This window comes from Cuculus canorus, chromosome 1 (assembly GCF_017976375.1).
Source record: "Cuculus canorus isolate bCucCan1 chromosome 1, bCucCan1.pri, whole genome shotgun sequence".
Lineage (NCBI taxonomy): Eukaryota > Metazoa > Chordata > Aves > Cuculiformes > Cuculidae > Cuculus > Cuculus canorus.
The window spans coordinates 168,387,395-168,459,312 of NC_071401.1; the positions used below are offsets into that span (position 1 = coordinate 168,387,395).

General features: G+C 41.5%; 2 protein-coding genes across 4 annotated transcripts; one reads left to right on the forward strand and one right to left on the reverse strand.

Moving 5' to 3' along the window:
• The first annotated feature begins 6,217 nt into the window (after positions 1-6,217).
• Positions 6,218-37,193, forward strand: NUDT4 (nudix hydrolase 4). 3 transcript variants are annotated; one of them, XM_009559924.2, is made up of 5 exons: positions 6,218-6,588; positions 21,624-21,734; positions 29,431-29,475; positions 31,374-31,461; positions 33,633-37,193. In XM_009559924.2, the coding sequence occupies exons 1-5, from the start codon at positions 6,490-6,492 to the stop codon at positions 33,833-33,835; spliced, it is 546 nt and encodes a 181-aa protein (XP_009558219.1). In that variant the 5' UTR covers positions 6,218-6,489; the 3' UTR covers positions 33,836-37,193. The 3 variants fall into 3 exon arrangements, with proteins under 3 accessions (XP_009558219.1, XP_009558220.1, XP_053931373.1); XM_009559925.2 differs by having other exon boundaries at positions 6,220-6,588; positions 31,377-31,461; XM_054075398.1 differs by lacking the exon at positions 6,218-6,588 and adding an exon at positions 16,499-16,522.
• A 5,763-nt stretch (positions 37,194-42,956) lies between these two features.
• On the reverse strand, positions 42,957-62,046 carry UBE2N (ubiquitin conjugating enzyme E2 N). The gene is made up of 4 exons (XM_054071530.1): positions 61,926-62,046; positions 44,574-44,820; positions 44,253-44,393; positions 42,957-43,643 (listed from the first exon to the last, which is right to left on the reverse strand). The coding sequence occupies exons 1-4, from the start codon at positions 61,953-61,955 to the stop codon at positions 43,603-43,605; spliced, it is 459 nt and encodes a 152-aa protein (XP_053927505.1). The 5' UTR covers positions 61,956-62,046; the 3' UTR covers positions 42,957-43,602.
• Positions 62,047-71,918: the final 9,872 nt, after the last annotated feature.

Genomic DNA, 71,918 nt, shown 5'->3' on the forward strand with positions numbered 1-71,918 from the left:
CCCTGAAGGCTAAGGAGCTTAAACACAAGTTTAATATTACATAATCTCACTGAGAATCTGAAATATACAACAATCATCTTAATTAATACTTACTTATTTCATGAAAAATAAGCAAAATCCTTGCAAAAAAAGAATTCCTGCCAAAATCCTTGGTGGTTTAGGTCGTCTCTATGATAAAGATAAAAGAATGTTAGATCAATTTAAAAAAAAAATCTTCTTCGGGTACTTTTAGCAAAGATGAGTATCATCAGTCTAGGTTTATTGTAGAAGCCAAATAAAATATGCTAAACAGTTCTGTAAAATATGACTTTTTCTATTTTGCTAAAAGAAAGGCAACCTCAAAACAATCACAATTCACTGAACCTGTAAAAGCACACAAAAGCATGCAATAATCAATATATTAAAATAAACACACTCAGATGTCTACATTCCAATAAACATAACAGTATTTAGCTGATGTCCCTCTTTTCATTTACTAGTAACTATAATTTAGCCCCACTTGTAAGCATTTAATGCAAAAATATCTTTACCAGGAGGGTCACTCTTACCGGCTATCAAGGCAGTCCTTACTGTAATTTCCTGAAGGCAAGATCATAAAGCTGGATTGGAAGACAGTAATAGTGTAATTGCATACAGTTCACACAAGTTATTCAATGATAACAAACTGAAGGAAAAGATATTTGTTGGCAGCTGTAGCAGTGGCTCTAGATTCAATTGAAAATAAGGGAGCCTTGAGGGCAGAGAATGTGACTCTTGTCATAGTGAGCATGTACATGTATTCTCTTTAAAGCACATTTTACAACAGGTTCAGGTGAAGATCTGGCTCGAAGGGAAAAGGCAATGTGGAGCTTACTATGTAAAAGCTGCTTTATGCAGAAACACAATTTAGAAAGAAATGTGTGCAATATTTTAAAGTTGATTCTCTCTGTTCAGCATTTACCAGATGAGAATGTGTCTATGATTTGGCAAGGTTTTTGCATATTTTTTGGCAATTAAAAGTATTTTAAGACTGGCATTTTTGTAACTACTAAATCATTAGAAAGATGACGTTCTGCGTTTGCAGGAAAGCCAGCTTGGCATCGTTCTCATTTGCTTCCATACAGCTAATCACAGAGTAGTATAAAATCTCAGAAGAATCACTGCTCCCTCCTATTACATCCTGGGGGAATATATTACCTTAAATAAGAACTAGCCTGATGAATACTTACGCTTTCTATATACCAAATCTTCTTATGTTCAAATATGTTTGAGGTTTTTTCTCTAGGTCTGGGAAAGGTGCTGACCAGCCTGGTTGTCAGGTTCACCTTGCCAGCCTCAGTGAGCTGCAGGCAGCCTTTCACCAGGCTACAATGCAGGATTTACTGTTCCGAAAGCACACACAATGCAGCACTAGAGGGATGCATGCTCAATACATTGTCTGCTCCTGAGCTGTTGGATTTTTGTGCTAGTTTAACTCTTGAATACCAAATAAATTTTATAACCACGATAGAACAAATTATGATCTAAAAGGATGATAACTAAAGACACTGCTTTCCCTAATATAAGGTAATAATTTGATGTGCTATTTGCAGGGGTGAGAAAAAAAAAATATAAGTATTTCTCTTCAGAGCAAATGTTAATTTGAGGACTGAAAGTACCTTCAAAGCAAATATTTCATTTTTATTAACCATAATAAACAACGATTGGAAAAGAAAGTTACATAAAACTTGCCAGAACATAGTTATTGAACACCGCAGTTTCTAATCTTGGCAATAAATGTAGGTCAAGGGAACTGGAAAATCTAATTACCCGGTAAATTTTTAAACCTGTTTCTATCTTCTCAAGGAAAAGAAAATTGTTTCCTTGCATTTAAGCAGACTTCACTTCACTCAAAGAGTAACTACAGCTAGGTGGAAGGTTATTTTTTCCTGAATGTAAAGATTTTTGAACTTCCTTTAAAGTGTCTTTCCATCCTGCATTGTTTACTCGGCTTGGTTCACACTTGTACTCAAGGTATCCTCAGTTATCACACAATTAACTATTACTGCAGTGCAAAATCCAGAGACACTCTCCACAAAATAAAACAAACAAAAATGCACCTCTGTATAAAATGGACCTTTGGTACCACAGTTCCTTTTAGCAACATAGCCCATGCAATTGTAATTTGATACCCAGTACTCATACAATGCATCATCAAAATATAAAGCAATGTGTCATTACAAAACTACTGTGAATATGAATGTATGACAGCATTGTAAATGTGAATTACTTACTGATTATTTGACTGTTTGACATACAGTTGTTGATTTCTGTGTTTATATAGAGAACATAACTAACAAGAAGACCAAACGCTAAAAAAAAAAATGCAAAAATCTTTGAAGATTCAAGCCTCTTGATGATTCTAAAAACCATGGGCCATTTAAGAATTGCATCTCCAGAAAACAAAAAAATATCATTTCAGGTATTTAATACCTAGCATGATGAATCTCAACTTTTCTCAAAAAAGAAATCCAAAACAAAACAAAAAAAAAAAAAAATCCAGCACCTGTCAAAACAAAATACTTCAAGGTCTAAAACCCCAAACATCCTACCACTTCACTTTTTAGGATTTGTCTGTCATTATTTATTAATACTTTTCCATATTCATAAAGTTGGGTTTCTCCTAGTTTGTAAAATAAAAACCTAATCACATATGGGCAGAAGCTGAGGCTTTCACAAAAAGAAAGCAAGCCCAAATGAATCTACAAATCATTGGAGGCATCACTGAGTTTGAGGATATGTGGGCTACAAAAAGTTAACTATAGCCAACCTACCGACTGTCTCACAGAGCTCTCTCTTCCGGCTCTTACCTCTTGTGATACGTGACAAAGAAACCATCGAGTTTCACAACAGAGATAGGATTTGTGTGTTGTGTTCGGATTTGGCAGTGAAATGTTTTGTTTGGTTTTGGGGGGTGGGAGGGGTGAGTTGTACAAAGTGGAAAAGCTGGCCTAAGCTCATCTGATCTTTGGACACTGTTCTCGTTAAGTATAAATCCCACTTTTGAACTTCTTCCAGTTGCGTGAGAGGTAAAGCCTCCAAATGTAATGAAAAATGATCATTCAGAATGAGCCATGCTGAAGACTTAAAACATGTCTGTCTTAAGAGGTAAACCCTGAAAGAGCAGCTGAAGGAACACCCCAGAGCAAAATGAGTTTTATGACAATGACCTATCACAAAAAAGTGCATTACATGAATGCACATCTATGCTGCTTGTGAAGATGTACCTTTAAAATTGTGTGAGAATATGGCAGTGGAGCAAGGTCGAGCATGTAAAACCTAAGAAAAGTTGGAGCAATGAATAACAGTGCAATCTTAATTTGTATTCCCTGAGTTTCATGACATCATAACACAGTCCCTTTTCTGTATCACGGACATGTTTACAAATACAAGCATCAAAACTATATTTTATCCTTCACCATTCTCAAAGGTTTCAGGCCTTAACCTTTAAACTTTGAACTAAAAAAAATCAGACATTCATTGGCTATTGGTGACAAAAAGAAAAAAAATAGAATTTATTCTGACTAGGGATCCATTAAATATCTACTAAAACTGTATGGAGCCTGAGGCCTGACTGGTGACAGGTAGTGACAAATGAGACCTAGATCTTCACTTTGTAAGGAACAAAAGAAGACATCTAACCCACCAGTCCCCTTGCCGTGGCAAAAGTGGCAGTGGTCTTCTTAAGAAAAAACTGTGTAGAAGCAAATTAAATTTGGAATTTCTTAATCTTTGGGTTTTTGACTTTAGAGCTTACTATAACTAACAGAATAATATAATTCAATACCATTATGGTTTCCCGCCTTTAGCTTCCACGACTTTCAGTGTGATATTGCACTGACTCATTGGACTTAGTTCACACTCTGAAGAACAGAAGGTCCAAATTTCACTAAGAACCAGAGCAACCAGTGATGACGAACTAAACTCCTTTCAACACATGCCACAAAAAGCATATAAAAACTCTGACTTGTTACAGATGAACAAAACGGTTAAAAAAAATCTCAGGATGAAAAAAAAAATAGATGTTCTGGAACAGGAAAAAAGTGGGATAGAAGTTTAAAGAACATTGGTCCATTCTAAGTGCAGAAAGGAGCCTACTGAACTCCAGCAGAATAAAATAAAGATTCAGGAAGATTCAGATAAGGGAAAATGTCATGATACAGGTTGGATGGGTGATTTCTAGAAGTATGTAAGTACACACTGCCTTCCATCTGCCAACATGACTATGCACAAGCAGAAAATACTTTGATGGCTACTTGCAATTGCCAGCTTCCAGGGACACTGAAGAGTAGCATTTCCTTGTTTTGCTTTTGGGTTGGCTTTTGCACGATTTGTTGATGATAATGAGAACACCATAGTGTTCAACCTACCAGATGTAGGTGGATAATAGACCTTCTCCTGGCCTGGTGGCACCATTGGGAAAGCCTTTTGTCTGTCTTTAGTTCCTAAACAATGTTGTTATATAAACAAACAAAAAAAATAGCGTGGGCTGCCGCTTTCCCAGCCTGCACACACCAGTATCTGCTAAAAACGGGAACGCGCAGGAAAGACATGGACCTGTCTGAGTGCATCCAGAGGAGGGACACAAAAAATGACCAAAGGCCTGGAACAACTCCCCTATAAAAGAGGCTGATACAGCTGGGGTTATTCAGCTTGGAGAAGGGAAGACTCCGAGGAGACCTTATTGCAGCCTCTCAATGCTTAAAGTGGACTTGTGAGAAAGATAGGGGAAAACTTTTCAGCAGGGCCTGTTGCAACAGGACAAGGGATAATGGTTTTAAACTAAAAGAGGAGAGGTTTAGACTAGATACCAGGTAGAAATTTTTTCTTTGAGGGTAGTGAAGCACTGGAAGAGGTTGTGCAGAGAAGTGGTAGATTCCCGATGCTTGGAAACTTTCAAGGTCAGGTTGGATGGTGATCTGAGCAACCTGATCTAGTTGACAATGTCTCTGCTCACTGCAGAGGGGTTGGACTAGATTATCTTCATGGTCCCTTCCCACCCAGACCGTTCTATGACTCTAAAAACAAGTTATTTCCAGAACGGATTAACCCACACTGTCAAGACCACACTCTTACTACGGTCCTTCAGCCCCCCCAGCTCCAAATTAGCAAGAGATTTGACTGTTGTGAAATTCATAACAACATTAAAATCAGTGCTCAGAAAGTAACGGAACATGCGTAAGATTTCTGGGAAACTTTATCCATACGCATGTAAGTGGAAAATACATTCTGCATACTGCTTTTGTCTTGTTGCACGATTGATGACGATCACTCCCTCATGTTGCCCAGGCCAGATAAAGGATGCCTGCTTTCTAAAACTCCAAAATGAGTCTTAGAGAGTTTATTATCTGCCATAATTTTCAGTATCAGGCTGACACCTGGGCTGGATGATCTTGGACGTCTTTTCCGACTTCGATGATTCTGTGATTCTACAAACCCCGAGCCACCACCCAGCACAGCACCCCTGCTCCTGTCAGACATCAGTGCTGGGAAAACAGGTGGGAAGGGAGGAAAGAAGAGACATGTGAATGAAGGGAGGGACACATGCATGGAAGGATGGAGGGAGGAAGAAACATATGCATGGATGGAGGGAGGAAGGAAGGGAGGGAGGGAGGAAGGAAGGAAGGGAGGAAGGGAGGAAGGGAGGAAGGGAGGAAGGGAGGAAGGGAGGAAGGGAGGAAGGGAGGGAGGAAGGGAGGGAGGGAGGGAGGGAGGGAGGGAGGAAGGGAGGGAGGGAGGGAGGGAGGGAGGGAGGGAGGGAGGGAGGGAGGGAGGGAGGGAGGGAGGGAGGGAGGGAGGGAGGGAGGAGAGATGCATGCAGGGAGGCAGGGAAGGAGGGAGGGAGTGAGACACGGATGCATGGAAGGATGAAGAGTGGGAGGGAGCAAGAGGCACATGGAGAGAGGGAAGGAGAGAGGGAGGGAAGAAGACGCACAGAGGGATGGAGGGAGGGAGAAAGAGATGCATGGAGGGATGGAGGGAGGGACGGAGAGACACATGCATAGAGGGAGGGAGGCACGGAGGAAAAGAAGCATGGAGGGGGGAAAGGAGGGAGAGACGCATGCATGGAAGGATGGAGGGAAGGATGGGGGAGGGATGGAGGCCGGGAGGGAAGGCCCGCCCCGCGCCGCTCCCCCGGCCCCGCCGGTGACTAAGCACGGCGGCCGCGGCGCCGTGACCGGCCCTTCACCCCCGCCCCCCCCCACCGCTGCCCTCACAGCGCGTGCGCGGCGCGGCGCGGGCGCAGGAATGCGCGTTCCGGTTAAATAGTGGGCGCAGGGGCGGCCGCCGCGGGGGGCTGAGCCGGGGGAGCCTCCATGGCGCGGCGCGGCTCCTGCGGCGGCATCGGCGCGTTGCTGCTGTGACAGCCGGCACCGGCCATTGCTCCCGAGCGTCCCGGGGGGAGGCGGCAGCGGTGGTGAGAGCGAAGCCGTGGTGGTGGCCGAAGGCAGCCGGCGTGTCACCGCCTCTATGATGAAATTTAAGCCGAACCAGACGCGGACATACGACCGGGAGGGCTACAAGAAGCGGGCGGCGTGCCTCTGCTTCCGGAGCGAGCGGGAGGACGAGGTGAGCCCGCCGAGGGACGCGCTTGTGAGGCCGGGGGCGCCGGCACCCACCCGCCCTTTGTGTGGGCCCTCGGGGGCACCCCGTGCGCTCGCCCGGCAGTGCCGGGGCTCCTCGAGCCGGGGAGGAGGCGGGGAGAGGCGCACACCTCCCCCCCGCCATCCGTGCATCCGAGACCCGGAAAGGTGCGACGCCCCGTGCGGATCGCGATTGCTGGAGCGTGGGGAGGGGAGCAAACCCCTTCCAGGGGCACCCCCTGCAGCCGAGCCGGGGCTCCCCGAGCCGGAGGGGGAGGCGGAACTCTGCGAACCCCGCTGGCTGGAGCAGGGGGGGTGGTGGGAGCAGACCCCTCTTAGGGGCACCCCGTACGTACGCACAGCCGAGCCCTGGGAGGGTGCGACGGCGCGGAGCCACGCGAGCAGGGAGGCGATGGGAGCGAACAGCCCCCTGCAGCCGAGCCGGGGGAGGAGGCGGAGCTGTGCGAACCCCGCTGGCTGGAGCAGGGGGGCGGTGGGAGCAAACCCCTCCCAGGGGCACCCCCGGCACTCGCACGGTCGCGCCGGGGCGCCCCGAGCCGGGGGAGGAGGTGGAGCTGTACGAGCACCACTCGCTGGAGTCTGGGGGGCGGTGGGAGCAGACCCCTCCCCTAGGAAGATGCGACTCCCCGTGCGAACCTCGCTCGCTGGAGTCTGGGGTGGGGGGTAATGGGAGCAAACCCCTGCTAGGGGCACCGCCTGCAGCCGAGCCGGGGAGGGGGAGGACCTGCGCGAACCCCGCCGGCTGGAGAAGGGGGGGCGGTGGGAGCAGACCCCTCCCCAGGGTCACCCCGTGCACACGCGCAGCCGAACCCCGGGAAGGTGCGGCGCCCCTTGGTGACCGCGCTCGCTGGAGTCTGGGGGGGCAATGGGAGCAAACCCCTCCCAAGGGCACCCCCTACTCTCGCACGGTCGCGCCGGGGCTCCGGGGGAGGAAGTGAAGCAGTGCGAAGCCGGCTCGCTGGAGCAGGGAGGCGATGGGAGCAAACCCCGCCTAGGGACACCCGCTGCGCTTGCACAGTCGCGCCGGGGCTCCCCGGGCCTGGGGAGGAGACAGAGCCGTGCGAACGCCGCTCGCTGGAGCAGGCGGTGGCGGCGGGAGCGCGGTGGCCCCGCACATCACCCGGGGCGGGGCGGGGCGCGGTCCCACGTGCGCGGCGCCCGCCTTTGTGCGCGGCTCTGCGCGCCCCTCGGTGCCGCTGGGCGGGGGGGGGGGGGGGGGGGCGCGGCTGCCGCGGTGGCACCGGCTGTATGGCCGGGCAGAAACCCGGTTAATGTGTAATGGCATTGAGGGCAGGGCCGGTGCTGGCCTTAAAATGACACCCCGTGCCGGGGAGGCTCCGAGGAGATCTTATGCCGACCTTCCAGTGCCTGAAAAGAGCTACAAGAAAGCTGGAGAGGGACTATTCATAAAAGCTTGTGGTGATAGGAGGAGGGGGAACGAGTATAAACTGGAGAGGGTTAGATTTAGGCTTGATATGAGGAAGAACTTCTTCACTCTGAGAGTGGTGAGGCACTGGCACAGGTTGCCCAGGGAAGCTGTGGCTGCCCCATCCCTGGAGGTGTTCAAGGCCAGGTTGGATGGGGCCTTGGGCAGCCTGAGCTAGTGGGATGTCCCTGCCCATGGCAGGGGGGTTGGAACTAGATGATCTTTAAGGTCTCTTCCAACCCTAACTATTCTGTGATTCAATGATTCTATGAATGTTTTGGGTTTGGAAAAGTTGTGACTCAATGGGGGTTTCCCAATGAGGGAGTAAAAGGGGGGATGAAAAAATGTTGGAGCTCAGGGGTGTTGTGGGTTTGTAGCTCTTAGCCTGGATTTTATGTGCAGCGGAATTGGGAGGTGGGAAGGAAGTTGTCCTATATTCCTGAGCCCAGGTCAATGGCACTGGCCATCCATCATCTGGGAACTTTGCGAATCGCTTCGTTGCACAATGCAGTTACAGACTGTCTCGGGCTGGAAGTGTACCCTTTCCTAACTTTTGTTTTCATTTTGTTCTTTGGTAGCTAAAAATAACTGAGCAACTTGATCCAGTGGAAGGTGTCCCTGCCCAGGGCTTGGAACCAGATGAACTTTAAGGTCCCTTCCAACCCAAACCATTCTATGATTCTAACTGCAGAGGTTAGGGCTTGGTTGAATTCCCTCCCCCTTGCCCTTTTATCTCTGTGTGGGAAGAAGCTAGTGTCCTGTCTGAACTGTCAATGTGACAAATTTCTTGCTTATTTTTGAACATCAGGTAAGGAATGTAATGCAGTAGGGAGAGGCCTGATCTCAAAGTACTAACCCTTGAACTTCAGCAAAAATTCTGTAGGGTGTTCTAGTGTAGGCTGTTCCCTGTGTGGTGTAAATACAGCCTTGGGATTGCACTGGTCAGCTTTTCGTAATGTTATAAAGGAAACGAGTGCCCAGCAGAAATTTAGCTAGTTCTTGCTGTTAGTGTGGCTTCTATTTGCTTTCAGCAGCACCTCTGATATTCCAGTGTGCTTCCCCCTTTATGTCTTGGGTATTTATTTTTGGATACTACTTCAGCTCAGACTTGTTTGCAGTTCAAGAACCTTAGCTACTCTTACAGCTTTCTTGCACCAGTTGTAGTTGATTGGGGTCTCCTTTGCCAGTAACTTCATTCATTCTTCATTTCCTGATGCAACGTCCTATATTCTTTTTGAATTTTGTATCTAAACGAGACAGCTGTCAGATTAAAAAAAATTCTTCAACCGTAAGAAGAACGTCTGAGGCTAAAGATGGTAGCAGTAGCAGCAGCTTTGCTGGGCTGTGTAAGAAGAGAGAATGCTGACACTCGTTGCACTGGAGCTCTTTGGAGTATTGTGATGGAGCACCTGTACAGCTGGCATGGGGCTGAGCTTTGGCATTGTGCAAGCAGACACAACTTGAGGATGAAATTAAGTAACACCAAGTCAGAAATGGGACATAAATTAAGCATGTGGAAACAGTTCAAATTATTTTCTGGTAAGTTATTTCCAGAAAAGCACTGGCAACATCTTGAACTTGCTTAGCTGTTTCCCAAGAGCCAGCTCTATCTGTATCAGCACAAAACCTATACCTTGGAAGCTTGATGCCTGACTTCTGTTTGTGATTTACTTGTATCAACTGCCACGTTCCCCACATTGTCTGGAAGAGACTTGCTTCTTCTGTTCTTCAGCACAGTTGTCTGTGTAGGTCTACTTCAGACTCTGTGTGAATGTCTTCAGTGTTTCCTGTCCAGTTGTTTAGAGATTGTACCTCTGATTTTCAGCTGACTTACATCTCCAGGGATCTCGAAGTGCAGGGTGACTTCTGCTTTGCAGGAGCAGAAAGGCAGTACCTGGGTGATGGAAGGGAGAAGAGATGAACAGCAGGCTCCTGTAGAAGCTGTTTGGGGGGGAAAAAACTAGTTTTCACAGTTATTTTAACCTGCAAGTGTACTACTCCCTAAGCAAAGAGTTGCTAGACGTTGTAAAGAGAAAACAGAACAGACAACTGAAAGCATTCTTTAGCAATCCATTTATTTTTAGGAGTCTTAAAGCAAGAAATCAGAATCCCAAGTGTTTAGTTTACTGGAGTTACTGTCTGCATGACTATCTCAATAGGTCACATTCAGCTGGTCAGGTTCTATCTGGAAGATTGAGTATCTGCAGCAATCTTCTGACACAAATCTTAGAATTAACCTGTCACCCTACATCTGTTCTGATTTTCTGAAAGGCCAGTCCATATCATGATAGTTCTTTCATCTACTTTGGTTTGACAGCTGTATTTTTTTTGAATGTGGGTGACAGTTGTAGCTGCTTTAGATGGAATATCAGTGTATCGTGTAAAAGATTACTAATACTTCTCTAGTAGCTGTATCAGAAAAAACCCACGGTGATAGGACCCGTCTTTATCATGATTTATCATATTGTGATTAGTGGTGGTATTGAAGCCTCTAAATTCAGAATTCACGAGGTGGGAATAACTTGCACAGGGTATTAAAAATTTCTGTTACATTAGATTCACAACATGTTCTTCTCAAGCGTAATTCTCCTGCAACTTCAGCATGGGATTCCCTGTTGATACTGTGACTTGACAGGCACTGCCTCTCAATTTGGAGACGTACAAGTTTCAGTAATATCTTTCTGTGGTCATCACCAATGAAAATCAGGCCAGTGACTAAAGCATTCCATTATCTCTGTTGTTAGTCATCTTTTGGCAAAATCTGTGTGTTGTGGCTTCTCTTGGTCTATTTCCTATCCAGATTGCACTTCTAATGCTACCATCCTAGCCTTGTTGAAGTTCCATGTCACAGCTGAGTTTTTATGGACAGTGAAGCAACATGTCAATTGAAAAAGGCTGTGGTAACAAAGGATATCCTTCGTAAAACCGTATTCCCATTCATTTGCTGTTCACTTTGTTTCTTAATTTGAAACATAGGTGGGTTCTATAATACCACTGATGTAAAATTCAGTCTGGTGGTTCCTGCAAACAGCCTGAAATACAGCCGCTGAACTCCTCTCCAGCTGCGGCACCCTGTCAATTAGATTTACCAAGAGTTTTTGCTGCCAGCCTTAAAACTGTTGAGTCAGTTCTCTTGGGTGTTACAGGCTGGAATCTGGGTATGCCTGCAGTCTTGCAACCTGCCCATAGCTTCCGCTTTGTCTTGACAGCTGGTATTGCAGCTGAAACCACGTACTTGTGAGATGACCGATGGCTGTCCAGATGAAGCGCTGCAAAAATCCTCCCTTCCTGTTTCTTCATCAAGTGACTCCACGTGTGCCAATTTACTGCTATATAGCCCGCTTTTGTTTAGATTTTGTAGCCTTCATGTCGTGATATGCCAGGATTTAAGAAAATAAAAAAAATCCTGGAGAAAGCCCAGATAGCCAAGTTAATGTGGCCAGTAGCTTTGTATATTTTTTGCAGAGTTGTAGAGATGATCTGTTGGGAGTACTGGCATTAAAGTGTCGCCTGTTCTGGTCTCTCAGTGCTGTCGTTTGGGCTGAAGAGAGAGCAAGATGGCTGGATATGAGCTTAAGTGCTGACTCCTCTCATTCTTAATGGAAATGAAGCAGTAATTGCAAGTACTGTCTGCCCTTTGAATGAAAAAAAAGGACTGAAAGTTAAGCAGGAGAAATCCTCTGGAAAAAAAAAAAAACAAACCAGGGCTGTGTGGGCGTGAAACGCGTTTGATTTGAACAGGCAAGAGGCTGTAAGGTGTGTGCAAAAAGCTGATGGTATTCAGCCAATTGGGATGGGCTGATGGATTTGTGTATGAGGAAATGCAAGTATCTCTTAAGCAACTAGGATATGTAGATGAGCCTGCAGGAGAATATCTCGGTGCTGTGCGGACTGACCACTTCCACAGGTTGGAATTACTGATACAGTCAGTACTCTGCAGGCACGGCTGTACATAAAATGCTGCTGTTTTAGGGTCTGGGAAGATGATAGGCAAGGACGACATTCTTGCTTCTCAAAGCAGAGAACGAGGCAGGCCTTTAAAGCAGCAAGAACAAAGAGTAATAAACATTTTTTTTCAGTCATTTGGATAACAGAAGCCATTTTAAAAGCTAATTTAATTTTTCTTCCATTAACTGCATGTTATACAAATAAATGAGCAGTTATTTTTTAATACCTTGTATATAAAGCTTGAGTGCATTCTGATTATTTTGGCAGCTATAATGATGCTTTATGTAACTGAATGTAGTACTGAAAGTCCTACGTTAGTGTTCGGCTAGCAGATCTAAAAAAATAATTTCATAACACAGAAAAAGTCTTCAGGCCTTTCAATTTTGCCATTTTGTTGTCCAGCCTTTTACAAGAGAGAAAAAGATGGGAAGGGTTTCCTGTCAAGACAGTAGTGAAGGTAACTGTATTGTCATGCACTTGTGGAAAATGTAGATTTAGTTTTGGGTTGTTATTTTCCTGTAGCAGGGCATACATTTACACGTCAATTATTGCCACTTAATTTTGAATTAAAAATAATAGCTCCTATATCGCCTTTTTGGTCTGATATAGACAATTATATTACTTGGGCTGTAGAAAATGGAGATTTAAGAAACCCTTGTTTAGTCTACTTTGTTCTGGTTGTCACTGTTTTTTGATTCTTTTTTAATTAAAAAAAATAGTATTGTTATTTGGTTCCTTACAGCTGTTGCTTCATATTAGCAATAGTTTTATTAAGGGATAATAAAGGAAAAAGTAAAATGTTAATTTTGTTTGCCTGAATCCAAATCATCTGAGAACCAGAAAGACCTGGTGTAATGTAAGCTGATCTATAGAACTGGGGCCCAGATGTGTCGCCTGGCTACTGTGGCAGAATGAGGTATTATAGGAATTATTACAAATAAACATGCTTTGTGATGAAAACTTCCATGCAGAATTTGTCACTTGGTTTCTTTATCCTTGAGTGTAAACGCACTGGTAATGTGTGCTTTAAAATATAACCTGAAATGTGACTCTGGCACTGCATTTAAGGCTGACGTGCTCTCTGAAGCGATGTATTGATTGATGCCAATTACCTAGATTGCCCTACGATTGCCTAATAGAATATAGGCATATTTTAGTATACCAGAGAATACATGCTTCAGTATGTGCTTCAGGCACACTGTGGTTTGCACTTGTTCTGTCTCCTGTCCCTGCCTTGCTAGCGTACAGGAGGATATAGAATCATAGACTGGTTTGAGTTGGAAGGGACCCTAAAGATCATCCAGCTCCAACCCCACTGCTGTGGGCAGGGACACCTCCCACTAGATCAGGTTTCCGAAAGCCTCATCCAGCCTGTCCAGGGATGGAATATCCACAACTTCTCTGGACAACCTAGTCCAGTGCCTCACCACCCTCAAAATAAAAAAGTTCTTTCTAATCTCAAAATCTCTCCTCTCTCAGTTTAAAACCATTTCCCCCGTCACTGCACTCCCTTATAAGGAGCATCTCCCCAGCTTTCCTGCTACTGTAGTTTTTCCTCAGCATTTTCTTGATTTTTGGACATCATTGTGTTGTGTTGGAAGTGGTATAGTTTAAAAAATCAAGATCTATAAATAGCTTCCAAAATGGCTCTTAATGATGTGTGTCTGCTTGTGGTGTATCCCTGCAGGCTGGTATGGGGTTCTGCAGGGATTTAAGCTTGTGTTAATGTTAAATAAGAATAAGTGAATGTTAGGTTGCTGTGGTAGGGTTTATGTTAGGTAACCAACTTACAAAACACAACTGCCTTGTTATCCTTACTTCCCCAGAAAACCAGCTTTCTGCAGGCATTGCATATGCACCTTGCCTTCACGTTGAGATCTTTTTTGACAAACTGCCACTGCTTGCCAGCAGTGTAAGCATGTGGGTTCCGGGAAGCTATAGGAATTCAGCTGTCCGCCACAGCAGGAAACTTCAGTCTTCAATCATGCCTGTTCAGATACTAAGATCAGTCAACCAGGAACTGTTTTTTGAATTGCGAAACCTCAATTGTTTTTTTTCCAGTACCTATGATATTGCTTGTCTGTGCCATACAAATGTGTCTAATGGAGTGGTTAGTTGCTCAAAATGGACTGTGGCAGAACAAAACACAGCCGTGCCTGTATAACATCAGGCTGAGGTATCCTGCAACAAAACATGCTTTGTCTTTTGCCCTATTTTTGAACTACTGATATTTGTGTTTAGATACTTGAGGAAAATATCCTTTATAGCTTACTTGCACCATCCTAAGTTTACTTTGTGGATTTAAATTGGTGGTTAAATTTCTGTTCAAATTGCCCCACTTAACTCAGTACTGCTCAAGTTACCAGTTTCTGAGAAACAGCAGTGTCAGACTTCTTCAGAAATATACACAAATCCTAGATGGAGATATATATATGCGTATATACACACACACGCGTATATAGCCATGTTTTATTAAACATCTTTTGTAAATGCATCAGTTCATGGACCACAGGTTGATGTATAGTTTTTTTACAGGCCTGTTTGTAGAACATTTAAAGCTTATTGCGATTAGATGGCTTTCACCAGTTATTCCAACTTGAAGAAAGATGTTTGCCTTTGGTCCATCACTTATTTCCTGAAACACTACAATCTGACTTGGTGCTTAAGCACTTCAGTGGAACCAGATCTACACATATCAATATTTTAAAGCAGATTTTGTCTTCAAAGATGCATGTCTTTTTTCCAAGTATCTCAAAGACATAAAAGGCGACAATAACTGGTACTTGTCAAGAAGTAACCTTGTTATGTCTTTACCTGCAGTTGAATGGTTCTTAAAGACTTGGGAGTTCTTGTTTCTGACAAGTGCTTGGAAGCTGATCCCTTAGTCAAACAGATTATGTTGCTGAGTAACCGGTAAAGCCCAGTTCTCCTGCTCAAGATTAGGCTCTGGTTTCAAGTTGCAAAGACATGGGCAGCAATGTGAGTTTTAGCTCTTCCCCTTCTACCTTATGTGCTTTCCCTGGGTCTGTACTGGCTAGCATAAGGGAAGAAAGGACGTACTCTAAACCTGTAAAGCAGATCAGGGAACTAACCTTGCAAGAGAAATAAAACTTCTTCTATAGACACCCAGGGGAGAGGGTTGTCTTGTTTGTAGGGGTTTTTTTTTCTGCTAGAAATCTCCTTTTGCCATATGGCTGGGTGCAGGATCTGCACCCTTCACTGCACCATGAGACCTGTCACATCTGATTCTCCAAAGCATACCAAAGCCTAGGGGGAGATCTAATGTTACAGGTGTCTGGAGTGCTTGTTGACGTGAGGAAATGCGTTCTGACTGACGTACCAGAGTAGTATAGTGCTGTCTGTTCCTGATAGGAACACTTCAGCCGAAGAACAAAACAAAGTACTTTAAATAGCCAGAGGAAGGTACTCAGATTCTGAATCACTGTAATGTGTTAGCCAAATCTGCGAATTTAATGTGAAATAAAACTTATAGAATAATAGATTTTTTTTTAGTTACAGGTTATAGAAAAACTTCTGAAAAAGGCTGATGTTTTTCTTCCTGTTGCCACGTAGCCTTAAAATCATAAGATCTCAAAGGAAAAATAATTTTCAGATCTATTTTTGAAGTATTATAAAAATATATGGATATATTTATTTATCTTGCATCTTCAGAATGCCAGTAAAGTTGCACTAGCTGATATCCAAGCATTGTGCTGCTGCTTGAAGAGTGATCTTCTGCTTAAAGTTGGGACTTGCCTTGTGTAGACAGAACCCAGTTTTCTGGGTTGTGTTCAAGATGCTGTGCTCAAGTTAATGAGCATTAGGATTAATGCACTGCTAGTTATGTTTCTCTGCTGTTCTGCCAGTTCCTGTTCGTTGATACTAAATCTTCTTTTTAACCTCTGTCAAAGCTGGGGACTGCTGTTCAGTCTATTGTCTGAAGAACTTTGCCAGGGGCTTTTGAATTGGCTTGGGCTAATCTGAAACTGGGTAGTCATGCCTTTCTGCTGCAGTTTGTGGGGTGGTGACCCTTGTGTGGCTGTGTACTGATCAGTAGTGGAGCGTGTGCAGGCTGAAAACTAAGCTTGAATGGTACAAGCCAGTTTTCATCCAGATCAGTTTCTGGAACTCACTATGCCAGTGTAAGGGAAAAAGTAAGGATGTTGTAGCCTTGACTTTAATTAGCTTTTGAAATGCTGTCAAAACTGATCCCAAGGTTTATTTTACTACTCTGCAATAACTTTTGTGCACATTAAATCTCCAGGTTAAGAAAAGTAATTTTGAAAAATGATTGCAGTAAAGAATGAGGACTGTAAGCCATCAGTCTGCTGAGAATATTTTCAGGAAGGCACAAGTATATTTCTTACTAAATACTGCCGGTGGGCCATCGCCACAGCAAGGTGTAAAGCTCTTTTGCATTTTTCGTCTTTCTGGGGTCCAAAAAGAGACCATGACATTCTAGGAAAAGGATACCACGGTAACCTATATGGGAACTGAGAAACTGCTTCAGAACTACAGAAATGAGGTAGGGATTCTTAAAATAGCAAAAAGTGTTACTTAAAGGAAATTCCTAACTACAGTAGCACATTGAAATATGCTTTCTAATTTGAAATGTGTACTTTTTGCCCAAATACTTGTGCAGTGAATCCTGCAAATATGGTGCAACTGTCCGTTTAGTGGTTTGATAGTGTTTATAAGAGATGCTTTTCTTTGCTCCTGGTTAATGTTCCTGTGTTGTGCCATTCAATGTCATTTCCCATTACTTTTAAGGAAGCTCCTGAGCTGAAAACAATTGGAAGTGCTAGGGAACACTGAAATATTTCCTACTTGTACTCTTCCTGAGCATCTGCTTATGGCTGTTCTGAAACAAATCATGGAGCTTGCCTGGCCCTTTTGGCTGTATTTGGATTAAATCATCTGTGACTCTTTCAGATGCTTGTAACTTTGGCAGACTCAACCATGTAGGCTGAAGGTCTCCATGCTGAGTGTGCTAGGTTAGACTGTATTAACTTCCATCAAAGTACGTCCTGTTTTCTCAGAAAAGGGTTGGAATTTTTTTTGCCTGTTCATGTTTCTGATGTGAGGATGTAACAGTACATCTGTCCTAACAGCATTTTAACACCGTTTTGTAGCTGAGAGCTATTTCTTGCTGCCTCTACAATCTTTCCTATACACTGATCAGTTTAAAGCTTCTGAAATTGTTTGCACTCACCTTCATAGAGCGTGGGAGCTAAATCTTTCGTCTTCCATGCATCTAACTTCTCATTTCTTTCTCTGCACAGTGTTTAGTCGTACACCTGAGCAATGTGGTGTTCTTCGTAACTGAGCCACTTGTGCTTAGAGGCCTTTTGGGAGTAGGGGGTTGATTCTCTTCCCCTAAAAAGCAATTCCTTTTAACTGCTAGTTTTAGTAGAAAGAAAAAAGGCAGACATGGCTATCCATCAGGATTAGTGGGTGTGATGAGAGGGGAGAAAATGGGATGTGCAGCGGGAAGAGAGGAACAGATGTGATTAGGCTGGGAGAAGAGAGCTTGCAAAGATGTCTAATGACAAATAAATTTCTGTGGAACTTGTTTGATTATAAGTACATTTTTCCTTGCAAGTAATACATCCGCTATGGAAAAATTCCCATTTTGCATTTGGTTTATAACAGCTTCTGCTGTTGTTGCTTCATTCTTTTATGTTGAAGGTGACTCTGCTCTGAAGTCAAAGAATCCCACCATGGGGGGTGTTGCTCTGTCTAGTAAGTTTCATCCCTAACCTTGATTATTTTTTTTAATGTAAGCTGATTTTAGTACAATTATTTTTATGAGCTCTAATGGCCCACAGTTAAGGAAGGTAGTAAGCAACAATATTTTGTTTAAAATTAAGTAATTTTCTACCTCTGTGCTTGATATGGGGGGAAAAAAAAAAGAGCTTTTGGCTGTAATTAGTATTATTCTGAGCTGTTGCCATTTTAGTCATCTGAAATGGATGGCTGCTAACTGTTTCATGTGTTTCTCTTGACTTGAGAACACTGAATGGGCCAAAACTTTGGCATACTTCTCTAGAAGTTTCCAGTTGTTTGTCTGCAGGCTTTAGCACTTAGAGTGAGCAAGTCCCATGATGCCACTTGCCCTGTGATTACTTTTTGGGTTTTTGGTTAACCATATCATGGTTAAGCATACAGATAGGTGCTTATTACGAGTAGGCTGGCTAGCAATGTCTCTTCCTCACTGCACTCAAAGGTCATTGCTATTCTTGGACTTGAAAACAAGGTAAAAACTTGACTAGTAAGACAGCAGAGGAATTTTCCTTTTCTCCTTCTAGCTGAATTTTGAAGCTTTACTGCTTCACTTGGCAGTATTATGGAAAAGAATAACTTTACCTTAGTCTTTGGAGTAAGATAAACTTAACTTTAGAACTAGGTAAGCAGGTTTGATGCCATTACTCTGTATTTCAGAAACCTTTTGAAGAAGCCAGTCATCAATAGTAAGGCTTTTTCAGAGACATGGGAATGGCAGTGATCACTGGCAAGTAACACAGTACAAGAAATCTTGGTCCTCTCTCTGCATTCAGAGATATGGGGTATGGGTTTCCCTGTGTAGTTCCTTCATTTTCTTCTGAGCCCAATGAGATTAATACAAAATCTGGTGTGCGTAGGCCAGAAAAAAAAGGTAAGTGCGTGAGATTCTGCAGTCTTGATTTTCAGTAAGCTAATGCAATCTGTGTGAACATGAACCTCCTCAAAAAAAGACTGGATATCGAGCCAACCTGGGTCTCTTCTCCTGTTTTGTTTATCTTACATTAAGGGAAGATGAATTGCTGGCATTTTGCTGCTGATTTTGCATCTCTTGGCACATGATGCATTGTCAACCAAGCACAGCTTTTTCGTGTCTTCATTTTTAAGTGATCTGTGTATTTACAGCCTAGTAATTCTGGTACTCAGATGTGGGTGCTGAACACTTAAAGATCAAAACACCTGAAAACTCAGTCTACTACATGGAATAAAAAACAACACATGCACAAAAAAAAAACCCCTGTAGAAATGAGTACAAGATTGCTTGCTGCCATAACAGAAAAAAATCTGCATGGAGTGCCTTTCAGCCTTACCACACATATTGTAATTGCTAACTATCACCTCTTGACTTTTGTTGGAATTGATTACCACCAAGTATGTTTTTGCTACTGTGCTCTAGGACTTGCTGGCTTCATATGTTAATGTTACTGGGTGGAAAAAATTGTGCTCCCGAAGGTCTCAGGGATATACCTTAGTGTGGTCCCTTGGATTCACACTGTAAAAGTATTGGGATTACAGGAGAATAAACCATAGAGGGAAAGGAGTTTGTGAAAAATGCTTCAGATCCCACATTAGGGGAGACTTGGCTAGTTGCCAAATTGAATTCCCAGGCTTTACTACTTGGAAGTTTATTGTATGTATAGCTGTAAAGCCTGTCTACCAGACTTGATGTATTTTAATGTTGATTACTTGCTACATGTATTTGCCTCTGCTTTTTAAAAGGGTAATTTAAAGCTGATAGATATATAAACCCAGCTCAATAGAACGTTGATCAGGTTATCAGTAATCAACTATTATATATAAGAGCATAAAAATTTCTGGCTTTATGCGTAAACTGGCAACCTGATTTATCCCTTAAAAGTAATTAAGAATTTTGTGTTTAGCCTTAACTAAAAGTGAATGCTGATTAAAACCATTCTACCAAGCTGGGAATGATTTAATGTGATATAATCATCCTTTTGTTCATCATTGTTGCTAGCTTTCACACGACTGCAGTGAGTGCTGGTTTCATCAGCAGAAAATAATGTGCAATGCTTATGTCTGGGAATTCATAACTTGATTTTTACAACTGCTCTTTAAACATTGTCAACAGGACAGGAAAAAAAAAACCCTACATGTTCAAAAACTTCCTGAAACTACATTTAGTGGAGCTGTGTACCCTCTGTGAGAATCTTCAGTTATACTTTCAAAGGTTCCTAGGAAATTAAAACCTTTGGTTGTAGGGATCAAGTTTAGATGCATTTCTGTCTAATGTTGTTGTCTTTGCTGGCTATTTCTAGGTTTTTAGACAGCTGAATAAAATGTTTGAGTTGACTGGAAATGCAAACATTCAGCTGCTAAGAATGATTCTGTACAAAATGAGGTCAATGCCGTGTTCCTTCTTGAGCATAGGAAAGATTTGGGGGAAATTAGTACAGTGGAGAACTATTCAGAGTAGGAAGAATCTTGACTGCAATAAAATAAACACTACAACAAGAGAATATCTGTCAGATGAGGCCTTTCTAAGGGCACCACAGTACACTCATGGATCGTTGCATTCACAAAGATATGCAGTCATCTTAATTACATTCCCTGGTTTCTGTAGGTGAACCTACACTGTATTTCCTTGAGTGCCAAAGAAACATAGCATAAGTGATAAGCATTTCCCCATTGCCCTCGTCGGGGAATCTTTTTTTCCTGTTAAATCCAACAGAAGATGAGTTTATGAAGATCATAAAGATAGGTGGTGAGGGCTGGAGTGTCACTTCAGTCGTCTGGTTCCAGTCAATGCTTCAACCTTTAGACTGAGATTCTTGTTGCTTGGCTTTTTAATTACTTTTAAAGGTTCAAGCACTGCCCCTGTTCCCTTTGCTCCACACGGTTGCCCTTTGACTTCAGGGTAGGGCATATTGCCTAGATTATGAAGTGTGCTACTACACAGAAGATTGAAGATGTCTTACTAATCAGGATGTGTCTCAACTACGAGTTAAACTGTTTTCACGTTGTCCTGAGTCAAGGTCTGACTTCCATTGTCTTCTGCTGCAGTTTACTCTAGATGTGAGGCATCTTAGTTTGGGCAGGTGGCTAAGATCTTCTCAGCCCTGACTATTCTGAAGGAAGGATCTTACAGACAGTGTTCTTTAAATTGGCGTAGACCAATGATACAACCAAGATACAGAGTCAAGTTAAGTGAAATTGAAGTGTCTTGGGAAAAAATCTGTATTAAATTTAGAAATCATTTAAAATTCAGTGTGTTGCAGTTTCGCCTCTTACAGAAATGTTAAAAGAAACAGAATTGGACAAGGGCCAATGAAGTACTCCCCTTATAATTAGATTGAGCAATATTGCAAGCATGCTGTGCTAACGTAACACTTCAGTGACTGAAAAGAGCTTTGTCTGAGAATAAAAATTGGACGCATTTTCCGAAGTCCATTTTTTTAGCCAGATATTGCAATTCCAGAAGAGTTAGTTTAACTTCTGTGTGATTAAAATGTCTTAATTTTCATGCTTTGCCATCTGTATTACCTTAAGACTCACTCAGTACTGGAGGATGTTACTAGATTTTTGTTCTACATCTTCATTCCTGTGCATATTGAATTGTGTATTTTTCACATTGTGTCTAAGCAGTTGATGAAAGTGTTTGGGCAAGGAGATTAGAGTAACGTTGACTTAGTGTCCAGTCTTTTTAATATAACTAATAATTTCATCATTTTGGTATTTTCTTACAACTCCTGGTTGCAAGTTGTGTTTCATTTCTAAAGTCTATAATCCATCTGGCTAGGTAAATAAGTGCATTGCTGAAAAAGTACGTAGTACTAAGATTCCTGACTTTTAAGCTACATTTAACAGCCATTTGCAATTATTTATAGGTGCTGTTGGTAAGCAGTAGCCGGTACCCAGATCAGTGGATTGTGCCAGGTGGAGGAATGGAACCAGAAGAAGAGCCGGGGGGAGCAGCCGTCAGAGAGGTGTATGAAGAGGTAACAAGAATGAACAAACAAACAAAAAATATCAAATTTCTGCTGCTGTTATCCTTAAATGGGAATTGAGATGAAGGAGGGAACTCTACCTCCTATATTTGGGATTTGACTGAAACATCCATGGTTGTGAAATTCAGAGCTGCAATTCTGTGTGTTGGAATTGGGGTATAGTGTGATGAGATGAACTAATTAGCTTGCTTCCCAGCATGCTGTCGTTTCATAGCTAAATTTCTGTCTGCCTTTATGAACACTTACTGGAAGTGGAACTGTGACTGCATGCCAAATGACATATTATAATAGTGTAGCATTTCTGTGTTCGTGCAGAAAATGTTTGATTTACAGCTCTTTTAGAGTAGACTGGAGGTGAACTAACCATTAATGTGTAGCTACACAAGGAAGAGAAATAAACAGACCTTTGAGGACATTCCAAACTAAACAGATTAGAAACTGTTGTATGAGAGCCATTTGAGAATTCAACAATAAAAAGGCCTTGTTAGGTACACTTAAGGCTGTTTAGCTATAAAGAAAGCACCAGGTATAGTCTGCATTTCTGTCACTGCCCCTGCCCCTAGGCAAAGGGGTAGGGGATTTTAAGTCTTGATGAATTAGTGCAGGTTTTGACTCTAGTATGGTACTTACATTTCAAATTCAAAATTCTGGGGTTTAACTTTCTGTTTGTTTTTCCTGGGCAAACTGTTACAAGTGTTAGGTTTTCCTTGAATATCAAACAGCTAGGACTGTAAGCCAAATAAAACATCAAAGAAGATCAGAGTCATTTTATTTGGCTAGAAATTATGCAATGTGTAAGTGACAACAGATCAACTCTTTAATCTTTATATCATACTACTTAAATAGAAAGGGATGCATCCTGGTATATGAATGAACTACAGGATTTCTGCTAGTCTTAAACAGTTTTCTCATCCTGGTTTGACTGTTACTATTTGGAAAACACACACTAATATTGTTGCTAATTAGTAGGTGTAATAATTATTTCTTAGCTGTGCTATCTAGTGGTTTAGCTTGCTTACCCTTAAGACAGTTGTGCTGGGTTGTAGAGGCTTGGGAACTTGATGCATGTGCAGCTTTCACCAAACGCTGCCTGCTCTGCGATGTCAAAATGAGATCCGCTATGATCTGTGTGCCAGTGACTCGACTCTCCTCTTAAACAGGGAACACACTAGTTCGGTGTTCAGTGCTCCTAGCAGCCTTCATGCAGCAAGGTTCAAGCCCAAATAAGCCTCGCTGATACAAAGTTATTCCAGACTTCCCCTCCATCTTCAGTTTTGCTGGAGGAGCCAATTTTGAGCTGCGCAAGACATACCCAGATAAGTGCCCATGGTATTTGTGAAAGTTAAGGAGGCAGCCACAAGGCAATCTGTTTGAAAGGAACAAAGATTTAGGTTTCTACGCAGTACTAAGTACCTCTGGGAAAAGTCCTAGCACTTCCCTCTGTCCTGAGTCGATGAGTGAGATTGAAAAGCACAAGTCCACTGGCTCGCTGTTCATTGTGAACATTGGTAGTTCTGATTGCTGATCTGACCTAAGGCACACTCCAAGATGAGAGGCAGTAAAATCTCCTCTGTGTGTCAAACTAGAGCTGACTGAACTGTAGTCATATATTTGGGTTTTTTCTTTGAAGAATGGATAGTCTCAAAGGGACCTGTCTGCAGTCTGTATGTCATCAAAGTTGCTCAGGGGGTTTGATCAACTATTGAAGTCTGCCCGAGCGGTCAAGCCTTTCAGTTTGCAGGGAATGTAGTGCTACACAAAAAGCTCTTGGGCTGACATCATAGCAAAGTAGTATAGCAGTCATTTGTGATCTGGGGGCTGATAACTTTTCTACTATGCATCGTTCTATCCTGAGAATACTCTGAGGAGCACTTCCAAGTCCTGGCTTTGGAGCTCTGCTGGCAAATTTCTGCGGTGCTGCAGTGCGTGGGCCATGAAGGTTGGAGAAGGTTGAACTGACTTAGCTAAGGAATAGGGATAGAATGGTACTGGATGATACATCCTATAGTATAAACTTAGTACAAATTTCTCTGTTAACATAAAAGCCCAGTCAGAGTGTCGATGCTGCCCAGACACTGTGAATGACTCTGGTTCATACAGTTACTTCTTCCTTTCATATCAGCAGGAAAGAAGAAAAAAAGGGCAAATCAGAAAGTGAAAAACAGGAGTCCCTGCTGTTATGATGTGAAGCTGCTTTTCCACAGCTCAGTTTTGGTTTTGCCCTCATTTCTTTCTCAGAGCAAAGCAAAAGACTTGCCCCTACATCATGGTGGTTCTGAAAAAGAATCGTGGTACTCAGCAACCCTAGGCTGTTTTGAATCCTGAAGACAGAGGTCAGCCTTCTTCACACATGCACAGATCTGTCTTTGGATCATGTTTTGTTCAAATGCTATCACACAAAGTAAATCTTAAAACCAGCTGCGTGTAGATGTGTGATTTAGGCAAATGCTTTGAATACCTTTCAGCGTAGTGTATGTGAAGCTGTTCTGTAGCTGCTTAGAGTGTATGTGGAGTCATCAAAATTTCAGTAAGAGGCTTCATGATAGAAAAGCTGTGTGTTTTAAATGATGAAAAATAGCAATAACATCAGTGCTTAGACACCATAAGAGAGACTGTTTTTAAAGGTTGAGAACCCAGTAAATAAAAAGGTCTTGAGTGGTGATAGCACAAAGGCATTTTACTCAGAAGTTAAACCAATTCTTACTCACTTTTGCTACAGTGGCCATGCCGTTTTTTGTGATGTTCTGGAGTAAGACACCAGCTGCCAGCCATGTTCAGCTCTGAGCTGTGCTTTCAAATGCGTAAAGATTTTTCAAAAACTAGGGACTTCAATGAGCAAAAAACAGTTGGTGACACATATTTTACAGCTTCAGAGTTTCCAGGGTTTGAGTGTTAAAAGCTCTAGCCTTAAAACAAAATATTCTTACGCTACAGACTGAATCTTGTGTGCTGCCATGAGACTGCGAACTGTGATTTTTAAAGAAAAGCCACAGTGGTATTCGGGTTTTCACTTGAGCTATGGAAATTCATGCTAACCTTTCTAGAGATGGTTGTCCTTTCTATTTTTATACTAAGGTCAGTGTCACCTGGCAAGCTGGTTACAGTGCAGTGAAGTGGACTATTAAGTTTTGTGAATGAATAAACTTCAAAGGAGGCACACTGTGGCACTGGTTTGAACTTTGTTTCTTCAGTATTGTGTCATGCACAAACTAAGCATTTGTTTCCATTAATTTATTAAAACACAGAAGTTGATAGTGGGAGTTATATGGCACTTCCTAATGGTAAGAGAGCTAATAGCTCACAGTATGATAGCCCACTGGGTCTAAATATCCCTTACATTCCCACCATCAGTAGGATGTTTAAAATCTCACCATCAGTAGGATGTTTAAAATCTTTGTTTTAAAATCAGAGCGAAGATCCTTGTAGTTGAGTACATACACCCTGCGATTGTTTCAGTCTGCTGTGTGCCTGACTACAGATTTTTTTTTTTTTTCCTGTCATTTAAGTTCTGTTCATATTAGTGATTTGAGATTTTACCTCTACTAAATGTTCAGTATAAATTTCATTTCAGTTTTCTGGCATTTCATGGGTTAGAGCAATTAAGATAATTTGTCAATTTCCTTAGGTATAATAAGTTTTTTACAAATGTGAAAGTAGAATTAAAAATGAAGTCACGGTATAAAGCAATCTCAGAAAGGTATTGGACATCATGTAAATGAGGAGCTACACTGTAAATGAATTTGGAGCTTAGTCTTTAATTGGGTAGCATGAAAGATGGAAGAGTTGTTTGTATATGTGGTGTTCAAAGAGAAATGACAAACAGAAGTGTCAGGCTGATGATGTCTGGCCTCTCAAATGGAGGAAGTACCTCCTACTCCGTTTTCTTCCTCCGTCTCACTGAAAACTGACTCTTGCTTTGTTGGTACTTAGTAGTATATTGAAATGCCTACCAAAAAACATGCAATTCCTCCCAGACTGCATGAATATATTTAACTTCTGAGGAGGAGAGGCTGATTCTGAAGGTTTATCTGCTGCAAGAGTGAAAATGGCAGTAATATTGTCTTAAGACCTCCTGGAGGAAATAGAGGAATCCACTCCAGTGAACATTTAATATTTAAAAAAATTTTTGATGTTACGGACTAGGACTAGGTAGGTAGCTTAAAGTAAATAAAATATCCTTTCAGCTGAAAGATTGGGACACATACAGTTGAAACCCTTTGGGTTTTGTGACAGTATGCAAGAAAGGGCAGGAATAGCCTTGCATTGTGTCTTCAGGAGTTTAGCCATTAAAGTACTATTGAACAGATGCTACAGTTAAAAATAACTCTTGAGTCTTTCAGATTTTAAGCGAGCTTTTGCCCTGGTAGGCTGTTAGCCTAAAAATTAACCTGCAGCATGACTCTTGCTCCATCTACAGGAAATAAAAAGCAAGTCTGACTGCACATCTGAGACTGCAGTAGGTCTAGAGCTGCCAGCAGCAAATTGCCTCCAGGCCAGAAAGATGAGATGAAGTGGACAGTTTTCCCTCTTGTGGCTGGATTTAGACTAATACTACAAGATATGCATTGGTTCAGATTCAAGACCTTATCTACATGGTACTCAATAGACTTCTGTAGGGAATTGTTGGGGGTGATAGAGTAGCACTGAATTCATCAGCTTGTCTGTCAAAAGAAATGCTGGGTTCTTTTCAGGCTTTTCTCCCAACGTTTAGACTGTCTTATGTTTATGGTAGCCTATAGGATTCCCTTTACTTAAAGGACCATATTTTAGCAGCTATGGGTACATAAAGGCCAAAAGAAGAAAGATATTTTTATTAGAGTCAAAATGGTTCAAAGTCTAGAACCTAACCAGCGTATTCGATTAGAAGCTTGCAACTGGAGAAGTGGGAAATTTATTTTACCTTCCTGGGGGAAAAAAAATGAAGTATTTCTTAGTCCTCTAGCTCTTAATTTTGACACATTTGGAAGGAACTGCATTAAGATAAGAACTTGGAGGAAATATTTTCGCTGTCAAGTTGATGGGACTTATCAAACTGTGAAGATGATTCAGTTGAATGTATTACTTTTGAGAGAAAAATCATGACTCTAATTGTCACCTTCCTTATACTTCAGGGTATTGAGGTTTTTGAAAGACACTACTGTCTGCAGGCATGATACTCCATTTTGGAAGCACATATCTTTGGCTATAGAGTAACTAAAGATCAGTAACAGTAATCACATTTACATAGCAACATCTGGTTGTACAAAAGCTTCATTATAAGCTTTGGAGAATTTTTACACTTAATGTAATAGAGTGCTTCAAACTGTTTCATTCAGAATTACTCAAGAGTATTTGTTTAAACCACTGATTTGCTTGGAGGGAGAATAGAGAAGCTGTTAAGTAAATTCCACTTAGAGTGATGTTGATAAAGTCACATTATGAATACGAGGTACTAATAAGTTGGAAAAACTTTTCTATAAAAACTATTCAATACTGGTAAACTTCCCTGGCTGTGGTGCTTGTGAGGTGTGTTGGGTACCGCTTGTCAGACTCCCACTTCACAGTCCAGAGAAGCCCTCCTGCAATTATTGATGGTGAATTTTTCTTCTTAAACAGTCCTGTTGCTATAGACCTGCCTTTAAGAGAACTTCATAATGTAAATGAGACCTTGACTAGAGCTTCTTAGAGAACTATAAAATCTTGGAAGTTGGGGAGAGGGCAAGAGCCACTTAGTTGGGTTTGGAGTGAGGGGCAGTAGTTCTCTTCCTCACTCTGGTGGAACATAGTCCCATTTTAGGGCAGTTCTCTGGTGCTTTAAAAAGCTTTTCTTAATGTCTGGGCAAACTGCAGACTCTGTATTGGGCACTCTGTCATGCTGTTAAGCTGTATCTTTTAGGATATTAAACAATTTTGCTGCAACTGTAGGAGAGTAATGAAGAAATTGCAAAATAGCACGCTTGGACACATGAAGAATTAAATCTGTGGGATTAGTCTTTTTTTATGTTGTTACTTTTGATGGAATAGGATGATGGGAAATTGCTTTTTTTTCAGTTCTTAAGTTTGCCGTGAAGTAGAAGTCTTAGAGGACATAGTGATTCTGAGGTAGTGCTGCATGAGAAGAAAGGCAAAAATTGGGGTCAGAGGCATAAGTTTGTAGCCTTTTGGGTTCTGTTTCTCTTTTTTAAAAGATACTAAGGAATATTGAATAAATTGGGAATGATCAATAAAATTTAACCGTTCTTCAGCGTGTGTTTCTTTAGTCTAAAAGCTGCTTTTTTTGTTTCCCAGTGTAAAGCACAAGCAGTCTTTAGTGTCTGTTGTGGCACGGCTGACGTTTCAGACCTAAATAAGGGTCCGTCACTCTCATAATTTGTTTAATCCTTTATCTATTGGGTCTGGTTATTGTATTTCAGCTTCATGAGTTCTGACTGGTATCTCTTGTCATCACAGAAGACAACCAGAAGAATACTCTATCTAGCTTTGCGTTGACTTCAGGTCTAGCTCTGGCTGTAGATAAGCAATGTGCTTGTTGAGCTGCAGGGGCTGCAATCAGACTTCCTTCATCAAAACTGCTTAATAAATAACACCAACCATCTGCTTTCCTTAAAAAGAAAGACAGAAAACATTCACTTGTAAGATCTTGATTAGACTTAGTGCTAAAGCCTCCCTAGTTATCCGTCAGAGTAACTCATTAAAATGTAATTAAGGTCCATATGGTCCTTTATATAAAGACATAAGATATCAGTAACTTCCTTCGGTTAACGCTGGAAACAAAGACTGAAGACTAGAAAGTGTCATCTTGGTGCCAAGAAGCCTTATTTTAATTACCAGTTATAGAACAAGACCAAAAAAATCTAACTATGGCTTTGCCTACCAGCAGACTACCCATGCTTTTGTGTCTGAGGTGTATGGACTCAGATTTCTGTAGAACAAATGGATGGTCATAAACTGCTTCTGGTGGGAGATGTGTTATATATTACTCTCAGAAAACCAAACCCTGGAGTCTTAGTGGAATGTGATAACCACCTTAACTGTATTGATAAAAATTACTGAGTGCAGGCTGATAAACATAGGGGTTGGAGTAAACCCTGAATTTAAAGCCTTTTGAAAGGTTGCTAACTAGAAAAGTAATTCAAAATGGTTGAGAATTGGGAATATAAAGTTGCTTTTAAGCTTACATGCCAAAAGCCACACTTTTGTATGGAAACAAGCCTAAATGAAGGCATTGTGCTGTAAGATCCACCCAGTAATCTACCATTTAATTTGTTATTGTAGTTTGAAAACTTGGACTGAAGTTTTAGTATAAAATAGCAATGGAGTTTTAATGGTTCCTCCTCTAGATTTATTTTCATACTATTTTAAGTTATTTCTTATCCTATCTACCTCACTGGATTTTTTCAGTATTAGATGTCACAATACACAAAGAACATGGTAAGTGAACTAGTATTTTGGTCTGGATGGAAAACTTGAAAGACGAGTTCTTTGATCCACTTTTTGATCAAAGCTTTTGTGCTTTTAATAATCTTAAATACTCTAAAATGAGAAACTCTAAAAGCAATGCAGCATTGCCTAATTAAAACTTACGTTAAAACACTTGCTTAAATAACCTTAATGAGGAGGCATAGGTTGATGTAGGAGGCTGGTACTGCTATTTTAGTTTTTGAAATTAAAAAGCACATGTTAACACTTCTTCCTGTTTATTTTGTAGGCTGGAGTAAAAGGAAAGCTAGGCAGACTGCTTGGGATATTTGAGGTGAGCTATTTCTTCTACCTTTTAAAGACAATGGCTGGGGGTTTTTTTGGGAGTTGGTAAAATACAACATCAGACTGAAGTTCTTAAGTATTATCTGCCTATAATTTTGTAATGCTGCTGCAAATGTTACTCTAGACAGGTCATTTCCTTCAGTTGTTACATAGTGTGGGAAGATTTGAACAGGAAGATTTCAAAATACTTGGAATTTCCCTGGAAGGATTAAATTAGTACTTGGACGACTTCTACAAGTAAAAAGGGAAAAAAAAAGTGAAAGCAACACGATAGATATAGGATTTCTAAAGTACCCCACCTGCCTCTTTTGGGACATTGTTTTGACTATTCCTCTCTGACTAGATTTTGCTGAAGTAACTTGTCAATTTTCATGTATCTAAACTGCTTGGTCTGGTGATGAAGTATCTCATTATGACTTGGACTAAAAATGCAATCTTTTGGGTTGCAGATAAATCTAACATTTAACAGCGCTACACAGTTCAAAACTTCTGTTTCTTAGCGTAAACATCAGACTCTGAACTGCAGCACAAGGATGTAGGTACTAGATAGAACTTTTCCATTGTTGGTGTGTCCATAGATGTCTCTGTAGGTTTTAGACAGAAATGTAGATGTGAGTCTTCAGATCATAATACATCCAATGTGCCTATGTTGTGCTGTATGAGGTGTGAGAGTGGAAGTCTTTTAGTCTAGTAGATAGATATGAATCTTCACAGCTAAATTATAAAGTCAAGCTTTCAGAGGCAGTGTATTCCTAACAGGGATTTCCTATGCATAATATTACTTGGTCATATGAGTAGTTGTTGCAGTACTACAGATGTTCCTAAAATACTGCTGCTAAGTCCTTGTATTCTAGAACTACAGCCAGAAATACTGGCTTTTTATAGATTTCACTCCCTTTAATAGTGATATTGACAAATAACTGTCTTGGAGAGGTTTTATTTCCTAGTAAAGCAAAACAGTTTGAAACTATACTAAGCTTGTAATGAAACAGGAGTGGTTATTGGCACAAGGATAAAACCATCTGTAAGGGGAGCTAGGGCATAACATCTCTTGGTTCTTAATATAGTTGTAATTATAGATGGTCCTGGGTTTTCTGGAAGCTCAATCCTTTTCCAAGGGTCACTATGGTTTGGTTAATGGGGAAGCACCTTTAAAAGAGTGCCGTTAGCCTGCTTTGGTTCTAGCAGGGAGTAAAGCTTACACAGACTTTGCATGGACTGGCTGCAGCACAGTGCCCCTGCCCAGAGCAGACTGCCTCTGTCAGTCTCGGACTTAGCTTCTTCAAAAACTGCCTGCTTTCTAAGTAGGTGGTTAGTGCTGCTAACATGGCAAACCTCAAGGGAACATGTGGTAATGATTTTTGCATTTGTCATGATTGCAAACATAGTCTGTTTAATTTGCCTGAGTTACTGAGTGAAATTTTATAGCCAGCATTGCATAGATAACCTGGCCGTGGAACAGCGGTTCCATCTTGTAAAGTTTTTTTAATAACATTTTATCTAGGAATATGAGTTGTGGAAACAGTTTTAGCAAATGCACTCTACGGTGGTAACTTATACATACAGATGGGCTGTAATAGTAGACAAGTGCTAATATTGAACTGGATGACCAAGAACATAGTTTAGACCTAACATCAAGATCATCAGATTTGCTTGGTTTTTTTTAATGAGTCTAGTACAATAGAATAGCTGTTCTCAATAAAACATTTTTCTTGTCCTTTTGGGCATACTCAGTACAGATGTTTATTCAGTGAAAATAAAAGCCAGGTTTTGCTGGCAAGTATCCTTCAGGGTAAGTAATTTCTAATTTTATAGCTGTGGTAAGTTTGTAAAAGTTTGGGGTTTTTTTTATTCTGTGAATTAAAACCTTTACTTCTAATATTCAAGCAGAACCAGGATCGGAAGCATAGGACATACGTTTATGTTCTTACTGTGACGGAAATACTGGAAGACTGGGAAGATTCAGTTAATATAGGTAAACCTATTCTGTCTTCATGTGCTGCACTTAAAATGTACGAAGTAAACTGCTTTCATTTTCTAAAGTGATTGATATAATCCTAGGGGAAAGACTAATTCTGCACCATAAATGGAAATCCCTGGAAACAGTGATGCTGTTCTTTGCTTTTGTGCATGTATAACTACAGGGTTGCTTCCAATTTACTCTTGGAACATTACACTTACATTAATTAAGGTATTCTAAGTATTTAAGGTGGAGTAAACTTAATTTAGTTGCTGATACAGCTCTTGATTTTGTTTAGTTAAGCCAAATATATACTGATTAATTTTTCTTTCCTTAAAGTAGGATGTTTTGCTGCCTGATACACTAGGATAGTTTTGAAAGTATCTGGAAAACAACTTTTGGAAAGTTTTTTTCCCTGATTCTCCTGGAAGGGAAAAAAAAAATCACTAGTATTAACTTTCACCTTAGCCTTATTTTTCAGCAGGGAGAGTGCTGACTTTAAGTTTATATTCCTATATGTACATTTAGGTCATATCATGCAGTTTACTTTAGACTAACGTACTTCATAATGTTGTTTGGATCTTCCACTTTGAATCAAGTAAACATAACTCTATTTTTGTCTTTAAGTTAAAACAAAACACACACACAAAAACCTACAACAACTTAGTGCATTCATTGTATTTTCCAGCTGAAATCTGAGTTAACTTAAGAATTGGTGTGACAAATGCCATCCTACTTTGGCTATATTTTTCCCTTTTCAGGAGAATAGTGCTTACAACTATTAATCTCTCAGGAAATGGCATGTAACCGTAAGGGTAGTTTCAAAACTGCTCAGTTTTTCAGGTGGAGAAGTGAACATTTTGTTTCTGATTTTATAAAGTTGTGGGGAGTGCACCCTCTTGATTGCATCCATTTTTAACAATACGATCATTGACCTTGTCTATAAGTATTTTCAGAAGCCTCTTAATTTTAAAGGATTTTCGTGTGTAGGAGCAAGATAGTCTTAGGACTATCTTACTAAGGTAAGTCTTAGAACTTACTATAGAATCACCAGGTTGGAAAAGACCTCTGAGAGCGAGTCCAACCATACCTATCTGCCACTAAACCATCTCCTTAAGCACCTCATCTTTTAAATACCTTCTTTTAAATACTTCTAGGGATGGTGACTCAACCAGCTCCCTGGGTGGCCTCTGCCAGTGCCTGATGACCGTTTTGGTCAAAAATTTTTTCCTAATGTCCAATCTGAACCTCCTCTGGCACAGCTTGAGTCTGTTCCTCTTTGTTCTGTCAGCTGGGAGAAGAGGCCACCTCCGTCCTCTCTACAACCTCCTTTTAGGATAGTTGTATGCGTTGATAAGGTCTCCCCTCAGCCTCCTCTTCTCCAGGCTAAATAAACCCAGCTCTCTCAGCTGCTCCTCGTAAGACTTGTTCTCCAGCCTTCTCACCACCTTCGTTGCTCTTCTCTAGACACACTCCAGAGCCTCAACATCCTTCTTGTAGCAAGGGACCCAGAACTGAACACAGTATTTGAGGTGCGGTCTCACCGGTAACGAGTACAGAGGCAGAATAACCTCCCTGGACCTGCTGGTCATGCTGTTTCTGATACAAGCCAAGATGCCATTGGCCTTCTTGGCCACCTGGGCACACTGCTGGCTCATGTTCAGTCGGCTGTCAACCAACACCCCCAGGTCCTTCTCCAGGCAGCTTTCCAGCCCCTCTTCTCCAAGCCTGTAGCGCTGCATGGGGTTGTGCAGGACCTGGCATGTATCTCTGATATAAGGTGTATTTTTTCTTAAGACTTACAGCTAATCTGAGTGACTCCATACAGCGATGTGTTTTGAGTAAGGAACGCTGCTATCTAAATCAGAAAAGGCATGGTAATGCAGGAAGGCAGTATGAAGTCATTTAGATAATATAATCCTTTTCTGCAAGGGCTAGAGTGGCTTTTGGGGCAGTCACATGAGCTTCAGCCCAGTATCTGCTTAAAGAGATATCTGAAAGGCTTTATTATGGACTTCATTTCAGTAAACTTGAGTGAATCTTTTGTGTTCATCAATTCTTTCAATGTTCTGTCAGGAAAGAGAGTGAAAAGTTGTAAAGTAAAAGAAATGAGAAAAAGTGAATGATAAGATAGCAACAAGTAGTACTATCACAAATGTGTAACTCTATTTTTCTTCGTGGATTAGGAAGGAAAAGAGAATGGTTTAAAGTAGAAGACGCAATCAAGGTCCTTCAGTGTCACAAGCCTGTTCATGCAGAGTACTTGGAAAAACTGAAACTGAGCTGTTCACCCACTAATGGAAACTCTGTGGTTCCCCCTCTTCCAGATAATAACTCCTTGTATGTCACTTCTGCACAGACTTCTGGGTTGCCCTCTACTGTGAGATAAACACTTGGATTACGTTTTTATTCATGTCATCACAAGGGGAGACATCTGTGATCACATGTAGGCATCTGTATAACTGTCCATTCTAAGTGAAATATGTGAATGTGTCATAATGTCAAATTTATTTGAACATGTTTTTCATTTTTAACAATGTAAAATAGTATTTCAGCAAACCAAAGCCATATATGGATTTTTTTAAGATGCCTTAATAGGCCATTTTTTGAAAAAAAAAAAAAAACTTGAGTATATAGATTTCCATATCTGCTAAAATAAAATGTGCATCTCAGTGGTGTTCAGCTTATTTAAGACTTGTCAGTTCTAGTCAGTAGTTATGCAAGAGTACTTCCTTAGAAAAAACGCTTGAGCAAACAGTCTTTTTAATATTAAACTTTTACTTGGTATCCACAGATTAAGTGCTAAGACCTTAAGATGTCTCTCTTTGGGTAAATTGGTGTCTTGAAGGCAGAGATGCGTAAGTGTGACTACAATAAAGCACTCGGCCACATTCAGCCCATCGAGGGCAAAGGATACTGACATTAAGCACTGCTTGCCTCAGTTATCCAAAAGGTTGCCTTCTCCTATGCAATCTTCCTGTAATGTATAACTAGAGCAAGAATGGTAACTTCTTCTTGCGACTACCAAAACTATCCACTATACTTCAGTTTAATCTTCTCTCAGAAGACTTAGATAAAAAGCATTGTAGAGCATTCTTCCTCCATTTCATCTTTTTTTTTTTTCCTTCTAGTGTTTTGTTCATGGTGTAATTACACTGCAGGTTCCAAAACCTTCTAATCCTCAATGAGAAGCATCTCATGCAGTGTTCCTGCAGTCTGTTGTCACTTAAAAATAGGTAAAGTAAGACTTGCTGTAGGGGAGCCCCGTTATGTTAGAGAGGTGTCTGTTAGCAAGTGTGTGCGCAGGTGTCCTGCCCAGCAGGAGCTAATGGTGGTACCTCGTGGGGTTGGAGGCAGGTGGGTTGCTACTTCAACTAATAGAGAAATAATAGTCCTTTGTCTTATTAAGGTGTGCTGAAAGCCCCAATTTGAACTCAGATTCTTCAATTTAACTGTTTTGAAGTCACTTGCTTTAGCTCCTTGAATTAAAAGCTGTCCTCTTGATAAAACTTGAGCTATAATAAATAAGGCACAGCTAAAAAGTTCCCCGTACTTAATTATTTTCTCCTCTCTTTCAGCTAAAAAAGATGAACATTAAATCCACTGTTGGTCTCACTGTTTTTACCATAGGATTACTCTCTCTCTGTATGTGTGTGTATGGTTTCCTTCTACAAGAATACAATCTAATTCATATGAACATCCTAATTCTGACTTTTTTTCTAGGATCTAAACCAAACTGTACCTCCTCTATAGTCAGCCAAAACAGGTTGAGGTAGACCATTACCTCACATGTGAAGTTTATTTGGGGTAAAGCTCATTCTCTGACACAACATTTGAACCTTTGTAAATAGTCCAACTAGTAAATAGTGAGTGTAAAATGGAAAATAAATGTAATTTAAACCTTTTGTTACTCAATACACAAATGGTTAACTTCTACTTTTTTAACACAAATTGTGTAAAATGCTGCTATAAATTAAACTTTTTTGTGCTGTTACACTTTTTTAGGAAAAAATGTTTTTGCCACAAGTTACTCCTTAGAAAACCAATCTTGTGCCATATGTAAATTCAGTGAAACTAGGGAGACAGATGATCTGATCTCTTAATGCAGCTCTTTTTGAAGAAGCATAAATACTACTGACAAGAGGCACGAGCCACAAAGCTGAAGACTTCTGAAATGTTGGGTAGTGTATGGCTTTTCCATCCCTGTGTCTTACTCCAGGTCACTTCCAGAACTGGAAAGAACAAGCAGCTCTGTTCAGGTGCACCTACAGGTGGATTTATTGCCAGCAGCTTATCCTTCCTTTCAGTCTTGAGGTGGGGGGCTGAGGAAAGGAGCGTTGGTATTTCAGTGCATACGTGTGTATGTGTACTTTAACTGAACTTACTCCATACTGGGATGCTGTTGGCTGAGCTCACTTTAAACTGAAGGGTCCATCAAAAGCACTATTTTGCCAAGCAAAACAGAGGAAGGTGGAGCTGAGCATGTTGAAGAATGTCTCATCTTTAAGATCATACCCACCGTGTATAAGGGTACCTCTGGCTCTAAAGCTGCCTTTGAAAGAGCGCATAATTTAGCTCCCTTTTTTGAACACTTTGATGCTCGCTTTTTTTGTTCAGTAGTCATTTTAACACTTTAAATTGAGCAAACTTGAAGAGGCTTTCTTGTAACAAGATTACGTAGAATCTGTCAAAGCTAAAACAAGAGTCCAGAGTTTGAGGTTTTTATTCATAAAAAAAGATGCTCTGTCTCTGTTTCACATTCTTGGAACAAAACAAATCCAAGCTTGTATGAGATTTAGTGGTAATGCATGATCTTATTTTGTAACTCTTGAATTTATGTATTTGATAATAATGTAAAAATGTACAGTATTGCTGTTGCTAACAAACTCTGAGTTGATTTGCCTATAAATATTTTTGTTATTTTTTTGGTCACACACATTTGAGCTGTTCAGTAGTGCCAGACAGATCCTTTTTTTAAGCGGCATTCATTGCATAAATCTCTGCAGTCTCTATGCAACCTTCAGAATGAAGCTGTATTGCTTAGTTTGACTTCTTCTCCCTTTCCAAGGTAATTGTTCTGTGAATGGTAAAGGAGATTGAAAACACTTCGGCTCCACTACAAGAAACAATGGTGGTAGACAGGCAGCGGTGTGAGTTCAGTCCTAATGGAAATCTGACACTGAACTTCAACAGAAAGGGTCTGTGTAAAACTCAAAAGAAAAACCCTTTAGCCTTCCTATTCCGCTACCTATCAATTTAAACGTAGAAGCATGTTGTTTTTACATGCATCTCTATTTCGATGGGCCAAACCTACTTCATAGAGAGCAGATCTGTGATTTTTCTCCTGCTTTAAGTTCTGTACAGTGAATCCCGATTGGATTCTCCAGAGGCGAAAGGGAATAGACAGGTGGTCATCTGCAATTTTCAAAAAGTCTGGTTTGTGCTTCTGCTTTTCCTGGCTTTTTGAGATCATTGTGAGTAGGTTATGGTGGTATCAAATAGAAATAGCCTTACGGTTTGAAACCATGTGGAGCCAGAATTAAATGAAATAGACAGACACACTTTTAAACACCACAAGGAAGACCGAGGTATTGCAGAGAGGCTGTTGAAATGAAAGACCTATTTTGGTGCTTACTGCACCCCCGACTCAGCCTAGTGCTGGTCTGTTAACAATGTGCTGTGAAAAAAAAAAAGAGGCAAATACTTGGTTTGCTTACCAACACGGTTTGTGAAGTGAAAACTGAAGGGAAGGGGGTGGGGGGGGTGGGCAAATTTAAGTTGTAAACATTTTGACCTGCTTGCATGGATTTTTCTTTAAAGATTGATGTAAGAATTTTGACTTTTTATATTTGAGAAATACCAGAATAAAATCTAAATTAGCCCTGTGGATGATTCAGTCATTCCATTGCAAATACTGCAAAAGAAGCGTTTGTGCAAGGCTTTTCTATCTCGTCTAAAATATACTTAGTTTCACCTAATGTTTCCTCTTTCTTGCCTCCTGCTTGCACTCCAGCTTCACCTAGTGCTGTGGAAGAGCCCTCAGACCTTATCCCACAACTTCCCCAGCTTGTGGTGCAGCTCCCTCCCCTGTAACTGTTATCCATATCAGTGAGATTTCTCTCCGCTTCCTCTTGCTACCTTCGTACCTACCAGTTGCAGCATAGCCATGTTTTAATAACTGTATGAAAACCATGAAAGCAGTTGCATTAGATCAGACCAAACATCTGGATTTCTTCTCCTTGACTTTGACATCACACCTGCCCCTCAGAACACCTTAATACCCACCCCAGCTTGGAGAGCACTGCCAGAGCTCAGCCTGCTGCTGCAGACCCCCTCCTCTTGCCTTGCTTTCCACATTGTTTCGACAGGGAGCAGTAACTCTGTGCCCCGTCTCTGCAGGACTTCCAATAAGTAGTAAATGGTTACCACACATCCTTCTCTTCTCCAGGTTTCTGGGTTCTACTGTAGTTGTGCCTGGTTCCTGCTAGCATGTAGAGCTCCCCCAAATCATGTGAATTTGAAGCACACAAGGAGGAGTAGAGCATGTGTCAAAGAAACACAGAGGGAAAGGCAAAATAATTGACTTCCAAGACTGTAAAAAAATGAGAAGATTCTTCAAGCTTTAAGTTGAATGCGTTTGGGTGTTTTTAAGCCTGCCCTCTTACTTTGAACCCTGTTCTGGCCTTAGTACCGCTCTTGCGTGAAGCTGGGCACTGTGTGCTCAGCTCAAGCAATGAAGCCAGCACTGTTCCCACAGCAGGAGGTCAGTGCAGCACACGAAAAATGGTATATTGCCTCCTGACCTGCAGACTGAAGAAGCATCCCTGCTTTGTGGCTATCTAAGTGCTGTGGGCCATGCCCCACCCAGAACAATGCTCTTGGGCAGCTCTGCGTCCCTAAATATGCAGGAAATGCTGTTCAAAGAGCTACTTTAGGGAGACTGGAGACCACCAAATAAGCTGCTGTTTATCTAATGGCCCACACCAAACTTTTGGTAGCTCTCAGTAGTGAAACTGGTTCCCAGAGGAACCATCATTCCCCCTCATCATTTATAACCACCAGTTCTGACAGATGCACAGTGTGCAGCCACACACAGAGCGTGCTGCTGGCCAAAGACCACCACCACACCCCCCCTGTTGTTGCCTTACCTGAGGCGTGGCACCTGTCACATCCAGACAGACTATAACAACTCCTAAGGGACTTTTTGCTGCCAATTGGCTGCTTAAGTCTACTAAACACTTCCTTCTTTCCTGCTCCTTGGATGTGCCACTAGCATGACTTATCTTTGAATAAGGCAGGCAAACATCCCCAGCGGCTGAAGGAAGGAAGAATACTGTTAGAATCGCCTTACTGTGTCTTACTTTTCTAAGTCACGTACCTTTAATGGTGCATAAGACCACAGCCCCCCCTCCGTACATTTATCAGTACCCGGTCTAAGCCTTGAGCGTTATCTGCAATAACAAGGAGCTGATGTGAAAGCAGCAGCAGCACTTCTAAAGGCACAGCAGATATTTGGTCTGAGCTGAGCACACCTCCTACAGCCAGGAACAGCTGAACATCACACACGAAATCATTCAGATTCACAACAGACCTTGCAAGCCTGTCTACAGAAATTGTGGACATCTGAACTGGGGTACCCGTCAGGCAGGGAGGTGAAAGACTGGACCATTAATTAGGACTGAACCAAAAATATTCCTTCACAGCAGCTCTGGAGGCAAGAGCCCAGCCTACACCAGAGTACCTGAAAAAACTATTTTACAAGTACTCAGTCAGAGATGATGAGTTTCCCATGAGAAATAATTTATAATTTTCCTTTTTAAAAAATTAATAATAAAAATCTGTTAGATGCACACTTGCATCTCTCTCTTATCTGAGCAGGCTCACACAGTGTGATATACAGAAACCACAGGTATTTACCTCACAGCACTCCCTGATTTGAGGATTCTTGAGCTTTCAGTGCCCCCGTGCTGGGCTGATCAACAGTGACAACTCCCTAGCAGCGGGCCGAGCTACCCAGATGAGTCACCTCAGGGTGCAATTCCCTTTCCTAACTCAGGTCACCCAGTGGGCCACGTTCAGCTGACAGCTTCCACCACCCCCCTTCAAATCAGAGCAGTTTTTATCCTTAGTTTTCTGCCCTGCAGACAAGCAGAGAACAGCCTACTTGCTCACACCCTTATGTCCTAAGTGTGAGGGGAGTTTTGGAAACCCAAGCACAGATCAGTCGGTTACACCACTTGATGCCACTCTTCTGCTGTACTTCAGTGCAACATACCAATTAGATATATTTGCTTTAAAATCTTCCTACATGCTTTGACAGGAAAGGCTGCAATACATGGTATGAAACCCATCAGAGCAGACATGGAATTAACTTTGTGCCATGCTCATAACATAACATGACTGAGCATAGCTTAATACACCTGTCATTTTGATCATGCTAGCAATCATCCAAACTCTGCACTTCGGTAGGAAAGTCTTGTCCAATGAGCACATGTACCTGATCAGCCCCCCCTGATGGCCTTAGGACAGTGGTTTTGCTCTTTTCTCCCTCTACAAGGACAGGGGGAGCCACAGCAACTGGAAAGTGATTTATCAGAAAAGTTATCAGTGTTTATCTTCCTTATTTTAACAGATGTTACGAACTGTTAAGAAACTACTACACACTGATGTCAGCCCACTACGGTTAAAAGAAGCTCAGTGTCTGTGTAATGAATAATCACTCTTCCTTTTATTTCAGTGTCATTTTACATTACAGTCAAGACATGTTATTGACAAAACCTACCAGACATTTGACTTTAAGAGTAACCCTTAAAAAAGAAAAATCCCAAGGAGGAATGTACATAAACCGAGATGTCACAATTTCTGATGGTACTAGTCCATTAAATGTTTTACAACCACCTCAATGCGTTTGAAATACACTTTCTTGAAAACTATAGAAGCAACGTCTCACTCAGTTTAGACTAAAGTCAGCTAAGACACAAAAAAACTGTTCCATCAGTTCCCAGTGATAAACACGCTTCACACCCATGACAGAACATGGCTACACGTTAGAAGACCACCACTGAAAGGTTATGCAAAACCAAAAGCCTTCCAAACCCTCCTCTTGATCTAAAGGAAACTACTACTACTGTATTTTGCATGTGTGGTTTAAAAGTCCATGTGATATCCCAGGCTCAGCAGCGACAGTTAGGATCCAGACACACACAAAATGCGATGTTACTACTCTTGTTCAGGATTTTGGGACATTTGACACATAGCACCATGGCAGGGGGGCTGGAACTAGATGATCTTTACCGTCCTTTCCAACCTCAACTATTCTATGAATGCAAAAGGAAACCTATTTATTTTAAGTTTATTGTATTTTTATCCAATAGATACCCACTAAAAACGCAAATAAAACTAAAGTTCCCCAACAGACAGCTGCATTTGCTAACAAGCTATAATGGTAGATGCAACAAAATTAACATCGAGTTTCAGGTAATGCTGGTGTATATTCACAGCCCTAACTGATGAAACAGTTAATTCTTTGAAGCCAGTTGGATATTAGTCTAGAAGTTTCACACCTTCCCAGCATAAAATAGAACAGAATTCCCAGCTTGGCTTATACAGGGCTCTTAAATCAGGTTTGAAAGCTAAATACATACTATTTAATATATATATAGTCAGTTTTATAATTATTAAAACATGCCTGAATAGACCCCACAACAACAACAACAAAATTTTTTTTTTTTAAAATGGGTTTAGGAAACCCATTTAAGATTTCCTTCATTAAAACTATCATTTGAAAATCCTCTGTTTTTAAATACAATAGTTCACCAATCCTTTTACACCATTACTTTCAGATATGCCACTACTATGGACTCACATTGAAACTCAGACAGCATGGACTTCCTTAACAAAAATCTCAGATTCGTGTAATAGTTAAAAAAAGAACCTAGACACGTACTGGCTCAAATAGTTCCATAACCCACTTTGTTCAGTCACGTGCAAATGGCAGCAGAGGACTTTATCACTATATTAACGATATTTATCAAGAACCTAAGTTTTAATGACATCCTCTGATTAGCTGCCAGTGGTAGCAAAGTTTTAAGCCCTGAAAATACTGACACGTAGCCAGCTGCCAAATGACCTTGGGTCTGCATTCATCCCACCTACCTGGAAGTTAAATTGCCTAAGTGCCAGTTCAGGTCCTGTTTCTCTATAGAAGGGAAAGCCACTTTCAAAGGGGATGCTTTGGTGGGTCTGACCGTCCCTCTCTGAGTGCCACTCGTGGTGCTTACCCACTATGAAGAACAAACCATTTGTTACAAGCCCTGAATGCAGCTTTGGCTTACATTCAACACAGACACTACTTTTCAAACAGGGTTTTTTTTTTTATAGCTCAGTCTCGTGAAAAAGCTGAATTCTGAACCAAGCTTCAACCATGCTGCAAAGAGTACTTTGAGGGACAATATCGGTCACCAACCACTGAAAGCACTGTCTGTTGGAAAATGTAGTTTTAATAGATATTCTTCATCTTACATAAGAGCACAATAAATACACCACATTCTATAGAAATTTCAGATGACACTGGAGTACAAGAGGTCAAAGAGGGAGAATACCAACAGACTACATAACCGTTCCCCTGCATTACATGACAAAACACTCCTCACTGCAAGCTGTCATTGATACAATTCAGATTGACCTCTCCGGAAGCTTTTAAATTGCTTTTTGTTTGGTTGGTTTTTGTTTGGTTATTCTTTTTGTGAGGGAGAGGGCTTGGGGAAAGAAAGAGAATAGGGATACAAGAAATTAAGGGAAGCGATAAGATGGGTTCCCAGAGAAGATGCTGGACTCCCAGACAAGATGCGTACACAAAAAACAAGGATGAGAAGGAAGTTTTAATCACTTTCCTTCCCTCCAGTAACAAAGCTTTGTTGCTATTTAAGCAGACCAGTAGCTTAATAAGGCTTGTAGGAAAGAAACCAAACAGTGGTATGAGGTGTTAGCTGTAAGTGGTTAAGCAAACATCAGTCAATACACAAGCTGGCTCTAACAGTGGTTCTACACACTGGTATTTCTTGTTAATAGAAGGCAGGAATTAAAGAAGGTAGAAAACTGTGTAGCCTAACATTTGATGACAATCAGCAAAGAGAAGTTATGCAGATACTAATAATTAGTGCTGTCATTTGCTCTCAACCTCCTACTTGAATATGGTTATTTCCATTGAAATGCACATCAACACATTACTAAAATTATGGTTACAATGGTTACATCGGAGATTTGATTCTAGAAGTTACTCCAAATGCATTTTCATATTAAATTACCCAGGTAAGGTCACCCACATAACACAAGCTAATAAAAAAAACTCAAATAGAAGCAAAGAAAAGTCTCTTGAATTCCACCTCTTTACTGTTTAATCTGTCAGACCGGTGAAGATAAATTGTCAATTCTGGTTTCAACTTTTTTTAAATACGATTGTCACATTAGAGAAATGAAAACACAGCAAAATAAACTGTACAAAGGCAAAGTAGAATAACAAAAAATATTTTACTAAGACATAAGATTTACAGGAGATTTTTCCAGACAAGCCATACAAAATGGTCACAAGCTTTTTCTTGGAGGGACTTTTTCTACACTTGACAGCAGAATCACAATATTATTAGTGAAGGTGATGGATGTTTAATGTTCCCATTTTCTGTTCAAACAATGAAGCTTGTCCATCTACAGAGTCTAAGTTAGACTGGGCTAGAGGGTATATTCTAAAGTATAACTGGTTAGCTGCTTTTTGCCAATGCAATTAGCATCACCATAAAAAGGGAGGAGGAGCCCACATAATTAAAACAAAAAGCCCCACAGCTAACCCTGCCTACCTTCATTCACAGTGCTTATACTTAAACCGTGATGAGAAAAATGATTAAAAGCAGAGATGTGATGCTGCTTTTAAACAATTTCACGACAATCCAGATGATACTTCTAGCCTCTGCTCATGCGGTACAATAGTGAATTAGGATAAGACACAGATTTGCTAATGTGCATTTAATCACCAAAGGACTGAAGATGTCTGGGCTTTTATTCTGTAATGTTTCTAAGACTGTGTCCATTAAATGCAAACAAAAAAGGAAGAGGTCTTGGCAGAACAGGAGAAGTGACGCACACTTGATGTTCAAAGCGCATTTAAATATTATTCATGGCATATAGCCTAGTCCATGCTCTGGCTGTAAAGAAAAAGAAACACACTTGAGAAAAGATATATTTTTCAGGCTCCGTTAAAGTAATACTTAAAGATCATTTCTGGACTGCTGCTGCTGCAAATATACAAAACATATCCGTTCTGAGATTTTAAGTGCGATTTTGAATCCTTTAATACACAAAAGCTGACATCTGCTGAAGTGGCCCAACTTTAGTGGATCCAAAAGTGGACAGGCATAATGTAGTAATTCTTTCAATCCATTACAGCCTGCCACAGAAGCAGGCGTGGAAGAGATGTACCCTCTGAAACTAGATAATCTGTTCCTTAAGCTTTACAGAAAAAGCAGTAGTGTGTATTTTTATTTTACCACGAGTCCTAATCAGAAACGCTTGCAATTCAGGAACATGGAAACGCAAGATAAAACTAATCAAGAGAGCCCTTTTCTTCCAGCAAGCCTCACAGACTCTAAAACAGACCACTGCAGGCACATTCAGGGTGCTTGGACTACGACTGCACGCACTAGTGATTTCTGCAAGTTGCAGATAGAAAAGAAGAGGTCAGGATTTATATCCCCCCAAGCAGTTAGCAATCAGTTACTTCCTGAAGCTAAGAAAGAAAGTGTAAGATACATCACCTGTTTCTATGGCTTGGGCTTCATTGGTCTTCCACTGCTCAGCTACATCATTTGCTAGTGGATCATCTGGATTGGGAGCGCTTAACAAAGCCTGGATGGATAGCAGAACTGTGCGTATCTGCAAAGCTGGGGACCATTTATCTGAAGAGACATTTATAGCAACATGAAACACCATATTCGTCACAGTCTACAGAAAGAACAGGTTTTCCCAGATTAAAAAATAAGCAAGGTATTCTTTAAACAAATGAAGTCTCTTAAGGGTCAACCTACAAGTTTCTGTACTTAATAATATCAAAAGAAACAGAACAAGGTAGCACTTACCTTTCAAAATATCTAAACATATTCTTCCCAGCTTGTCTACATTAGGGTGATAAATTTTGGTCATGAAACGTACTTTAGGAGCTGCCATTGGATATTCTTCTGGAAGGAATAGTTCAAGTTTAAATGTCCCACCCTCAAAGGGGGAATCCTGTGGACCTGCAATGACCACATGAAAATAACGTGCGTTGCTTTCATCTGGTTCTGCTTTTATCCCAGGAACTGGCTCTGCCAGCAAGCGCTGGGTTTCCTAGAAGAAAAAGAAGAGACGGTGTAATGAACACAACCCATCTGAAATAAAAATGACCTGTATTCATTATGAGTTATTTGCCTACACCAACAGATATTATCACATTGGATAAATACCTTAAAGCCAAAGAAAATCTGCAGAAAGAAGGAAGATCAGAATGTAGTAAACCAGTACACATCTCCTTTCAGCTCCCCCAAATGCTGTAATAGTGCCTGCTTCTACAGTGCAAGGTAATAGCTAACAATTAAGCTGCCCTCAACAAATTTCTTAACTTTTGATTAAACTACTGCCACACTGGTAGTTTTCAATGTACTTAAAAGCACTTTAAAGAATACCACAGTAAAAATACCAAAAACATCTCCAATTTTACATTTAACAGAAAATCCCATATGTGAAAAACCTTAAAGGGCTAATCGCTGACAGAAAGTGTTCAAGATTTATGTTCAATACAACAAGGATATCAGACTGTTGGAATGGCTCCAGAGAACAGCCACAAAGACAATCAGAGAGCTGGAACACCTCTGCTATGAGGACAGGTTGAGAGAGTTGGGGTTGCTCAGCCCAGAGAAGAGAAGGCTCTGAGGAGATCTTATAGCGACCTTCCAGTACAAGGGCTACAAGAAAGCTGGGGAGGGACTTTTTAACAAAGGCCTGTAGTGACAGGATAAGGGGAAACGGCTTCAAATTGGAAAGGGGATGATTTAGACTAGACATTAGGAAGAAATTCTTCACAAAGAGAGTGGTGAGGCACAGGTTGCCCAGGGAAGTTGTGGATGCCCCATCCCTAGAAGTGCTCAAGGACAGGTTGGATGGGGCCTCAAGCAGCCTGATCTGGTGGGAGGTGTCTCTGTCTATGACAGGGGGGTTGGAACTGGATGATCTTTAAGGTCCCTTCCAGTCCAAACCATTCTATGATTCACTCTAACAAGAGTGGACTCATTTATTATGATGAACATATTTACTCGAATCAGATTCAACTTTTAATTCTTCAAAATACTACTCTGCTGTAACACTAGAGGTGTTTATAAGGATATTTTACACATTTTCACATATATATGCATAAACAGCTTTGGTTCTTGTTCTGGTTTGAGCTAAAATAGAATAAGTTTCCTAACTTCAGCTAAGTCTTGTCTAAGTAGCTTCATTTTCTGAAAGTTAACTGCATGTTTTTCAGATAATGTTCCTCTCTAGAAGTGATAACACAGGGTACTGGTAGGCATAAAGGCCAGTGCTTATACTTATTCCTATTAGAATTGGGAGCCCAACTGTTCAGTTTCAGGTGCCAAAATTGGCCAGGCCGGCACTAAACTGTGACAGTTGTGAGCACTTCCAGCCTACATACAACCAAGTTTAAAGTGACCCTAACAAACAGTAGGAGACTGGCAAGTTGCACTGTAAAAACAGGGAAACCTGGTTTCCTACGTAGACTTGTAATTTTTGTTGCTCAATTCTTCTGCCCACAACACTGATCCTACCACAGACACCATGCTGTGACCACAGCTAAGAGCTGCCCATGTTCTGACCATTCATCCCACTAATGCCCTGAAAGGACAGACTGGCCACTTCCTCTGCACATCTTTCCCTCTCTTCTGCTGCCCCTGTTGACATATCTTATAGGAACAGATATGCCCCTTCTTATTTAAAAAGAAAAAACCAAACAACAAAACAAACCCTGAGGCCAAAAGGGACAACAACACATTAGGCAGAGACAAGAAGCCCTGACCAAGCCTCATTTCCTCAGGAAATTTTAGCCCCATTTCCTGCTTTTCCTCTAGTTTGTTTTTACCTTGTACAGTTAATTTTTTCACCAACTTTGTGTGTTTGCTTTCACAAAGAAAAATTGTCCTGTTTCTACTGAAGAAAAATGGTAACTTGTAGGTGTTAATTTATGATTCTAGTTTTACAGCATATTTATTCTCTGTGACTACAGTAGTGTTAATACAAAACATAGACAGATTACCTCTACTTGGCTTAGTATGTTCTTCAGCGAGAAGTAGACTGTTACAATACTGGCATTTTGAATAAATAAATTCACACAGCATTTAAGTGATATGGCTGTCCTGATGCAGTTAAATAACACTTTGCTTTATATGTACATTAGATTACTTTTTGCTAAAGAAGTTAAGTCATAATAATTAATGCCAAAATCTCAAAACTGTCAAGGTCCTACAAATCATAACATTGAAGTTATTACTATGTACATATATGAACATAAGAAATAAATTTACTTGGTCTAAGCCCTTGTTGTAACCACATATTGCCTACTTATCTGCATAGGCATCAGCAGCTAGGGCCACTGATACACTTTACTGGAAGGGCATCCAAGCTTCTTTCTTAGTGCAATCTACGCTCATTTCTGCAAGTATTTTTTTTTAATCATCTATATAATTTATAACATACTCGGAATTTGTCTTCTGCTGGCTATTTACTTGTACAGTAATTCTGTAGAAAAGCCATTAAAAATAACGCTTAAAGCTTTGGGTCAGTGGTGTGAGAGTCAGTAAGGACTTTAGTTTAGATTTAGACTAGGAAGAAATTTTTTACTGCGAGGCTGGTGAGGCACTGGTACAGGTTGCCCAGAGAAGTCACAGATGCCCCATCCCTGGAGGTGTTAAAGCACAGGCTGGATGAGGCTTTGAACAACTTGGCGTGGTGGAAGGTGTCCCTGCCCATGGGTTAGAACTGGCTGATCTTTAAAGTCACTTCCAACCCAAACCATTCTGTGATTCATGTAAATGCATGAGACATTCTCCATTTCTTTCAGCAAGGTTTCAGTCAAAGCACTGCCACAGGCAAATGGGACAATCTGGATTTCCACCTATGAAGTATCACATACTTATTACAGTTTGACTGTTTAGGCAGAGGAGACAGTGTCTTATGCCAAATACAAACCAATATATCAAGGCAAATTGAAATTAAAAAATAACAAACTTAAAAAGACCCAATTTTTAAAGTTTTTCACAGCTGCTACAACCTAGACTTTGCCAGACACACTGGAAGGCAAAGCGTGGGTTTGGTTCTTACGGGCATGCTCAAATTTAAGATTTTAATAAATCAATAAATAAATAAATAACTAAATAAATAAATAAATAAATAAATAAAGGATAACATTTTTATAGCTGGGCTGATCTCAGTCCGTAGCCCCCACTCAGTCATTCTGGACCCTAAACTGCCTCCCTAGTTATGCCAGTATGCTGACTGTAACTGTACTGGGCAGCTAATCCTGGCTTAAAATAACCCAGAATCAGCAGTTCTCTGGCAGCAGCATCAGCGCTTCTACCGGCCAGCGTAACTAAGGGAGCAATGCCTGGCTGCAAGCTGCACATTCTGCCACTAAAAAACTATTTGTCAATAAACAATAAGTGCGCACACAGATCAGAAAAACAATTTTTAGTGGAGGTATTGCATTATACTGTTGGGGCTATATAACTGCTAGTATGTCATTGCATTCAGAGAGCCCTTTGTGCCTCCCCATTATGTGGCCACAGTTGTCTTGCTATAAAACAGTACAGAAAAAAGGAGTGCAATGAAAAACATTTACACTGCATACAGCTACACTAGTGCTGAGGCTGCTCAGAACCCATGAAGCTCCCTGAGGAACATTAATATTAGACGAAAAATGTAGGAAAAAAAATGCTCCACCACTACTGGCATAATTGAAGTTGTTTTCAAACAAAGATAGGAGGAATACTTGCAAGAAATCTGTGACGGAATTGGTTGAGACTCATCTTTCACACCCACCAGGCTCTCATGCAGCCGTCATGCCGACAGAGCAAGCGCCAGGCTAAACTCCTCTGACACACGCACGCAAAATGATCGGTTGCAACTCCCGTAGCATACATCACTACAATTTTATGCAAAAACTGAGAAGCATCTTGGGTTCAGAAAAGGCATCTTTTCACAATAGTATAGCACAGACATGCTTGTTTGACTATGAAAAACAAGATAGATGCCATTTATTAAAAGAACATGAAATGTTTTACTTAAATACATCAACATCACTTGCTAAATTCTGTCAGTTTTTGCCCTTCAGTTATGAAGAAATTTATGATAATGTCTTCACTGTATTTTGGGGAAAACCATGGGAAAGGTACAGAAAGGGAGAAATAAACCGAAATTCTACATTTTAAGGTCCAAGCATATAAAATGCTTAAACATACAAGTAGGTCCAATTCTAAGGTGATATCGGGGACCTGACTTCCACGTTTCACAGTAATATGGCCACACTGACAGCAAAATCATTTGATTTGCCGTAAGACTTGGAGAAACAAGTCATATTTGCACTAAGCAGTTGTCAGCATGCAGAGCAGCACTTGTGCATCCGGTCAGGAACTAAACTGCTTAAAGGTTTGGGTTTTTTTTCCCCAAAGTGTACATTACAAAAAAAAAATCCCAAAAAAAAACCAAAACAACCTGAAAAAACCCCGTAAGCCCCCACAAGAAGCCAGTGATGAAATGTAGACTCAATCTACAAACAAGGACATGCTTAATTACACACTGATCTTTCTTTGTAATTTCATATTACTTCCCCCCAAGGTCAGTTACCCAATGAAAAAGTCTCTCAAAAATGTTAAATAAATCGTTTCTAACGAATCTTTTAATTTCCCACCTTTTTTAACTCATCAGGAAGATCAAGCACATGCAATACTTCACTTCCCAGTTATCTTCTTAGGGAAAGTCTTTCTAGCACTTTTTTTTAGCTGAGGAAGTGAGTTTTGTGCGATCTGTTACTTCTCTCTTTCTCTCCAAAACTGCCTATGAATCCTTCGTCCAACCTCATCTTTCCTGTGCTTTTTATAAACTGTCAGTAGCCAAGACAGAAACCAAGCTCAGCACTCCCAAAGAAAAAGACGCAATAAACTCTGATATTACATGCTGTTTGCCCAGTTTATCCCCACCAAGTATGGATATTCTCACCTGGCCCCAAAAAAAAAACAAACCAAAAAAAAAAAAAAAAAACCTGTCAAGAAGGATAAAAAGAGCTGGAACAGCCAAATATTAACATACTCAAGAGGTAAAAAAGATAAATTGACAGAAAACCAGGTTTTGCAGTTCTGCTGCTCACAATAAATGTTTTTACAATGTAGCAGTTAGTTTTGTCTTCACTGGAACACAAATTTCCATCCAAATAAGTGTTCCAGAACAGCACCTTATTAAAGTGTTTCTTATTAGCTCTCCTCCAGCACAGTGAAGGAAATTTCATAGAAGACTTTTCAAGACATATTTTGAGCTCTAAAGCACTTAATGAAGTATCTCATGCTGCCGTAGGCAGTTATTCCTATTTGTTATAATCTGCAGTGTTTTTAGATTAAGATCTCTTCTCGCTGTTGCTTTTACGCCACGTTTTCCAATTCCAAATTAGTGTCATAATTTCCATTGACTGGAGAAAATTAATAAACCAAAATGAAGACACATGCCAGTCCGTACTTTTCAAAAAACAAAACACAACACTGTCATTCACAACTGGTTATGCCCCCCACAATTCCATCTTTCTTATTTTTAATTAAGTGATTAAAAAACACAGAAGTGTTGAAGGTGTTTTGACAAGCAAAAGCAAAGCTTTTCTTATTAACACAGGTGGCCTGAAGTACAGTGACAGATGATACGGATAGGACAGATGGCATAGCTGACATTCTGCTTAGCTATCTTCTATGAAGACATTAAATCGAAGACTAATTTTACCCAAGGGGGGAGAAACTCTCAACCTGTTTTTACAGTAACCTGGGAGGACAAGAAGCATCAGGAAGAGAGCGCTGTGACCTTTAGAAGACACCAACAGAGCAGAAGGTGGGGGGTTTTTGGGTTGCGGCAACTAAAAGGAGCCATGCAAACAGAAGAGAGTGATTTGCAGGGGGCGTATGTTTCATTCTTTTGAGCTTTAGCTTGGTTATCCTGCTTTCAGTGGAAGGAACAAAACAAAGATACTGAAAAGCCGACAGAGCCACCAGGATTCTCCTGGTTCATACACCCACAGCAAGAGACAGCCCTGCTTTAAGAAAATGAACAGAATAACCCAGAAGATGCCTCCATACAGACATGCATAAAAAAATCAATTGCTAGAGCACAAGGAGACATGAACAAGCATACAAAGAAGGAATATATTAGAAGTATATTACTATTTTAATTGTGTCCAGTGTTACAGAAGTGTTTAAAAAGCCTCAAGTTGCCAAGGCCTCAGTCAAAACAACCAAAAAAACATTTCTGCATGCTACATTTCTGGAAAACAAAAAGCTACTTCAGAAGCTTACACTGCTATCAGTGCAAAAGGCAGGATCAAATAGTGGCATATTGGCAAGTAGCTACAAACAGAACACTTAGGGATGCAAGGATTCACCTGTCTGGCAGAGATCACTCCAGTAGTGAATGAACAAATTGTTGCATGGAATTAGACAATTTTTAAAGCTTCTTCATTGCTTTTTAGAAAACAGTACTATACTGTTTGCTTGGAAAAAGAACTGCAATTCCATTCCCTGTATTGGCACTAGCTAATCACCACAGATTTCCCACTGTCTGCCAAGGGAAGTTGGCTACAAAAGTTAAATCGTCAGTACCTAGCACATACAAAACATGGGAACTTTAGGCTACTGTACAAAGGCCACTAGAATTTAAGAAAGAAGCTTGCTTGCAAAGTCAAACAGGCCAGCTCAAAAAAGAAATCCAGGCTCCATGTTTTCAGCCAAATTTGCTTTGCTTAGGAATTCAGCTGGCTGCACGTTTAATCTTCTGACATTTCAGTTTTCTTATTTCACACTCAATATTAGTGTCATATAGTTACCCGTAAGAGTAAAAAATTCTGCGTATCAATGTGCATATTAAATCCCATGCTTTAACGTGGTCTTATGCTCTCTCTACACAGTCATCAAATCCCTTAGAACAAAGGGAGCTTAGAGAAATCTCAACACCTTACAAAGCCTGAACACTTCAAGCTGATAAATGAGCAGCCACTGGGGAAAGGAACAAAAAAAAAAAAAAAAAAGCTGTGCTGCCTTTCCACTTCAGCCTATCATGCACCTTCACTTTTGCCTGTATAGCTGTCTCTCAACCTCATGGTGAAATACAGCACACAGCCAATCTGGAATTAAAAAAAAAAAAAAAAAAAAAAAAAAAGAAAAAAGAAAAACTATCAAAGACAGGAGAATCTCTGGTGCAGTTTTACCACATGTCACGTAAACAGCTGTGCCAACAAAAAGGAGGGTGCAAACACATGCGATCAAAAGGACAAGAGAATAGACTGCTCCTTTTGGTGAAAGGGCTGGTTTAAAGAGTTAAGACTGCAGCATTAATCATAGTGAGATACTAGCGTAACAGATTACTTACTATTCTGTAACCAACCTAGAAAGGAAACGCAGAGGCTAGCTCCTTATTCCAAAGGAAGAAGCTTAACTACCAACAGGGCTGATTTCAGTAACAGATGGCAAATGCTAAAGTCAAGCCTTCATCCATCTATAAAAGTCTTAAACACCAAAGACTCTGTGTATCTTCTTACTTGTTATAAACAGTTATCTAGCAACCTTTTATGGTGTCAAGACTACAGAAAAGCACTCTTGTGACTAGCAGCTTTGTGGTAGTACCTTAAAAAGAGAGATAACATCATTAAGACCTTCAGAGGTCAACATAGCTGTGATAAAATTATTCTGAAACTTCAAAACAGAAAACATTAATAGGCCTCTCATGCAAAGAGAAAATGTTGCAAGTCTTAGAGTTGTTAAATGTTTAAAACAGAGAGTTGTTAAATGTTTAAAACAGAGAGTTGTTAAATGTTTAAAACAGTACAATACCACATCTTTATACAAAGGTCTCAGGGGAATGATTCTTCCCTTGTATTTTCAGCAGCACATTTACCAGCTCAATTCTCTATGCAGTAGTCAAGTAATTCACCTTCAGCATCACCTACTAAGGTGGAGACTACACTCCTACAACTTTGTCAGGTCAAGGCAAGGTACAAGCCCTCTCTAATCAAGTTCAGACACTGAAAAAATTATGTAATACCCACCTTCACCTGTAGGTTCAATTAACCATAAGTGGCTTTATTTTGAACAGATAAGGAAAGTCAGATGATGGATAAGTATCTTTGTCTCAATAGCACTTAATCTGCAACAGGAATTAAAGCTCACAGCTCAGCCCCCAGGGCTTACTGCTGCCCCTTTGCTAGAAGTCACCATCCCGCAAAAATACTGAGAGAGTAAACCCTCCCAGAATATCCCAATTCAATTCAGGAAAGGTGAGCTAGGCTCTTGTAACTAGATATTTAACCCCAGAACTGTTGACTGACAGCATACAAACTCTGCTGCCATCTAGCAGAGGACAGTAACTGCCAACGGAAACTGATGAATGGTTGGTTGGTATTGGCTGTGGATAAAGGCATCTTCCTTCCAGTAGAAATTAATGAAATCTGCAGTCTCTTGATACATTTCTTCTGTAGGTGCTGCAAACAAGGATTTCCAAACAGCTGCCCAGAAAACAAACTCCTTTGATAGCCTGGGCTATTTATAAAAGGAACAGCAAGATGCAACACTACACAAATATTCCTAAGATAGCCTAAAAGTTAAAGTTAGTTATTGGTAAAACAGAAGCACCCAGATTGAAAGAAATACACATCAGCTTGCCTCACTTCTTCAGGACATAAAACTTGTATTTAGGAGGGTCTAAGTGAACTGCATAATAATACAGACATATGTATGGGATGTAGGTGTCAAGGCATTGGCAGCAGGAGGGCTCCAGGGGCAACCTCTGTGGGAAAAGGCCAGGGGCTGCCTCATGCCAGACACAGGCAGCTCCAACAGAGCTGTCACAGGGCACAGCAAAGTGCAGCAGACAAGCTGGGGGCACACCTGAGAAAATGTGTTTAAGAAAGGACAGTAAAACATCATGCAAAGAGAGAATATGGGGGGGGGTGGTGTAAGGGGGGAAAAAAAAGTGTTAGCAAAACTAGTGTCAACAATGAGGTCAGAGAAGGAGGATGAGGAGGTGCTCCAGGCACCAGAGCAGAGATTCACTTTAGCCCATGGAGGACCACAACCGAGCAGATATCCACACGCCCCCACGCCCTATCCCCCTGCACCCATCAGAGAGCAAGATAAAACTCCACCACAAAAGAAGTAAAGAGAGATGACGGTGTTGATTTAATTTTGTCCTTGTTTCTCACCATCCAATTCCCTTTTACTTGGCAATAAATTAATTCATTTTCCCCAAGTCAAGTCTGTTTTGTCCCTGATGGTAATTGATAACTGACCTCCCTGCCTCTGTCTTGATCCATGAGCTTTTCCATCTTACTTTCTCATCCTCTGTTCTGGCAGAGGTGAAAGAGTGAGAGAGCAGCTGGGTCGGCAGCTGGCCGAAGTCAACCCACTACAGCATAAATCACAAGGTAACCTTTTAATCTGAAATGCATATTAACTGTTGTATCCAGAAGCACTTTTAAAAAGGATGTAGTAGAACTGTTTCAGGCTCTGCAGATGATATTGCAAATTAGAGTTGTTCAAAAAAAAGAGATGAGAGACTTAAAACAAAAGTCACTAGCTCCATTTTCTGCTATAGTTGAAATGATGTGTGGAAGGTACCATACATACCAATTTATGTGGGAGAGGATGTGCTAAGGAAAAAGAGATATCTTTCAGTTTAACTGATTGCTCATTGATTTCTTCAATATTTGGTTCTTAGCAGTGAACAGAGGTTTGCTGCCAAGTCCTCCAGGAAGATTTCTAAACCAGATGAAAAGTCATTACCAGTAACAAAAAGGGAAGAGAGCTGTTTTGTGGTTTTGTTTGGTTTTTTTTTAATATACCTAAGTTGCACTAATTTTTGGTGACTGAGAGTGGAAGTCCTTTATCTCACTCTTCATTGGCTTCAGCTGTTGTTACCATTGAGTCAAATTGCTTTTCTCCCCACCATTTTAGTCTGGTTCTCAGTCCTTCTTGATCAACTTTACTCACACCTACAACTACCTCCACCTTTTCCTTTCCTCATAAAACACAAGCATTTGCCTGCGTGGGATGCCAGCAGTGTGGAAACGTGTAGTCACCTTTCCACACACCCCTTTCCATCAACTCAAGCTTTTACTAAGTCAAACAGCAAATGAGATCGTAGAACTGATTTGGCTTAAGAAATAAACTTTACTGCAGTGTTCAGAGCCAAATCAGTTCCTCAGTCCAAGTTTAATGCAGCAGCACAGAAACTTCTGTACCAGCACAGCCCAGACTAAGACTGTTTATACAGTGAGGCTGCTCAACACGAACCACAGGCAAATCACCTTGAGAACTTCTACTGAATCTAACTTAACTAGGTGGTAACTTTTCCACCTTGTGCTGGCTTTCTGCACAAACCGCAGAAGTACTACATCCAATTTGGCATTTCAGTTCAGACTACATACAGCATACATTTGTTTCATATTTTTATTCTGATTGTAGAAAATCCTTGCCAGCTACCAGTGCCATTATCTTCCAACTACATCTAATAGTTTGAATTCGTTTTAGGTATGAAGTAGAAACGAAAGGTTTTAGCTGCATAGGGTAAAACTTAAAGGACCATCTTGGCACACAGACAAGTTATAATTACTTGCCAAATTACAATTCCTTCCTGTTCTGTCAGAGTGGGATAAGGGGGAAAAATCACACTGATCTCCTTCACCAAGAACTGATAAATTGCACACAAAGAGGTAAACCGCATGCATTTTATTTTTGAGGGGGAGGAAGCAGGAGAAAGTGAAACATAACAGTCAAAACTGTCTTCTACACATGGGGTAAAGTTGCCTCAGAAAACCACAAATACTTGATTCAAAAACTTTTTATAACAGTACATCACGTTTTGGCACAAATTCTTCCAGGGTCTATCAATTTATTAAGTACAATTATGTAAAGAACCGGCCATAACTAGCATTACTATAAATAAATTGGTTACCTAAGCAGATATCATATTGTCAGAGAGATTTCAGAATGTTTAAAGTTATATCACCATAAAACAACTACATTGGAGAAAGTCTTCTGAAAATAATGTCTGCCTTTTAGAAAAAGAAGAAATAGCAACAAAGCCCATTAAAATGTAAAGGTCACACACCATAAATAGAAGGCTGCACCTGTAGCTTCCAGTAGCTGGCCTCCGCACAAATTCTCCTCTTCCTTGCCATATAATCCCCAGGCGTCAGCATCCCACGTCGCCACTTCCTGGACTCGTTACTGGGCTAACATCTCTGTACACTAATATGCCTCTCCCAACCCACGGGTTCCTAGACTCCATCACTAGCCCCAGCTGTATCAACCCCCCAAAAAAAACAAAGCATGAAAGTGTTCTGAGTGTCAAAATGTCAAACGTGTCTGCTGTAAAAAAGAAAGAACAGAGGTACCACAGATTGGAAAACCATTTACCAGTACTCAATCCATGGACAACTGTCCAGCAACTCAGAACTACAGCTCTGCTATGCGAGTACTGTGAACTCTGGATTGCTCACAATCTCTGTTCATGCACTTCTGGTTTCTCCAGTTCCCACTGCCACACAAATTTAACCACTACAAAACCCTTACTGACAGATGAAGACAAATACTCCAGGTTTTTCCCAGAAAAAAAAAACACCACCAGAAGAATCTAGCCACACTTGGAAGACCTTGTCGCCAAATGGTAACGTGAAGAGGGGCACTTTTAAGGTCAGCACCACTCTCCCCTGAGAATGGCCTCATTCTCTAATTTTCCACAGCAGATTACAGGATTTTGGAATTGTGAAGCCGAGATCCTACACAAATTCCTAGAGGATTATCTATGCACTAGCACAGATCAAGCTTTTCGTGGTGCATCTCCAGCTATAGTAAACTGAGGCATAACTAAATTTGCTAAGCTAATAGCATAAACCAACCCTGTGGTTCCACTGATGGAGTACACTTTCCATAGTACCTTTCACTAATATACAGTGCAGAGTCACCTATCAAAGTGTGGTTGAAGTGAATCAATCATTCATACAGAACTTTTGTCCAAAATCTGCCACTTGCTTCTCACTATTAACCCATGAATCACATGGAACTATTAAAAAGTGCTTTTGTTTTGTACTATCGCACAAAACAAATGATGATACACTGAAAGCTGTGTAAATGTAACAGATGAGTACAGTATAAAACTGTATGCAAAGCAACAAAAACCCATTAGCATCGGTACTTCGAAAGCTTGGTGCACTCACTATAGATCTAGACCTAAAAGGTGCTCAAGTATTATACAAGAAGGTGGTGTAAACAAGATTTTTGCCTCTAGTTGTATTACTCGCTGTTTTTTTCTCACTTTTTACTCTCAACTCTCTACCAAAAGCTGCTTTAAGGAAAAGACTGTGGAAAATTATCAGTGTCCTCTTTAAGACCTTTTATTAGGGCTCCATGTTTTCCTGTTAAAACTGGTACTTTGGTCTAACTTGAAAGTTTTCTTATCCTCTGGGCCCAAGCCTCCTTTTCAGCCTCCCTCCCACACCAAAAGATCTGTCCTGACAAACTTTGGGCTTCCAACACCTGCCTATACACTGCCCATTGCCACAGCCAGCCTATGCTATACCAGTCACCTTGCAAGAAGACTCAAAGAGGGTCGCAAAGTAGCCCATGTATTGTCTTCCTACATTTGTTTGGAGGCAGGGGAAAGTGCTTATCAAGAACTGGACAAAAGAACTCTCTGAAAATTCCTAAATTATTTCATATTTGAGGTCGTCCACAAGATTCAAGGGGCAAAAAGACACTGAAGACCAAATTAGAGCTTTTCTGACAAATGTCAAGGAGCAGCACTATCCAGAAGTAACATTTTCTATGCCACCATTCAAACAAATGCAAAATACCGCAAAAACAAATGTATTAAGTTTACCTCCTGCCTTTTCTATTTATCTTTTTTAATCCAGGAAATGAAAAGGCCATGTCAGAAATCAAAAAGTAACAGAGACTTAAATTTTCACATGGAGACATGCCCATGCCCCAGAAGCTCACTGCTTCCAAGACAAAGCGCAAAACTTCAAGTTGGCTACCAGTGATACTGTTTAAGAACTTCTAGAACACTTCAGAAACCGCTGACTAAATACTTGATTTATATTTTACAATATACATAAAGCTGATATGCTGACCTCTACTATGGAACGCTGTAGGAGCCCATCACATCATACACCACAAGAATGCCCACCTCCCAGAAATTTCACATTTTGAGGTAATGTTTTATAACTCGGCAGCCCAAACGGTACCCAGATTCTCAAAAAATACTGCAAGCAGATGCTCACTGGCAGCAACATGGAAATCGTTTCTCACAGCAAATAGCAAGGAAGGAATATCTCAGACACCACCACACAACAATGTAGGGGAGGAACTCAAAGCCTCAGTAATTCAACACTGACAAATTCGTTAATAGGAAAATTTGAAGGGGTCTCAGATACTGCTTCAGATGCTTTGTTTCATGAAAGGAGCAGCTGTAGTGACTGCAACAGATGTGCTACTAACAACTAGCTACAGAGTTTACACATAGACCTGGACATCAAATCATGAATGACGACCTCACTGCAGCAGTGAAAGCAGCAGAAAAACCCTTCGAAAACATGACACGAGGCAGCATTGCCCACCCCATTCAGATCTACCCGCTGCACTTGACACAGCAATGAGGTGGTTTGAATGTCAGCCAAAAAAAAAACCACCAGATGCAATTCAACTCCTTACTCGACTGGAGCTACGTGACTTTGCAACACTGGAGAGAATGGGTGTAAAAAGGTGCTTGAAAATAAAAAACACTGGGCTTATTTATTGCGTATATTGCAAAGGCTCACTTTTCAATGATGTGCAGTAGGAAAAAAGTTTACAGCATTAAAAGCACACTCCTCCGTAAATGTGCCATACCGTATTTTTAAGTTAGCTTACATCAGTAGATTTTCTTGTAAGGGTGATTCTCTGAGGCCCCTGGATTTGGGCTACTGAAGAAAATCAAAATACATCCTCCCTATTCACAAGGCAGAAGGTTTCCCAATTCCAATTACATATTTAAAGATTCAAAATTGTACCATCATTTTCTACTCATCATTTGTGAATTGCTAGGTGACCAACCAAGTCATAACTCTAAAGCAAGTCATCTCTTGAGCTTACAGATCATTCCACCTTCAGTTGTTTAAGTCTGTGTTTCTATGCAACCTAAGGAGAGCAAACCAGGAGTAATTCTCTGTCTTCTCTAACAACATCTGTACTGTCACCTTTCAATTCAATTTGGTGAAAGTACTGGAAATACAGAGCTTTCTGCTGAGACAAGGAAAGCTACTGCTCTCCTGCTGGGCTAGATGACAGCCTGCCCACAGCGGAGAAGCAGGCTGAGAAGTACAGGGCTGATAGTCAACCTGAGAGCCAGGCCATCTGCCAGCAGTCAGTTAAGATGAGGAACACCAACTGCATTTTGAGCGGTTCGCTAGATTCTGTACTTCATCACAGTCCGAATATGCATTCCTATCCTCAATGAGCCATCAACAGACTCACTCGGATGACAACAAAAAGAGTGCATGTGGATCAAAGAAAGAAGGTCTTTCCTAACAATAACTTAAGCCATTTACTTTTCAAATTTACTACTGTGCATAAAGACAATTAGATCATCAATTTATCGGAGTTATTTCACCTTTGTGTGGCTCTTTCCTCTCTCTCTCTCTTCAATTTCCTTCCCTGATTTTTCAAATTCTCTCTAGTAGCGGAGTTCAATCCCTCCCTTCCCCCTAAAGCAACCAGCAATAAGAAATTTAACATCAAGTCTGGCAGGATAGAAAAGGTCAAAACAATTCTCACAGGAGACTCCTGAAGACTCAAGCAGGCATACTTCTAGGTCTGCACCTCTGCAGCTGCGATATTTCAGAATATGACCTTGCACATTTTTGAGGCTGTAGTAGTAACAAGTCAGATTCAAGTCCTGGACCATACACACATCTGGCAACCTAATGCACGCAGCATGGGAGCTACAGAACTGGTCACCTAACACAGCCAGTACAAGATTTAAAAGCTCTACACTGGCTGCAGACAACTTACAATGCATACACGATCCACTGCACACATCACTCAATAACAGACAATAATCCGGAAAACTCTAAGGGAGATCCTCCAGAAGAAATCTCAGTTTCTAAGTCTCTTTTCTGCTGTCCTCCACCTCTCCTCTCCAGAAGGTGAAGAAACATTCCCATGCCATCACATATCCCTGAAGTGAGTCACATGAACTGCTCCAGAATTTTTCTAGAAAAGCGATAAAAAAAAACAAAAGTGCCAAGGAGGAAATTTATGTACCAGCTTACAAGTGGGTATGCTTCCTGCTTGTATTGAGGGGAACTGTCAGGAGTTGTTGAAGAAATTAAACACAGACACCATCCTCATGACTGAGCTCCTATCACATCTCCAGGATGAATACCAGCTCCACCGTATTATGAATCAGTGTTTCCTCTCACACCTGAAATACATTCAGCTTTGCATGCTGTGTGCTAAGGTAGCTGGATGAGCATCAAAGTCTCTGCTATTTTTACTGCTTACAGTTCTGAGCAGTAATCACAGTCTAGTCTGCTTCACACAAGATAAATGCTACTCCCACCTTGTTTCTACCTTGTCTCCTCTATCACCTATTTGATAGCTTGATTTTTCAGAGAAAATCCATTTTTTTTTTCAACCACTACATAACATTATATTCTATGTTAAGGTGTTTTACAGGTGTTTTTCCAACATTGTGTGCTCAAGCAAGACAGTTACACAGTCATAAGTTATTTATGACACTCATTCATTTTAGCAAGTACAAGCATGCTATTATTTCCTGTGAAAGCTAACAAACCTTACTGAAATCACTTACTAACTTCTGTAAAGCGCACAATCACCAGTTTGAGGGCTTCCAATTCACATCACTGCAAATCAAGTGGGAGATGGCGGCCTGGCACAAACACTCACACTAACTACAGGACCAAACTATAAAATGGACTCAACGGCAATCCACCCATCTCTCTGTTGAGTGACCCCAAATCATTCAAGTCTTAGGCTGAAATTGGACTTGGAGGGTGAGCTGAAGGTACCCCAACGCTAAAAGCCCTTGGTAAATTAAAGTTGAAGTACGGCGCTGAAACACCAACCCAAACACACTCGTACCGCAAGGGCCAACAGCTCAGCACACACGTAGCAGCAACCAGGCTGGCTTAGTGTATACCAGTACAACATCCCCCAACACGCAGCCCCAGCCCAGGTTTAACCACTCAATATGTTTTGTCCCTCCTGGCAGAGTAGGAGGAACCCTGGCACCACACCACAGCCATGCTCCCCCAGCCTAAGCACAGCCTCTGTACACTGTGCTTGCCAGCACCAGAATATTGTAAATGGAGATATTAGAAGAGAATGGGAGCCACAGTTTCTTAATTCCGTCATCCCACTGGATGCTGTCTGTGGGATGAAGAGAAAATAATAGCAAGTATGCTCTTGGGGATGTTCTTTTCTAATCCAGGCTAAACAGTGTAAAATGCTTTCTTGCTTCCTAATCTGTTAGGCATATAGATGTTTGAGCTAAGGTACGCTTCTTCCTTCCCGATACCGTGCCTTACATTTATTATGTGGACGGTGGTGGTCTGCTTGTTATCTGTTTCGTCATTCTCTTTTTATTTTTTTTTTGTCTGGGTGGCTGCGACTGAGAATTTTACACGCTGGGAGTAACGCTTTGCTGTTTTTTTCTCAAGATCATTGGCTAATATTGCTGTGTTACAGTTCTGGAGAACAAGTTGGCTAGCTCAACGGTAGTAATTTATAGAGGAAAAGTCTTGTGAGAGCCGCGGATCACGTTTAGCACCGCCGGGGCCCGGCCAGGGGTGCCGCCCGCTCACCGAATGGGGCCGGAGGCGCGCAGGCAGCGGGCGGGCGGCACCCGCGGAGCCCGGGGGACGCCGTTCCCGAAAGAAACGCCCTCCCGTTCCCTCCCGCCGAGCCCCGAGAAGCGACGGCGGCGCCAGGCCCCGCGCCCAACGGGGAAGGGGAGGCCCGAGAGCGGCGCTGCCCCCGCGCGGCTGCGGCTCCCGCGCACCGGAAGCGGCTCCAGGCGCGGCCCAGGCCCGATCCCTGCCCGCGTCTCCGGACCCAGCGCGGGCCGCCACTCGGTGCCGCGGAGGGCGGGGGGGGGGGTACCTTGATGATCCTGCGGGGCAGCCCGGCCATCTTGTCTCGTCGCGGTGCACCCTCGCCTCCGCCCGCCGCTCGCGCACTGCTGGAAGTAACGCGCGCCGCGCTTCCGGTGGCACCGCCTTCCAGCGAGGCACGCCGGGAAATGTAGTCCCCGCCGCCCCTCCTGCGGGTGGGAGGCGAGACTGGGCAGGCTAGAGCGATGGGTTGAGGCCCACGGGGTGGGGGTTAACAAGGGCAAGTGCCAAGTCCTGCACCACTTCATAGAATCATAGAATCACCAGGTTGGAAAAGACCTCTTGGATCATCGAGTCCAACCATTCCTATCTGCCACTAAACCATGTCCCTGAGCACCTCATCCATCCGTCCCTTAAACACCTCCACGGATAGTGACTCAACCACCTCCCGGGGCAGCCTCAGCCAGTGCCCAATGACCCTTTTGGTGAAAAATATTTTCCTGATATCCAGTCTGAGCCTCCCCTGGCACAGCTTGAGGCCATTCCCCCTTGTGCTGTCCCCTGCCACTCGGGAGAAGAGGCCAGCTCCCTCCTCCCTACAACCTCCTTTCAGGCAGTTGTAGAGAGCAATAAGGTCTCCCCTCAGCCTCCTCTTGTCCAGGCTAAACAACCCCAGTTCCTCCAGCCACTCCTCATAAGACTTGTTCTCCAACTGCTTCACCAGCTTCATAGCTTTTCTCTGGACACGCTCCAAGAGCCTCAACATCCTTCTTGTAGGGAGAGGCCCAGAACTGGACACTGGATTCGAGATGCGGTCTCACCAGTGTGAGTACAGGGGCAGCATAACCTCCCTGGACCTGCTGGCCACGCTGTTTCTGATACAAGCCAAGATGCCATTGGCCTTCTTGGCCACCTGGGCACACTGCTGGCTCATATTCAGCCATCTGTCAGTCAACACCCCCCAGGTCCTTCTCCTCCAGGCAGCTTTCTATCCTATCTTCCCCTAGTCTCTAGCGCTGCACAGGGTTGTTGTGCCCCAAGAGCAGGAAACTTGGGACACCACAACCCCCTGCAGCACTACAGACTTGGGAAGAGTGGCTGGAAAGCTGTCTGGCAGACAAGGACCTGGGGGTGTTGGCTGCCAACCAGTTCAGCCTGAGCCAGCAGTGTGCCCAGGTGGCCAAGAAGGCCAATAGTATCTTGGCTTGTATCAGAAACAGCTGGCCAGCAGGACTGGGGAGGACATCCTTCCTCTGTACTTAGCACTGGTGAGGTCACACCTCGAATTCTGTTTTCAGTTTTGGGGTCCTTGCTACAGGAAGGACATTGAAGCACTGCGGCGTGTCCATAGAAGAGCAATGGAGCTGGTGAAGGGTCTAGAGCACAAGTTTTATGGGGAGAGGCTGAGGGAACCACAGTTGTTTAGCTCAGAGAAAAGCAGGCTGAGAGGAGGCCTTATCACTGTCTATAACCACCTGAAAGGAAGTGGTAGCAAGGTGGGTGTTGGTCTCTTCTCTGCGCTAACAAGTGATAGGACAAGAAGAAATGGCCTCATGTTGTGCCAGGGGAGGTTCAGATTAGATATCAGGAAAAATTTCTTCACTGAAAGGGTTCTCAGGCACTGGAGGAGGCTGCCCAGGGTTTCTACTTATATAGAAGGGATGCAAATATTTAATTTATTTTATAAATTGTTCTCTCTGTGTTGTGTAAATCTCACATAAAACAACAGGCAGTTTAGGGACCAAGACCAGAAATGGTCCCTAAACCAAATGATCTCTTTTCACACTTCTGTTCTATGCCAGTAACCCTTGTAAGCACTTGCCAGCAGCTAACAAATATGAAGGTACAGCTGCAGAGGTGAGGCAATTCCTTGTGAACTTTATGAAGGCAGGAGGACAAAAGAAAATAAAATGTTGTTAATCCAATTAGGAGAAAATCTCTGTAGTGTAACACTTTATTACACCTCAAAGAATCTTCAGTGGGCCTTATCCTCAAAACCAATCTACTTGGAAACAATGTATTTTTTTTACACTACTTGCAGAATTACTTCTTCTGCTTTCTCCTACTCTTTTTGGTTTTTACCCCTCTCTGGGAATACTGACCCAGACTAAAGGACTGCCCATTAAGTGGAAGAAAACATGGTCCAAAAGATGCTTTTAGGCTCAATATAAGTACAATGCCACTCAGTTTCTCGGAAGTTCTGCTCTGTGAACTTTGCCCTATATTTGTGAGATGCAACAACAGAGTGGCAGTTCAAACACTCATGAATGTTGCATTCAGTGTCCCCTTTCAAGTGTCCTGCATCAGGAATCTTGCTTAAGTTTGAAGTTGCAGCAGTTCAATCTGACAGGCTATTATGTTTTGATAGTTGTCCTTGCTCAACAAGTGGCCAGCCGCATCCTGAGAAAGCTGCAGTTTTCATGACACCTCTCTTAGATGAAGACTTTTGAGATCCACTTGCTCTGGAGATGGCAGTGAATAAAAGCATTGTTTTCTGTTGTCACTTCTACCAAGATTTAGGTTGTTCAGCTAAGTCATTCTATCTCCTGAAAGGACTGCTGCAGAGATCCCCAAGTATCCATATAGGTGGAGGAAAAGCCACTCGAACTGGCTACTCCAGAATGCCAGCTTTACACTTCACTTCTTTGTGCACCCTCTGTACCAAGTCATGTCTTCCAGGAGAAGCTATCGTAAAAATTGTCCTTATTTTATAGCATTCTCACATTCCCAAAGGGTGCAACATAATCATCTGAATCAGAACTGGAACAAGACACACAAGTGCCAGCAGAGCTTTTCCTCCTCAAGCTAGCTATACCGCATGGGGGTTCTTGTATCTTTTAGGTGCTTTCCCAATCCAATGACCTTCCAGTGTCCACCCTTGTCCTTCACAATTTTCCACTCAGCTACTATTGCCGCTATAGCTGGGTTCTGGGCCACAGCCTGCACTGCTCTGTGTGCATATCCTCTATTTGGCATGTGTCTTGAAAGACATCCTTGGAGAAGCACCACGGGTGATCCAGCCCAGCATGCTTCTGCTTTCTGCTTCCCTGAGTAGAGCAGTACTTCAGTGTTCCTCCTCTGAAGTTCAAGGTTGTTGCTAAAACATATTTATTCTTCTCTGCCAGATTATTTATTTTGTATGGTACAAGGATTCTTTATCCACTCAGTTTTTTTAAAGCCACATATACCATTAAACGTATGGCAATGCTATTAAAACCACTTACAAAAACTTAGAAGTTTCTTAGAGGGCATGCAAAGGAAGAAAGAGAGGACAAAAGGAGAGAAGAAAAGAAGAAAAAGTAGATCCAAAAAACTAACTTTCCACATTTCTATGTGTGTAGTTGTCAAAACTTGCAGTGTTTCAGCAATTCCTTTTTTTTTTTTTTGTAAAATAAATGTTTGATAAAAAAAACCCCTCAGTTTCATTCCAAGTATTGTCATTACTGAAGTCATGCATCCTCATTTAGACAGCTGTCTTCTCTGACTCAACCTGGTATTTTTCTTTTGCTAGGCCAAAAGATTTAAATGCTGTGTGTTTGGAAGTCATTTAGATTGATTTATTTTTTAATTACATTCAAATTTATTTTCACCCTATACCTCAGGCAGAATGTGAGGAAATCTGGGAGTATTACATGTCTGTATTTTGTAAGATAGGTGCTAATAAACAGTTCAAGGATATCAGACAAGACTCTGGACGGTCGAACTGCACTCGGTAAAGGCTTTGTTAGTTGCTGGTTTGACTCCACAGCTTTGTGTCAGGGCACTGAGTGAACACATAGACCTCAGTCAGTGACGGCCTTAACGGGGGCCTCTCCCCTCACCCTCTAACAGTTCCCGAGCTACACCTTGGCTCCTGGACCAGTCTCAGGCCTGGCCTGTTACCATGGCCTGCCTGATGACCCCTGGACTATCAACAGCCCCTGCTGCAGTACCCACCCTGCCCTGCTCACCAGAGCACAGTGTGGCTGCGTCTTGCTGCTGGGGTCACCGCTTGGCCTGCCTGCTCCCTGCTCCCCCATCCTGCGGGAGCAGCACCCCCTTTGCTGCTCCCCCACCCTGCAGGAGCAGCACCCCCTTTGCTGCTCCCTGATGCTTTGTTTCTGAGTTCGGAGTGCCTGAAAATGCAGGTTCATTTTAGAAAAGCAATCTTGTCACACTACAGTTGCTGCTGTTTGGCTTTTATAAAGCAACACTTATGTTTGAATTTCAGAGGAAATTAAAGTTCAGTAAGGCTGTTGACATGTGTAGTCCCCGTTTGGGTCAGAGTTCATTCCTACAACCCAGTTCCACGAAGGCCTGCCTCCACAGCGGTTACTTAGGGTGTAGTTTCATATCAGGGTTATGCCACTTTGTATTTGCATCAATGCTAAAGTGAGCTCCTGCTCCCTTCCTCTGCTGCACACCACTGCTCCCTCGGCTCACATCATGATCTCACAGAAGATGAGCTGATCAAAAGCACGAATAGTTCCAGGGTGAGCGGTGAGCTGACGTGAACCACAGGCAGTCACGCAGCTGCATAGGTCTGGCACAAGAAAGGGGCCATGAACCCATACCTGGGGGTGTGGGAGGGGGATTGTCTAGAGTTCACTGCATCAGGGATAGTGTGAAACCACATATTTGAGGTCAAGTTATAGCAGACAGCTGTGTCAGTCTGTGAAAAAGAGGACCTCTTACTTCCCCTTCCCATCTTACTCCTAACCTCCTTTCTCACACACAATGTTTCCTCCACCATTCACTCCTGGGGCTTGTCCGATTCTGCTGAGCCTTTTCCATGCACAAACTCAACAGGTAATCAGTCATTGTGTCTGGTCTTCTGCTGGATGAGTGAATTGATTTGGCTTAGAGTGGTGTCCAGCCGGCACCAGAGACAACAAATGGTAAGTAACAGAAGTGGGAGTCAAATTGCTCCTTGTAGTATCCATGAGTTACTAACCTAACTTTGGATGCCTCTTGTCATTTTGGAGAAGGTGCAGGGCACACTGAGCTCCTGCTCCTTCTCCCTGTGCTCTGCCCTGTATTCCTGATCCTCTCCTTCCATGGGTATGTATCAGCTGAGGGACAGGGACGGGGCTTTGGCTGGACTCCTTTCCAACCACCTCAATGGTGCATCAGGGCTGGCACAAGAGAAGCAGCAGTGAGATGTGGCAGATACAGGATTACCCCTTCCCACAACAGGGACCTGGCTTAGCTGACCTTGCTCCACCGCATCAATGTGAAGGCCAGGATGGAGAGCATGATTCTCCTCCCACATACCCACAACTGTCACATCATCACTGGGATTACAGCAGTTCTGAGAACAAAGTTCTTCCACCTTATTCACCAACAAGGCACTCTGTAATGTCACTGTAGGCAGAAAGGTAAGCAAATAATTGCAATTACACAATTAATACTCTCAGAAAACTACAGCACAGCTGCTGACCATCCTGCTATGACAGCTTTTGCTGTCATCAAGTTACTCACCAACTGGGTGCATCCAGGCCAGCAGAGCTTGTGGATGACTAATCTTACTTCCTGCTCTCACCCACTTTGCAATCTTATAAGTCTCACTGCAATTACAACTCTATTTCAACCCCCAAATTCTTTATTTTGCACTAAAGCATTTTGATATTTTTGTCAAGTACTGCAGAAAGTCTGTTCAGCAGCAAAAAAGATGTATGTATGTACACATACAGAATGAATACTCACAGTAATATCGAGATTTTTATATTAAAAAGGTTCTTCAGTAAATCCCAGGGTATTTTACAAGAGTTATGATCCCTACGTAAAAATAGGGAAACTGAGGTACATAAGTACAATGTTTTGCACTTAGCACTACTGGTAAGAGCAACTGGACAATTTCTGAATGATCTTAACTGACAATACTGGGTGAAAATGTACTGAGAAGGAAAAAAAAACCCACCAGTTATATGTTTTACCAACTTAGGATGTCAGAATCAGATGCTGTGAGTAGAAGCTTTCAATGTAGCAAATAAGTTCTGATTTTTTCTCATTAAGTGGCCGCTTGCATATAGGCATAATATTGCTTACTTAAACTACAGTAATTAACAGGAACACAAATTAATTAGGCTGCGTATGACCACTACAGGCACTTAGTTTTGTCACCTGTTATTCACAGTTGCAGCTTGACTGCTTACCAGTAACTGGATGGATGGATGACAGGATGGCACGAGATCTACCAGGAACTGAAGACAGCCTGTTCATATAAGCATTGCTGTTTATTCTGGATGTTTAGAGGTCAACTTAAAACACAGAAACATACCTGGCTACAGCGTAACTTCAGAAAATTTGGGAATTAGGACAATAACTAAACTACAATTTCTCATCATAAATTTGTATGCTAAATTTATAGAATAGCCTTGCAGATTAAGATATGTTATTTCAGGAGTGAAGGTTTGTCCATCTCAATTGCGAAGAAACCATCTTTGCAATAAAACAAACCTATTCATTCACAAATTCAGTTTCACTTCTAGGTATGATTGTGCAGTACCTTTTCTACTCCAGATTTAATGGAAACAAAGGTAACCAAATGCTTACTTCTGGAAGATTTCGAAACACTGGTTTCTTAAAAAAAAATATTTATTATATTAATTTTGCTAATGAGCAGCCTAAATTAATTTAAGAAATAATTTCCTAAATATGCTGTAGCAGCAAAAGAGCTACAACAGCAAAGTAACAATTTTCCATTTCCCATAAGGAGAGAGAGAGAGTGTGTGTGTGTGTGTGTGTGTGTGTACAACTGCTTAAACAAAACCCACGCCAATCCAGATCTCAGCTCCGATTTATAAATTTGTTCTTCTAAAGCAGAGCCAACCAATACAGTCCTGCCCTCATTACTACATAGCTTTTGTTGCCTAACAATAGCTCAAGTGCTTTATTAGTTAGAATACTTCCTGGAGAAGTTTGTAACCGACTGTTTGAGTAAGAACAGGTGATGAGTTTTCTTCAGTGAAAGAACAACTTAGAAGCAAAACTTTCCAGGTTTTCAAAGACACTAAGTCCCAGAGGTCTCCAGCTCACCATTAGTGCCCTCACAGTATCCCCACAGTTAACGGAAAGAACAACCTCCCTTCTGCTGACCCAATACAGAATGAGCAACTCTCCTCTTCCCTGTCTACAACCTGCTGAAGCAAGCAAGATTGTTGGCAGTTATTAATAACCTCATCTCCAGACATACAGGAGAAGCGCACAGTCACGCTTCTGAACTGTCCTTAAGCAATTCCCATCTCAGTACCAGAAAGCAGTAATACATCAGAACATGCTTCTAAGAATAGACTCACGGAACATTATGTGTCAGGGACGGGGTAGACCTCATCTACTGTCTCCTAAAATCCCTTTTTATAGAAATAATCTAAAAATAGCCTGCAAACTTAAACAGGGATGTGGTTTAGATTTTTAAAAATAAAAATCTGCAGTACCTTCAATTGCAGCCTTTCAGAACCAGGATTCAAGTTACAAGATTTGCCATTACATCAAAATTATATTTTAAAAGCACATATTTCCAGAACAATATCATTACAGAAATACTCACAGGTTACCTTTTATTTAAAACTAAATACGCAATGACTGTATGAAATCAGAGAATCTGAATAAATCTAGTGAAGGCTGTTTTGTGAATCAAGATTCCAGAGTGCTGTCAAGTGGAATTCACACAAGGGACAGAAAATTACTAACAATTTCTGATAAACCTGGTAAGTGATGTGAAAGAGAGGACTAAAGATGTGGTAGCAGTAGACAACAGATACCTGTAACCTTCCTGGTGCCTGCCCTCTTGTCTGCAATCAGAAACTTCTCCCAGACAACCATGTAGCATTTGCTATGGGGATAAAATACAATAACAGAGAACAACAGTACAGACTGGCACGTGGTGCAACATTTATTTAAAAAAAAACAACCACCAAACTTCCAGTTCAAGATCTTTTGCTGTTCTTGTTAATCTCATTGATGAATTAGCTCCTTAGCTCTTAATATCTGAATACCACCAGCCTATAAAATCCCACCATTAGAAGAGTCATTGGGTGCATTCATCAGTTCCATCACAAGCTCTACTTTATCAAACTTGTGTCTAAGGAGGGAGAACACGTATCTGTGAGTATATAACTGTGCAGGCCTCAGAAAATACATGTGGCACCTAGGAGTAAAAAACTGTCTTGACAAAAGCAAATAAGACCATATAGGAAATAAAGGAGTGTGTGTATCTCAGAGTAATGTAGAAGCACCACAGAAGGCTTACATTGCAATTGTTGCTAATATACCCCAGTATATAAAGATCTAGCATTTTTTATGGAGAGGACAATTTTCTAAGTGTTTTTCAAGAGGGTTTTAAAAGGTAATTTGCTGCTCAATATAGAGAAGATATGTTACAAAAAAAAGTCTGACACTGGAGAAAGAAGCCGGTGCAATTTGCAGTGGTCTCCAGCTGTGAAAGAAATTAACATCCAGGTTTACACAGGACAGCAAAGGATTTCTGTCTCCTGCATGGATGAACAAAATCCCTTTCAGAAGGCATCTAAGAATCAACGGTGCCAGTCAGAGTCACCATCATCATTGAGTTTAGGCAATCTTTTGAAGAAGCTATGACAACTAAGTCATGAGCACCTCCAAGGTAAGTCAGAGAAGCCCTAAATTTACTTAATATTTCCTAGGAAACTAGAAAGAGGCCTAATTTGCTTGTGTCACAGGTTGACACACACACATGTAGCACGTGTGACAGCATTCTGTGCTAAGGGACCACAGCGAGGTTCATTCAAACATGTGTGCGCCACACTGCAGCCATCCAGGAGAAAGGCAAGAATCCTGAGCAGCAGACCTACTATTGTCACAATCTGCTCCTGGTCTTAAATTCAGTAGCAGTAATTTTGAAGTAACTCTGTTTATCCCCACTTTGTCTACTGACAGAATATTCCTGAAGCTCGCTCCTTAAATGCACTTTCAGTCCTTCCTTTTCCGGGTTGCACTTGTTTCAGACAGTTTATAACCATTTATCTATTTTTGTCAACACTGTCTTCGAGCTTAATATCTACAACATGTTTTCTTTGTCCATCAGTATAACCACTCTCACATTTATTCAGCTTCAAAAGGCTCTTCATCCATGAGCTGACCTCATCCTAGCACAAGGATTTCCTTGTGAGAATAACGAGCTGGTACACAGCAGAAGATAAATAGAACCGTGTCATTTCTGTTTGGTCCTTGAGCCCAGATCAGACCCCTTTGTAGCTGCATGCAGAAACTTGATGGTAATGATGGAGAGATCTGATCTCCACAAACAGGGAGGAGTCTTGTCATGGAGATGTGGTCTCCCACCTTGGTTGCATCTCTCCAAGTAGTATGCAAAATGATTTGACCCATCTCTGCACCATCTCTCTCTATGGCTGACTGAATCTAATACTGCAAGAAAGCCCAGAGTGGATGTCTTCCATTTTCCCGTCAGGAAAAACATCAAAAAAGAAAAGTTTGCCACTGCTAATGGGAATGATCACCTTTTGGTTAGTGATTTCTGAGTACACTTCTGGAAGTTACCAGTGTAACTACAACTCTGCAGCTACAGAACAATGTCAGGCACTACTGAAATTGTGAGACTTCCACTGACAACCACGTGAAATTGCTACAGCAGAGGCAACAGCCAGGAAAGACACAATGGTTTTAAGATACCTGAAAGAGATTGCAGCTTTTTCAGGAGCCATTATTCAAGACTGTCCAAAAGAGTAACTCTGTGAAAGGAACTGAGATGCAGTCAGATGAGGTGCCCTAGAGATGCTTGTGGGCATGTGAAAGCTTGTGGTGCTGGAGCCATTTCAAGTATTACAGAAGTAGGTCAGATAACTGACTGTTTTCTGTACTTCTTGTCTTTTATCAGTGTTGTGTAAATATAACATTGTCTTTGAAATACTTCGTGACTCAGTCTCCAAAAGAAGCAAAGCATGTAGCCCCAGAGCAGCAGTGCCTCTTGGGCATTCAGGTGAGCTTTCTGCATGCCTTATATCCAAAATGTGCAACTAGTTCAGCATAAATATAAGCATCAGCAGTTCCGTCCTCTGCAGATGCT

Coding starts and splice junctions, on each gene's coding strand:
- NUDT4 (XM_009559924.2), top strand. CDS start 6,490: ATGATGAAATTTAAGCCGAACCAGACGCGGACATACGACCGGGAGGGC. Junction 21,735..29,430: donor TCAGAGAGGTGTATGAAGAG/GTAACAAGAATG, acceptor TTTATTTTGTAG/GCTGGAGTAAAAGGAAAGCT. Junction 31,462..33,632: donor GGAAGATTCAGTTAATATAG/GTAAACCTATTC, acceptor TTCGTGGATTAG/GAAGGAAAAGAGAATGGTTT.
- UBE2N (XM_054071530.1), bottom strand. CDS start 61,955: ATGGCCGGGCTGCCCCGCAGGATCATCAAG. Junction 44,821..61,925: donor TGCCCCGCAGGATCATCAAG/GTACCCCCCCCC, acceptor TTTTTCTTCTAG/GAAACCCAGCGCTTGCTGGC. Junction 44,394..44,573: donor ATGTTTAGATATTTTGAAAG/GTAAGTGCTACC, acceptor ATGTCTCTTCAG/ATAAATGGTCCCCAGCTTTG.